We start from the raw sequence: 70800 nt of genomic DNA, 5'->3' as shown, positions 1-70800 counted from the left end.
CCTCCAAAACTCTGCCAGCCTAGAGCTTACATTCATTTGCACATGGCCTGGTTCCACTGTAGTTTTACACCACCACACGGAAAGTGAAAAAGGGCCTTTGACTTCAGCAAGTCATAATTTGTGAACAGGTGAAAGTGCTTTTCTGAAAGTGTCATTTTCTGTATGAGATCTACTGATGCTGGTGGGTGGGATGGCTAGGGGCGAAAGGCATGCACCATGATTGAAGGTAAAGTGGAAGTCAGTGAAGATGTCATTCTCCATCTCCAATTCCCAGTTTTTATTTCTCCTACAAAGTTTTCTTTTTAACCTGGTGACTTTCCAATTTTATTTTATTTTATTTTATTTTTAGTAATGGGAAACAAGAGTGGCTTCTCAAGTAAATCCTGTTATTGGAAAAGCCCAAACCTCTCTGTGTGTCCAGAAACCACTTTGTGTTATTTCCTCAGGTCCTCTATCAGATGTATCACAGTTTTGCTCCTTACACAGTGGTAGGGTAGTCATTTGTCTTCCTGGAGTGTATCAGGAAGCCTTGGGGCAGTCCTAAATAGACATCCCTGGCGGTTGCAGCAAGGAATTACAGCTGTACCCGGTATCACTGTACCTGACAGTGACCACAGCCTCTCTCCTGACAATAAAATAATCTATCAGATTTCAAAATTTATAGTTAATAAATGTGATTTATATATGCAGGTGTTTTAAGAGCTTTCTTATATCGCTTTACAGATTTCTTTTTCTCTTTTATTTTTTTTCACCAGTTCAGTGTTAGTACAAGATAGTCACATGCATCCTGATGCTATTAGAAATTACCTTTCCTTTGCCATGTAATAATTCCTGGGTGTCTAGCAAAGTCACATACTAAGATGAGAAGTGGCTCAGAAGATCATCTAATGCTCCAGAGAAATCAGATGTCATTTTATTTACTGACAAAACTTGTGGCTTGAGCCAAAAGCATAACAGACAATTGCTACAAAAAAGCTTTATGCCTTCCAAAACAACCAGCTTTCCCTGTGCATCATACCCAGCTGAGAATACTGGAACAGCAATTATTGTACAGGGGTGTGCATGGCTACATATGCAAGCTATCAGCAGCAGGCAATAAACATTCATTATTTTTATATAGAATGTGAGAAGGTCATTAAGTTAGATTTATAATGTAAAGAGTATTGATAGTAGAGTTTTTTTTTTGTTGTTGTTTTTTTTTAAAAAAAAAAAAAAAAGTTTAAATTCAAAACTAGCCTCTATTTTGATGTCACATTATTTAAGTTGCAGTCTATAGATTTACATAGCTCTTACCTGTAAGGAAGAAAAAGCTGTAAGCATAAACATAAGAACATATGACTTACTGTTCTCATCTGTCAGGCTAGGGTTCAGTTTTCCTGTCTGTTGAAGTAAATGTAAACATATTTGTAAACAAAAAAAAAAAACCTTAAACATTTCAAATGGATGAAAAAAATATGTATCAGCAAACTATGTTTTTATAGCCCTCCTCACCCAAGACAGAACTTGCTTGTATCCTTTACAAAACTGTAGATGTTCAAATAAAAATATACATCCATACACCTTGTCTCACTTAAGCAAAAGGTGAGAAAAATAAAGCCCAACTCATATAAGGCAAGATCTCATTTTGGAACAGAGTTCCTCTAGAAAGAAAACATGGTCAAAGTCCAAGAAGCATTCCCAGGGTTATTAAAACTTCCAATTTCATTCACAGGAAAATAAAAAAATAAGAGAAAAATCCACTGTCTGAAGTAAAATGTACCTTTTTTTTGGCATGGCATTTCTTGAATGATTTTCTCTTTTGAAAGATTATTAAGGCAGAGAGAAGGACTGTTACTATCACACACGTGGCGATGATAAATAAGATCAGGGATTTTTGTCCACTATACAGTGTACTCAATAAAGCTGTCAAAATAAATAAATAAACAAACATGAAAAGAAAGTAAATTCATAACTTACAAAACAGGAATAGTTTATAAAGTTACCAATTCTGATTCTCCAAAGTCTTGCTCTGACTGAACATAGGATTCTTAACATGTATCAAAATGTGGTGTTCAACATTTTATGGATACTTTATTCTGCAATATTGCTATAAGAAGCTCTGAAATACATCTTTCATTTTCATGACATTTGAGCAAGCACTACTGCAATTTAGCTATACCCTATTTGAAGAATGATTAATTAGAAGTCTGGATCAGGAAAGATAGCCATGAAGATTAAAGAAATTAATGAGCAAAATAATGGGAGCCACCCTAAAACTAAAATACAGCAGAAAATGACTGGCTGTCTTTTGTGATGTGAGCTCATCTAGGTTTCAAAGACATAAATAACACTAACTTGTTTCCTTTCCAGATCATCAGTATTACATTGCTTGCTAGAATCAAATTCTAGTGATGGATAATAGGTCATTATGTATATAGCAAAGCACATAATCATTTTCAACACTCCCTCTCTCTCTCATACAAGTTCAAGGTGATATGAACCTAAAGTGGAAAAGTGAGCTGAAGTTTCTTCATTCACTTCTTTATTCCAAAAAATGCAGCTGTAGTTCTCACTCATGTTTGGCTTGAATGTGAGGATGCTGGTGACATTGTAGAGGCCATCTGTAGTCAGCGTGTAGGTGGTATTTGCAGACCCAGTGAGGCTGATGTTCTTCTCATTTTGCCAGAATACCTCCGCCAGAGGAAAGCCTTCTGACTGGCATATAAAAACAAACTTTGCTTCATCCCCTTTTCTCATCACTTGAGTGTTTATTATCCTGTAAGATGCTGCATAAGAACAAGTGGTGTGAAACTATTTTATGCAATGATATTAATTTTCCCACTTCACTTTCCCACCTTCCCTTTATTGTCATACTATATCTGTGTCTGTAACTGAAATGACAAAGGAAATTTTGTAGAACAACTCAGTAGTATCAGTTCAATCCTTCTCAGGCCCAGAGTGACAGGGCTTACTCCACTACTCTATCCAAGGCAGCAAATAACACTGAATTTGTATTTCATTACCACAGAAGAAATAAGTGAAATCTCATGGGGCCCTATTTCCCCATCCTGAATACACAAAATAGTAGTTGTAGTACAAAAGAAATCATTCAGGCCACTTTAAGAAAAAGGTTGTTTTTACTGTTTGTGCTTCCATGCTTTATAAACAAGCATATTTTCAGCATATGAGAACTTTGAATTTCTGTAAGATCAATTCAGGCCTTAAAAATGTCTGTGTCTGTTTTTGTGCTTGACAATGTTTGTTCTTTGATTGCTTGAATGGGAAATAAATGCTGCCTCATACCACACAGACATACAGCAATTGGTGGGAAATGCCAGAGGCCTTTTGAAGGACTGCTCTGCAATGCTATCCAGTCATGTATGGATTTATTACTAATGTCCTTTTGGCTTTGACAAACACACAAAATCACATGTACTTGTTCCTGGAGCCGCAGGCACTGTGGGAATTCCTAGACACTTGGGTATTTGCAGCAGGGCTCATAGGTGAACTAAAGCACATCTGAAAAATGCTTGGGAATGGCCAGAGGTGGCTTGACAGGGCAGTGGGGTGAGGGGACCACAGAATAGGGCATAGAGATAGATGGAGAGGCCCTCAGAGAAGCTCAGCTGCCATTGAACTAAAGGCTAGCTGTCACTGAGACAAGTGCTTTGGTGCACCTGGGAGCTGAGCACAGTATCTTGGTGAGAGACTTAGCCACGAATTCCTGCCATTTCTTGATTTCCTGCTAGTCTGTAGGAATTTAGTTGAGACATCTCAAATGAGTATGCACGCGCTGTCTTTCAACTGCTGTCTTTCAACTACTAACCTGTTACTTCCAAAGTAATGTACTTGTAGTCAGCGCCCTGGTAGTCAATAAGACAAAGGTATGATCCCGCATCTGTGATCTTGACGCTGGTGATTTGAAGAATAGCTCGTCCCGATTTCAATTCGTCATGTAACAGTGCTGCTCTTCCCATGTAATCGTGATGCTGAGATGGAGGGAGTGCTTTCCCCTTGTGAAGTGCATACACATCTCTTGATTCTGACTGACCTTGCCTCTTCTGCTCCCAGACAACACTTAAGAGTCCCAGGTTCAACGAGCTGTTCACAGGGAATCTGCATTCCATGGTCACATTGCTCCCAAATGCAGCAACGTACAGCTGCTGAGGAACTTCAACTGTAAATAAACCTAAGGTAGGAAAAGAAAACAGGTTTTGTTTGCTGTACATTCTGATTTTTTTTTAAGCTTGGGCAAGCAGTTTTCATACAGTTGGGCATATAGTCACTAGTTTGAAAGTTTTAAACATTTTTGTTCCTATTCACACTAGCATTTTTACCATGTCAGTTGTATCTATAGAAAAGCATCTCCATTCTCTACTGCTTACAGAGTCTGAAGGATAAGGATAAGAAAAGCTTTTTTTTTTTTTTTTTCACATTTTAGAATTAATTTAAGGCTGAGTCAGTGATTACACACTAAGCATTTTTCTGAAATTAAATCTGTATCTGTATGTTCTTGTAAGTCCTTATAAAAGTGGCAATTAATTATTTAAACACTAAGCTTAGTTTTGTTACTCATTAAAAAGTGAAAATCCAGTATAACTCCTGAGAAACACATACATTTGCATGAGGTAAGTAAGTGTAACATGCAAGAATTGCTACGCAGAAACTGTGGTCTTCCACAAGTGTGAGACCACGTGAATATCATTTGATCCCATGCAACCTTAGAAATGTACAACAGTATTACAAAAACATGCCAAAACAATCTTCCTAGCTGTTCACCAAACCTGAAATTCATATTGTTATGAATTGTTTATCATTTTGAAGTGTACTTGATAAAAGAAAGCTATTTATAATCCATTCCATATACCTTGTTACTACCTTCTATATTGGATTTACCAGATATTGGTATATTTAATTCAGAAACACTTGGTCATACTGACAATGACATTCAAAAGAGAAGTTCATGCACCTGCTCATGCATTTATTGATTTTTAATCATCTGTTTGTGAAATACTTACGGAGAAAGCTTCAATTCCTTTAAACAATGCTTATTCTTTTTAATACAACAGTATTTAATACAGTTGATACACTGTTTAATACAAAAGAAAAATCATATAAAGAATTGCCAAGCTTTACCCATTTTAAATTGTTATTTGTCATTTTGTGTCTGCACAGAACGTATGAGTTCACTAACCTAAGTGAAGTTAAATAAGGAGTATACATGTACATTGCCATGTATCTGTCTCAAGATGATTAGAAAGAAAAAGAAAGAAGAAGACTTATCCCTAGTAATTATAATAATACCGATTTTTTTATTGAATACAAAGTGTGCAGATGGGGAACAGAGCAGTCTCTTGTTGATTACAGCTGGCCTCAGGCTGGGAACCTGCAGCTCTCTTCTTGCAATTCCCCATTTTGCACTGCCACATCACCAGGAATCCACTTCACTTCAAAAGGAATCCCGTTTACTCTGCAAACTCCTTTGTGCACAGTGGCCACCCAGGGGACAGGTACAGAATTATTGCAATTTTATATGCAGTGCTCCTCAGTTATTTTTCTCCCCCCGTGGTCCCCTTGTGGGTTTTAGTCAAGCTGCTCCTGCTACAGGGACAGATGAATAAGGTTGTTGTAGTTTGCAATTGGCTTAAGATGCTTTCTTATTATCTTTCTCACAGCCATGTAATTCAGGACACCCACTGCCAACACACCATGCTTCCAAGAAGCATGATCATGGAAAGTGATGGACATTTGTCCTGTGCTCAGTGCTTACCCAATGCCTTCTCTGAGGCATTGCAAAGCAGAGGCTCCGGATGCCACCAGCCATTCACATAGTTATCGCTGGAGGTGTTGCATCCCACACTCTGAGGGGTCAACAGTGTCATCACATTGGTCCTAGAGATGAGATTGGAAGGCAGTCTAGTTCCTCTCACCTGAAACCACCCAGAGCTGCATTTCCAGCAACAGCAGTGTCAGGATTTGGAACATTTTCTCAGGTGGATCTGAAATAAAAGAATTGCAGCTTTACAACAGCTACCTTCTCTTGCAGAGAACTAGAATGCTGCCACTAAAAGCCTTTCAACCCTTCAGAGCACCTCACAGCTATTAAAAACAAAACAAACAAACAAAAAAACAACCTACCACTAGAAAAAAAGGAAAATCCTGATTAAAATAACCCATTCTCACACACAGAATACGAACCACTGAGTTATATCAGTGAAGGGAGAAAAAACACTTCTACAACTTTATCCTTGAGATTTTCAAAATATCTGGATCTTGCAAACAGACTTAAATAATCTGATGGGGTAGAACTTTTACAACAGCTTCATGAGCTTCACATAGATTCTGTACCTATGAATAATAGAAGCAATTGCATTTGGCTTCTCACATGTCAGGGCATTATAAACACACACAAGCAGACTTATTTAACTGCCTGTACTAATTCATGATCTAGCTTACAGATCACCTGATCTAGCTTAAAAAAAGACCACTGATCCTGATTTTGTTTCATCTCTGTTTCGCATACTTCATTGAGTATACCTGTTATCTGGGTTTGTTATCTGAGTTCTTTAACCTCACAACCAGCAGATATCTCACATTCAACATGTGGTGCTGGTAATCTCAGGGCGGGGTAAATTAAAGCTTGCTTCAGGTTTCAGGGCTTTTGCACATGGTAGTGCCTGGCATGTATGAAGTACCTTGCATTGCTTACAGTAAACCAACAGCCTTTAAAGGAGAAAGTCCAGTCTTACAGTTAGTGTCTTCCTTTTCCAGTAACAAGGAAAATACTGTTAGAACTTTTGTATACAAATCAACGTAACTAAAACAAAAACAATCAAACAAGAAAACCTAGGGATAATTGTTACTGAAGAGACAATAGAGAAGAATGAAGAATTACTTTTAACAAACAAGCTCTAGTATTGTAGTCTGAAAAATCTCTTTTCTTCTTCAGAAAAATAAAATAAAATAAAATAAAATAAAATAAAATAAAATAAAATAAAATAAAATAAAATAAAATAAAATAAAATAAAAAAATCTTTCTGGATATCTCTGAAACAGATCCAGAAAACAGCATAAGGAAGTAAAGAAGAGAAGGAACAATTTTAGACTTCCCCAGAGCTTACTGGAGAAGGTTTTAGATTTTACTTCCCTGTTCACTTGCAACTCAGCTTGAAACATTCTGGCTCTGATTTTCTCAGGTACTGCATTTCTCTGATTGCTTCCACCTTTGAGTTCTCAGTACCTCAAGGTTTTATCAAAGTTAGAAACTGATATTAGGGAACTTTTCCTGGAAATAGAGACTTTAAGCTTTTGATACCACAAAGGTGGATGGACAACTGTAGAAAGCAGATTAATTCATGTAAATGAAAGGACTAATCAGAGGACTAAGATGGCATTATTCAATGTGTGATAGATCATTATAATTTTAGTTGTATGAGCAAGGAGTTGATAAGTAGTATCAGCATTAATTTACATTTCTTGAATGCAGAAACAAAGATCCTGTAGTGCCCTTAGAGCTGGGTTAAATTTCACTTATTTAGAACTACACAGAAATTTACCACCCTCAATCTCCTGCTATACTCACACACAAACCTACCTAGAAGCAGGTGAACGCAGGGGGAAGAAGTGAATGAAGAATTGAAGAGTATCTCACGCTAATGTTTGGATCCTTGACTTAGCCTTGTGTGGGATACTTACGGTGAACCTGCTCTCTTTTTATACCTCTGGGTACACTGAAGGTGAAAAGCACAGATCTGGTATAAAATAGTGGATCAGACTTTTTAAAATACATGTTACTGAGAGTAGTAGGATAGAACAAAAAATAAAGGAATACATAACTAAACACCAGCAGATGGAAATCATATTTTTTTTTTTTTATCAAATAAGAATAAGTCTTGCGAGACCAGAAGGATTAGTGTGAGAATAGCATAACACACACCATAGATAAGTAGGAGAACCCAAAGAGAGAAATTTGTTTTCATTTGTTATACTGAAAGCATAGCCCTGGAATGCTTGTGGGAATCTGCAAGAATCTGCACTAGAAACCACCTTTTGTTATTTCTGTGATCTTACTAGCAGGCATCAACCTGTTGCACTACCTCAGTGCAATCTACCTGTGCAAACTAATACTGTAGCTGCACCAGGCATCCTGACACACCCTCATTAAAAAAAGTCTCCACCAGTTACTGGAAAGTATTTTTATCTGAGCTGACTGTATCAGCCATTCATTCTGTTGCACAACAGCAATCAATGTTTGCCTATCTTTTGTAAAATGTACAGCTTGTCGTGTCATGCAATGGTCTCTGTACACAACTATCATAACAGGTACACATGCAACACTTGCTTTCAGATGGCTACAGCATTTCCTTTTAGCAAAAGACCATTTATAAAGCATATTCATCATCTGTCTGTTACAACTTCATAGAGATACAACACATAAAAGTTGCGCCCTAAAAACCAGCAACTACTGGTTCTGGATTTGGAATCCACATATGAGAACATGAGGAAGTTGTGTGACATTTCAACAGCAATTCAGATCCTCTCAGTAAATGAATTTCCCAGACCAATCTGCAGAAGAAAAAGCAAGTTTTCACACAGTGCTGTGTGATTGTGAAAATGAAGGTGAGGAAAGCTTTGAGTTTTGAGGTTATGTAAACCATAGCACCACACATCTAAAAACTATCATGGCTTTTTATGACTTGTAACAGTTCCAGTTGAGTGGGAACAGTGAAAACAAAGTCATGGCAATATGAATGGGAAAATGGAGAAATCTAATCTCTTTCTATATAGCTTTTTATATCACTGAAAGTACTAAGTTGAAACCCATTCTTTACTTTTCTTGGTCCAAAATGAACATATTCTGATAAATTTTCTTACTGAGTGCTGAGTGAAGTCCTGAGGGAGGTTACAATAAATTGCTAAAATCCCACCACTAGGTCAAAAGTATGATAGGTATAGGTTTCCTCCTTTTGATTTGCTTGATCATGCCTATAACTTGAGTCTTAGCCCCAGCTGACATACCCCCAGGGATCATAACACTTATCTCCAAAAACAGAAGTAATTTTTGGCCAAAGGAATACACCAGGTCACATAAAATCTGAAGCAGTTTCCCTAAATTTTCCAGGTAATGAGAAAGATGTTTCTTGTTCCATCAAAAATTTTAGACCCAACATTCCCATTTCAAATAGCGCAAGTTAGGTACTTTAGGCCACAATACTGTTTTCAACATGCTACTTCATTTTCTATATAGATTTCATTAATTTCTGTAGACAGGAAAAAAAGAAAAAAAAAAAAAAAAAAAAAGGTGCTTATCCTATGTATGTAGGCGTATGGTATAAAGATGCTCTTATGTGGCAGAAGAGGTAGCAAGAGGGGAACATCAAACTCTGATTCAGCCATGGAGCTACCAAGCAAAAACTGGGTACTTGCTTAATGTGGCTATGCTTTGTATAGATTTATTTGGCACATGTATGCCTCCTGGATATTATTCTGGGGAAACGCTCAATGTTGTTTTACACGCTTCTGTGTTTTATATGCTTTAGCAATCTTCCTTCCAGCCATCTCACATCTGCAAAAATTCATAAGCTTTTCCATGTCCTCATGAAATGACTAAACTTTTTTTTCCCGTTCAGTGAAGGATCCAGCTTCTGTGCCTTTAAGCTTGAAATCTCATTTAAAATAGTAATAAAGTCATTATTAGATACTCATATAAACTGCATCTGTTCTATATCTTACCAGCATACAGAATGTACTCTATTTCCATTTGAGGTATTTTGTTTAAAAAAATACTAGATCTTAATAAAGTAAAATACAACATTTGTTCAAAGTCTATTTCTTAGGCCTTTCCCATTAAGTCTCCCATCCTGTGGACTCAGACATCTACCCTCGTTCTCTGTAACCATCTCAACCACATGCCCTCTCACCTGTTGTTTGCTCTCAGCTGTTGCACCCTTATTGCAGTCCCTTATCTGCCTCACTATGCAGTCAAGCTACTACTAGCCCGTTGCTTCATCGCTGAAGTTCACATCACCTGTGACAGCCTATTTGCATCATTTCAGTCTGCTCTCCATCTCACTTCAGCTTTCAGGTGAGAGGATAACATTCTCAATTCCTTCTTTGTTGTTCTTTGCTGTTACTTTTCACTCTCACTGAATTGTTTACCATGTACCTATCACTACAATTGCAGTATATAAATTGCAAATACAACTAGTGCCTATTTTATCTGACATTTTTTTCCAATGTAAAATAGAGCAATACTAATAAAATCTCAAATTAAATAAGGAATTTCACTGATGTTAGGATAAGATTGGATTTAAATCTTTGTTAAATAAAATATCATTAATTACATTAAAACTAATGCAGATATGCATTCTAGAAAATATGTACCTTCCAGTTATTAGCAACATCACTGTACAATACAGGCTAACAGTTCAGTGTGATTTCCAGCTTTTCAAAAAGAGATACTTTTCCTGGGAATGCAGAATGTGAAACTCCACAGACATGTCATGTAATCAAAACAGCCCTGCAGATGCTAAGGGATTAATAACAACCAGAGGAAAGCAACCAAAAACATTCAGACAGAAATGTATACATTGTTTTTGTTTGTTTGTTTTTTCCTCCTTACAGCTCTCCCCTGATATTCAGAATGAAAGATTTACAAACAGCAACATCCCAGTTCATAAGTTATAGATGTTCACTAGCACCACTGCTCTGCCTTTGCTTTTGACAGTCAGAAGGCTGGAGACTCAGATTCAGTTTCTAAAACTCTTCCTTCTCTGAGGTCTGAAGTTACACAGACCCATGTTTAAGGTCTGGGACTTATCCAGTCTCTGGTTCAAAATCCACTCCCTGCAAATCATTTGAAAATGAAATTAATTTAAGCAAATCTTAAGAATATAGAGAAAATCTGCAGTTCATTAACTAGAAACAGAGTAAATATAGATTTGTATTTTATAAGTGTTATACTCACATGGGATATTTATGCAACCTTTGGAAGAATCAGAAGGCTCACATAACAGTGAAGACTGTCAAAGGTTTACAGACAAAGCAGCTGTATCCTGTTTGCTTGATAGCAATGGCTATTCATCCAGCTGTCATAACCATTTTAACATAAGCATCAACAATGAAGCTTGTGTTCTTATTCAAGCTTTATGCCACAAAGCAAGTGACTATGTTAAAAGGAAACCACCAAGCTTCTTAGGAATTTATGAGCAGTTCCAGTTTCATTTTGATTTTGATACTTCATTATGAAAGTACTCTGAGTTCAATGCTGAGAACATGCATCCAAACAAGTTTATTCAAAGCATTATGCAGAGTTTATAGGCTCAAATTATGCTTTTAATTACACTCATATTTTTTTACTGGATTTACACCCACTTAGGGCAGTATACCGCCTTGGATTTTGAACTTGCATTTACTAGGATTGTTCTGCATTCCTGAAACCACCAAGTTATATTATCTTAATTTTTACCAGAATAATTTTTAAAAACTTCCTCAAGGGATTGTCTAACTTTTTTAGAATATATTTGCTGTTCATTTTCATCCATTTTCATCTATATTCCCATCTATAAAAAAGCAACCTTTCACAATGAAGCTAATCAATTAGCTTAGTTGTAGAACCTCCATCCTTAAAAATATACAAAACTTGACAGAACGAAGCCCTATTAATTGGATTTAGCAAGTCCTGTCTGTAGAGGGTTTATGTGGCAAGGTTTTGGTAGCGGAAGGCTGTAGTGGTGGCTTCTGTGAGAAGACCCCAGAAGCTGCCCCATATCAGACAAGGGCCATTTTCAGCTGGGGCCAAAGGGACCCGCCACTGCTCAGAGCAGAGCCAGTAAGCACTGTTGTTTGTGCCTCTGTGAAAGCAGATATAAGAAAGGTAAGAAAAACAAAAATGTCACACAACAGCAGCTGGGAGAGCGAGGAGTAAGAAACATCCCTGCAGCCCCCCAGGTCAGTGCAGTAGGAGGGCAGGAGGTGCTCCAGGCAGGCAGCAGCAATTCCCCTGCGGCCTGTGGAGAGGGCCCTGGTGGAGCAGGCTGTCCCCCTGCAGCCCATGGGTCCCCCATGGAGCAGATCTCCACGCTGCAGCCCCCCCATGGGTGGAGGAGCCCCTGGGGAGCAGGTGGATGTGGCCTGGAGGAGGCTGTGGCCCATGGAGAGCCCCCACAGGAGCAGGCCCCGGGCCGGAGCTGCAGCCCGTGGAGAGGAGCCCACGCAGGAGCAGGGGGTCTGGGGGGAGCTGCCGCCCAGCCGTGGGGGACCCGTGCTGGAGCAGTTTGCTCCTGGGGGATTGACCCCGTGGGACGGAGCCGTGTGGGAGCAGTGCTTGGAGAGCTGCTGCCTGTGGGCAGCAGGCTCAGTTCAGGAAGGACGGCATCCCATGGGAGGGACCCCATGGGGAGCAGGGGCAGAGAGGGACCTGTGAGGGAGTGGCGAAGATGAAGAGTTACAAACTGACTGCAGTCCCCATTCCCCCATTCCCCTGAGCTGCTTGGGAGGAGGAGGTAGAATAGGATGGAAGAAGGGAAGGTGGTTTTAGTTCATTTTCTTCATTTCTCACTTCTCTAGCTTGTTAGTAATAGGTAATTAATTTCTCTAATCTTCCTGTGCTGAGTCTGTTTTGTTCATCATGATAACTGCTGAGTGATATCCCTGTCCTTATCTGAACCCTTGAGTCCTTTTCATAGTATTGTCTCCCCCTTCCCCTTTGAGGAGATGCAGTGAGAGAGCTTGGCTGCCCAGCTGGGTAAAACCACCACACTGTCCAACATAAATTATTCTAAGATTCTGTTAAACCTAATCAAACTCACTGGGGGTGCATTGTACAGTTGTTTGGTACTATTTACCTCCATACTGCACTTCATCACTCTGTCTTTTAATTTATGACCATATCATGAGGTGGAGACGTAGAAGAGGATACAGTGGTCTCTTCCCAGGTTTCTCAGAAGCTTTGGTGCTACAGGTGTGTCACTTCATCTTCAGTCACTTTCTCATCACTTGAAAGAATTCTACTCCAGGTCAACACAAATAATAGCTGTGGCTTTTGTCCCATGTCTCATACCTTCAGCAGAGAAAAGGTGTTCTCACTCATGAGATACAATAGGGTTAGAAAATAGGATCTTGTGGAGGTGGGATAGCACTTTTCCAGGGCCCATTTTCTTATATTGGGTAACCATCTGAGACATGTGGGTGCCAGTGGTTCTGGTGGTTGGGGAGGAAAGACATCAGCAATCTCCCCAACGACCCCTTCTCAAGAAGGTCTTGGGACACAAGCTTGGAGTAAGTAGCATACAAAGTGAGAGCTGGAGGTAGGGACTGACTCATAAATAGCAGAACTCAGAGGGGCCATGTGTGCACCCACCACCTTCACAAGCACAGCATGAACTCAACCAGAGAACTCAATGGAACCCAGGGAGATGATCTAGATCTTTCCTCTACCTCTGCCTTTCTAACTTGCTCTCCCTCTCTCTCTTTCTTCATTGTATGTTATGGGCCATTCAGCCCTTGTAAAGTAACAAGGTTCAAATAGTTCCCGTTATAAACAAAAAGGTTTAATCAATTTCTGCCAGAAATAGCTTCCACTATCAATAAAACCTTTCAATCAATTATTTGTTGTTATGTCACCTTAACTGTCACACCCAAGGATACTTCAAACATCAGGGGCCTCCAAGTGTGTCATCCAGGATGGCCCTCTCTAGGAAATGAATCCGAAATGGATCCTGGCTGGTTTGGGAAGATATATGATGACTGTATCACAGTTCCAGTCTGACTGAGACCTCCTACCTGGTGCAGAGCAATCAATCTCAAAGAAATTTGGGTAGACCTGTGTGGTGCCAGGAGTTGGACTCGATGATCCTTATGGGTCCCTTCCAACTCGGGATATTCTATGATTCTATGATTCTATAAATTACTGATATCCAGTAGTAGTAGTAGTAGTAGTATCTCCTCAGTAAGCATATCCTGTGAAGCTCTATCACATAAAATTATTCTTGTGTTGCCTGAACTTCTTCCAGAAAAACCCTAGTGACCTCTTTGGCAGCTGTCAGAAGTCAACAGTTTGGATGACTGGACACTTGAAAGATGGAGGTCCATAGGGCCAGAGTTGAGCATGATCTATGATTTACAATTAAAATTAAGTTTGTCTGATATCCTAACACTTACAGTAAAAGCAAAGGGTAAAGGATATCAGAAAACTGAGGTCTGTGCTCTATTTGCAAGTATATGAAAGCAGTGGAAATTAATTTTTCTAAAACACTTCTTCCTGAATGATACGTTTGTCTACTGTTTCTCTTACTCATAGAATCATCAAATATCGGGAGTTGGAAGGGACCCACAAGGATCATGAAGTCCAACTGCTAACTCCACATAGGACCACTGAAAAATCAGACCCTATGTCTGAGAGTGTAGTCCAAACACTTTTTGAACTCCCTCAGACTCGGTGTTGTGACCACTTCCCTAGGGAGATTGTTCCAGTGCCTGACCACCCTCTTGGTGAAGAACCTTTTCCTAACACCCAGCCTGAACATCTCCTGTCACAGCTGCATTCTGTTCCCTCAGGTCCTGTCACTGTTCAACAGAGAGAAGAGCTAGAACTATAGAATCAAGAATCATAGAGTCATGGAATGGTTTGGGGTGGAAGGGACCTTAAAGATCATCTAGTTCAAATCCCTCTGCCATTACGCAGGGACACCTCCCACTAGACCAGGTTGCTCAGGGCTTCATCTAAACTGGCCTTGAACACTTCCTGGGATGAGGCATCCACAGCTTCTCTAGACAACCTGTGCCAGTGCCTCACCATCCCCATAACAACCCCCTCCGCTCCTCTGTTGAGGAAGCTACAGGCTGCCTTAAGGCCACCCCTCATACTCCTTTGCTCTGGGCTGAACAATCCAAGTACTTAAAAATTGATGGGGACTTACAGACCCCAATGTCTTCAAGAGCTGTTTCCTAGTTGGTTTCCTGCTAACTAGTTCCCTGAGCAGCCTGAAGCCTGCTCTCCCCATATCCAGGCACTTCCAACCTGGTTGTTCAAGTTCCCCATGAGGACTAGAGCATGTGAACATGAGGCTCCTTTCAGCTGTCTTACCTAGGCTTTATCTACTTGTTCTTCCTGACCAAGAAGCCTATAGCAGACACCCACTACAGCATGATTCGTGTTGATCTGCTTGACTCCTAAATTCTTGACTGGCTCCTGACCCATTCGAAGGCAGAGCTCTATACATCGCCAGTGTTCACTCATTCAAAGGCTACCTCCCTCTCTTTGTCTTCCCAGCCTGTCCTGCCTAAAGAGCCCAGATCCATCTGTTGCAGCACTCCAACTGTGTGCTATCCCGCTACATCTCTGTGATCCCTGGGGGCACACAGCACAGTAACTGCACACAGTCTTTTGTAAGTCCTCCTGTTTGTTCCTCATGCTGCGTGCATTAGCATACAGGCATTTCAGGGAGCCACCTGAATGTCTGGTTCCCCAGAAAGATCACAAGAGCTTTCCCCAGGAGGCTGTTCTGCTGGCAGTTCTTTCTTTATATGCCTGTACTTGATGTGATTGCACTTCAGCCTCAATTGCTTTGTTCCTTTTTGTTCTGATCATGCCAGGCTCTTTTCTTGCCTACCCCATCCACAGTTTCTTCACTTGTTTGATGACGAACATCTCCTTCCCCTGCATTTAGGTGTCTAAGTTTCCTTGACGGCATTGAGACTTCTGCAAAGAAAACAAAAGTGTTTCTTGTTCTCTTCCTATTGGACAGAAAATCCTGAAGTGATGCCATTGTCACCATCACAAACTTTTACTCATTCTGAGCCAGCCCTGGCTACAATAGTTTTCATTCATGTGTTCCTTTTCTGGGATGGGGAGACAGTGAGCTGATTTGGGCGTCTCCTAGACCCAAAAGTACCTAGCAGGGTCTTCACAGGGACAACCAGCTAGATACCTGACCAGAGGAACAGGAGTGGGAGACAGGGAACTAGGGAGGAGATGCTTGCACAAGCTGAGTCTCACTCTCAACATCTATGTCTTTTGAGGGGTTATCCCATGCTTGGATGATGCATCACTGGGACATGTCAGTGAAGGGTATTTCCAGACAAGAGAGAAAAGGGATACACATCCTGGATGCAGCTTGTCGAAGCCCTGCAGGTCCAAGATCAATTACTCTATTTTTCCTAATAGTAGTTATACCTTAATGTAAATATTAGTAATAGCTGTAGTAGTAGCCATATTTTACAAAATGAAATGCTACATTGCAAAACTGTTTCAAACTAGTTCATAATTACATTTTGTCAAATGATTCCTGACCTCAAATGCTAGTAAGCCGATTTTGACTGTGCACATGGACCAGGCTTTTCTTAGCAATCCTGGACCTCTAAAAATGTTTGTCTATGATAACTTATCTTTTCCCTTTCTGAGAAAAAGATAAATATAGCAGTTCCTGGTCATCTGTGGGGTTGGATAAGAAAGACATCAATTTCAGTTCCATGATATTAAGCATACACTAAAAGCACTGCCTTGTGAAGGGTGAAAATAATTTAAAGGAGTAGCCTTTTACTTTTACTTCAGCATACAAACAGCTGCTGCAGTCTCAAATAGAAAGTAGAAAATGAAGAGGTTTTCTTAGGGGCATTATTTGTATGGTAATATGAAACTGTATGTGTGTGCAGAGAGGCAGTGAATTTTCTACACATGGCTGTAGCATTTCTAAAGCAATTATTGGACTCCAGGAGTAATTGAAAATTGGTCATTGTCTTCAGTGACAATAGAATAGAGGCTTCAAAAATGTTTTGGGAAGCCGAAGGGGATGTCCAAGTTCACATTGCATCCTTGTAGTCAAACAGCATGAATCAGTATAAGAACATGCAAGCTCTGCAATGAATTAATCACTTCACAGTAACTTATTTCACTTAACTTAGGTCTACTGTCGCAATACTGATTATGAGAAGCATTTCTCTGTATACTCTTCTCTGTAAGGCAGCTTACTTAGACATACTAAATACAACTTTATATTAGCTAGATTGAAACCACTAGCAATGAAGACCTGGTCCGAGGCTTGCATTTGCATCTCTAGGAATGCACAACAAACTAACTTACTTTAAACTGAAAAAATATAATTTGAGTCCAGTGAGATTCCAGATATTCACTGTCTTGTCTTTGTGAGAGCCATCAGAGACTATATGTCTCTAATGAGACACACAGAGAACAGTGTGTGTCTACACCCTAACCTCAGGTACCTGAGTTTTCCACAAACAGCATGAGTAGTCCTAATACCACATATTAACAAGTCAAAGATGAAAAAAAAAAGCCACAAGAAAAATGAAACATATTTTATTAAAAAAATATAATGGAATATAACTGTGAACAGTATTGCAATAAATAATTTTGATCTGTGTATGACAAACAAACAAACAAACAAGCTATGCACCTCGAAAAATGTAACAAAGCAGTAGCTTAGGAAGTGGGATCCAGGAGTACATTCCATCAGCATTTCTAAACTAAATCACAAGAACATACATTTCATGTCCTGACAGTGAGAAGGTTCCTCCTCTGTTGCCAGGATGAAAAAAAGGCAGTCCAAATCAAGAGCTGCTCTTTCTGAAGGTCCAAAGAGTTGCATTATCCCCAAATGGTAAATCAGAAGAGTAACAAGCGGTAACCAAGTAGTGCCAGCTAAATCAAAAGGAAATTAAAATCCCCAAAACAACTTTTTCAGAGAAAGGAACTTAGTATTATCTAATGATTTCCCTATCACAGTTATCAAGAAGGTTACAATGCCCATTTCAGACTTAGCTCTGAGTAACCAATATTTTAAGATCTACAGTTAAGACAGAAAATGCCCTGTATGTATGGCACCTTCTCTTGTTGCACCCATATCTTTTATGTGGACCAAAGTATTGAAAACATTCTTTACAAGCTGAAGGAAAAAATCTCTACACTGAACTGAGAGCTCAGGCATGTTAAAAAAAAAAAAAAGTGCAGAAAATGGACTATTTAAGAATTAGCTATGAAATTCCTTATGGTCATGGACCTAAAGTGCTTTACCTTAAAGACATTTTTAAATAGGATGTGTTCCTGAAAGTGCATAAAATTGAGAAAGCAGAAATGTGGACATTTAAATAAACACTTTCATACATAGTCACATATACAGAGGCCTGAATCCAAGGGCCTTTTATGATATGACAATTCTATTAACTTCACTGCAGTTTTCCTAAGTAACAATGATATGGAAGAAGGTTGCAACCACAGAATAAAAACAAAATATTAGTATCTCCCTGAATACATAGAGCACAGAACAGCAGAACCATCAAACCTTCAGAAAACTTCCCCTGCTTTCTCTAAGTCTTCTCAATATGTATATCTGTAAAAGGAAGAATTACATTAAAAAAATCAAATCACAAAATGATAAAATAACAGAACATTTCATGGCTTTGTGACTCTTTCATAGAGTTTAGTGGAACCAAGAAAAATTCCTTTCATTGTCAGAATGAAAGATCTAAAATGAAATTAATATAAAGGTCATGCAGAGGGTGAACATGGCAGGAAGTAAAGTGGTAGTTCAAACACACAGGTGGAAAGTGCTCTCTGAATAAATAGTGATATTTCTGTGGCTTAAGTCATTCTTTCTTTCAAAATCCAATACATTTTCTAGTGCCCTATTGTCAGTATCCCTAGCAGTGTAACCTTAAGCCCTAACATTTTGACTCACAGATCTGGGCCTGCTTGCCCTTGTTTAGGTGTTTGTAAGGTTTAACAAGGAGGGATATGGAATGTAATTTAAGTGCTTTAGAGGTCAGAAAGAAGGTGAAAGAAAAACTTCAGTAATTTCACTTTTCTGGTTTACACCAGGATCTACTTCAGGGGTTTCAGAGATTCAGTTACTTATTTCCTTGCTTTGCTGTGTCAGAATCTCATAGCTTGAAACCACTTGAGTGGTAGTGATGGGTTAAGGTCTCCCTCTCCACCATCATCATCACTCCTTTGGTTGTGCTGGCACAACTATTTTTGTAGAAAAATATGAGCTAGATACAAGACTAATTTGTATAGTTATATATCGTATCTTCTTTTGTAGGGCTTTTTTTTTTTTTTTTTTAACTAGATTAGTTATTTTTATATATCTCCCAGCAGACAGATAGGGCTGACAGTTAATTTCTAAGAGGTAATAGAAGGCTAAGCTCTTGAAGACTCTATCTGTTGAAACAAGGAACTAGATAAAGTAGCCATGAATCAAGAGTCATGAATCCAGACTTAGGTCATTAGACGTGATGACAACAAATGATTTATGCTGTGTGAAATTTGCTACTATTTTTACAATTATCATTTATACTTACATTTCAACTCTTCCTCTTCAATATGAGGACCTCTCCAGACATGTGTATCCTTATCTTTTGGCAGCTCTTAAAACAAACCATAGACATACAGATAACAGTCAGCACAAATTAAACTACTCATATAGTGATAAATCTTTGTAAAAAGGTGCTGTCTCAGGCCTACCAGGAAGCATGTGACTTAAACACAGGCCAGGGAAGAGACTAATACCAAATATCGTGTCCATTTGAGGCAAGTATAGTTACAAGAAGTTTTCTTCCGGGGAAAAAAAAAAAAAAAAAAAAAAAGTCTATATGAACTAACTTTCATAGAGTAGTATAGTTTAAAGCAGTTTCTAAATAAAACCAAACAACAAATAAAACACACAAAAAAAAAAAAAGCCATCACAAGAGAAGGCTAAAGGATTTTAATCTCTTCTCTCCCTCTTTAAATATTAAATGTCTCCACTTTCACCTCCATTGCTAATTGTCGTGGTACTGGTCATCCAGTGAACTTTACTAAGTAGCACTAGTATCTCAACAGGAGGAAAAAGAAGCTATTAGAGAACTTTCTGTGATCCTCTCAACAGCCTCAAACGCACATTATAATACTGGAAATAACACATGATCAATGTACCTAAAACTCCAGATCAGATTCTATGCACCAGAATGTGCTGCCATCCAACATACTGAGGTGTACGTTCCAGGCAGCAGGTCTCATCCTGTCACTGACTTCCTAAATCACAGACTGTACCTGCTTCTAGAACAGGTATGCTTTTTTTTTTCTTCACGTTTTCTTTTCAAGAAGTTAACAGAGTAATCAAAACTGACTCTTCAATTTCTACTTGTTACTTAAACAGAAAGTAGAAAGCAAAACAACAGCTGAATGTAGTTTTGCCTATTGTAGTCACCATGACAGAATGGATTCTCAATTAAAGAATAATTTCTCAGTTATTTCCACAAGAGTCACACTGGGATAGATTTATGCCATAAGTACATACTTGCTATATTCATTGATGAGTTAGCCATGCACGTTCTCTTGTCCTTACTTGTACTAGCTGAAAAACAGTAAGAGACAAAAAACAAATCAAAAGCAAAATACTCATTTTAGATCTAGTACGGACTTAAGCACACTGGTAGGAAGGGTACTCTTAGCACAGGGTCATGATGGTTCTCAAAACTCTCCACTTCTTCAAAGGCTTTAAGATGTACTCTTTAGTGCCCGTGGTCTGCCAGTTCTCCTTCTTGTTTCCTTTCTAGTTGCAAAATCATTGGCATCCTATACTAATATGACAGAAAAGTACTCGTTCAAAGTTTTTTTTCACCCAGAATTTGAACATATTGTGCAACAGAGAACAAGGAGGGAGACAAAAGGGGGGAAAAACACATCTTCCAGGGAGGTTCTGTTCTTAAAGAATCATCTGGCTGTTGATCTAGGATAGCCTGGGTTTTAAAGGAAAAACACTCTCACTACTTTAGCTTCTCAATCAATTTGTTGTTTATGACACACATATATATAGCATAACCATGTTAATCACATATATCATGTTAATCAAATACACATGTATATATATATATATATATATATTATCATGTATACATGCACATGATAAAGAAAACTCAAGCAACCTAGGAAACTTCTGACCTTCACTGAAATCCCCAGATGGGAATCTTCAGAGAAGTCAAGGATTTTGCTGTCCCTTCTTCCACTTTCATGTTCTACTCCTGTTCCTACTATGTTCCTAGCAGTATACTCTTAGACATGTAGGTTACATACAGCCTTACTGCAGCCTGTTAACGTCTCCTGCAAGCCTGCTAAACTTTATGAACACTTCTCCCAGGACATGTTTCCATAGCATCTATTCATGAGATGAGTTTGTAACGTGAATATCCACATTAAATTCTATCATGTATTTCATGGATTTTGAACATGAAGACTCGCTGTAGATGTTATGGTTTTGTGTTATTTGCAGCCAGAAACTGGTGCTGTTTCTGACTTTCACTAGGAAAGAGAGAGCTGGCAGACAGGAAAACCAGTTCTGGTGCACAGCCTGAGAAAGCACATCTCTCTTAGTGTACAAAGTTTTGAGACAACCCTTGATATGACATTGCAACTAGCCTTTGCATTAGTTCCAGCTTAATTTCATGGCAGCTACCCATTTACATCTACTATAAAATTGGGGAATTTCAAAAGAAGAACTCAGGTTACTGTCTTGTTCATTTTCATCTGGTAACATTTAACTGAATCATGTCAGTATGTTACTACAATGCTAAGAGTACTGTATCAATGCCTCTAGTACTTTTTTTCTGCATGAAGCTTGACAAGAAAAAAAAAAGCTCAAAAACTATTTGGAAGGAAAAAAAAAAAGGAGCTATAGATAAGCTAAAAAAATAAAAATCACAAATTTATTATAATTTGAGGAAGAGTTCCAGCCAAAAATAGAATGTTCAGAAAAAGACGCTTTCCTTCTGATACTTTCAAATGAGTCCCAATGAATGTTCTGAGGTTTGCATGACTTTATTGTATGTGCTAAAAAGTAAAAAAGTATCACTGATTACAAAATCCTTGAACAAATCCATCATCCCATAAGGAAGGGATGTATGTGTGTGTGTGTATAAAGTACTTACTTCAGGTTATGCGACACATTTCACACTTTTTTTTTTAATCTTGGTGCATAAGTGTATTATTTTCATGCATGAACACATTAAAATTAGTTCTCCAAGGTTTTCCTCTGGCTTGTAGCAAATTAAAACAAATTACTGCCAATGCTTTCAGTGTAGTGTGATGCTGAAAATATCCAATTCAAGTCAGTCAAGTGAACTGAAAAACCTCAAAACTGAACAAAGAAATGGAACAAGTGGTATCAAGCTTCAGTGCAAACCTCTTGTGAAAAAAAAAAATAATCTTTCAGACTCAAAATGTTGGACATATCACTTCATGTGTAATGTACCATTTTAATGGTATTTTAGCCAAAATGGAGATATATTTACAGTCCATAACAGATCATTAAAAAAAAAAAATGCACACAGTTCAGAGATTGCAGCAAAAAATCTTTAAAAAAAAAAATGAAAGTGCCCTATCTGTTCTGAGCATTCAGGTCCCCAGTTAAAAGGGAGGGCACAGAATAGCTTCCATTTCTAGTAGGTGCATAAACTCTGCTTTGGTGGTTCAACAGATTAAATACTAATCGTATTGCTCTACCTCATTACCTGTAAGAAAAAGTAATAACGATCCACGGTAAATGGTCTGTGAGGGACTGACAACCTCTTCCACTCTGCTAACTTAACAGCTAGCATCTGATTAGATCAGGTGAGGAAACAAAAATAAACTGTGGTAAAAACTGAATGGTTTCAGGATGAAGGATCTAAGGCAGGCTTTTATTATTTCATCTCACCTCTTTGAGGATGAATCAACAGAACAGATTGATAGCAACTGCAATACACCAAAATAAATAACTTGAATACCTTTTCTTATGCAGAGAATAAATAGCACTGATCCAACGAGAGCAATCACGACGACAATTGCCCCAACAAAGCGTCTGCTCTCAGGCCAAAGCACATCATCAGCTGAATCTTCAGGAAAAACAAGTAGGGGAAAGACATTGCAGAATTACATAAGCTTCTCCCTTTTTCTTTCATTTTCATCCTATTACTTTTGCTATGAGCATTCTAGATGGACGTGGTAACAGACTTTTAGTTTGCATCAGCATCACCTGGTGCTGATGATGCGCTTCAGTGTATCTCGTTACCCCATTAAAGGCAAAAGAGATAGAACATATTCATATCTATCTTTCCTTCCTGTATTCCATATGATAGTGCCTTTCCTTCCTGTCACAAATCCTGTTTATCACCAAGGTACAAAGTCTACATCCAGCTTAAAGTCCTTCTGTCAGGACTACAGGAAACAGCTGTTAGAGAAAGAGTCCCTGTGTTGTGGTAAAGCTATAATGCATACAGGTGGCTTCCTTGAAACCCAGATGCATTTCTTGTCAGAACTGAACTCACCCTCTCACCACCCTTTGAAAGGCTTACATAGCTTTCCTTCTATGAGCTGACTGTTTCCACCCTTGTCACTCCCAAAAAGCATGCCAGCACCATCATTTTTAAGACTGCACAAGGAAGTGGACCATGGAAATGACCGGAGTAACAGTCTGATAAACAGTAATATTGCTTGTGAGCTGGCTCTCCAGCCTAGCTGAACCATATCATAAGTACAATGCAAAAAGGAAGAGTAAGCAAAAGTAGTAGGTGTGGTACCCAATTAAAAGGTCTAATAGGAAATTGTATTGGTCTTTGTGCATCTTCCCTCAATCCACATTTTATCAGGAAAAATATTTGTGTGAAATTTGTTAAAATTAAATATGGTCACAGCAAAAGCTGTATTCATAGGAAAAGACCGGTTCGTTCAAATTTACTCATCATCAAAACAGAATGGTTTTTGAAAGGTGTATTTAATTTACATGGAAAAGTCTCATTCCTAGACTTTTTTGAAAGTTTTAAAAGCTACAAGCTTTTCAAATAATTGAACATTTTTAACAGGTTCATATGCAATTACCATGTAGGTGAAATTTGTGTAGGTCATGCAAAATTTTAACCATGGAACAACTAGATCCTTCCACACAAGCATAATGAACATGTTGGTATGGTGGAAGTGTACATTAATAGAAAAATGTGACACACAGGTATTTCTTTTTAGCCTTTTCAAAATTACACAGGAAAAAAAAAAATGTCTGATCCAACTGGGACAAAATTACAGAATATCTTAAAATGCATTACTTTAAATGAAATTTACAAAAGTTACCTGCTATGTATAAAATTGCAGATGTATTTTTTTGAAGCTCCTTATTCCAGAAGATACAACGAAAATTCTCGTGAGTCCTATTTTTGATTGTGAGTGTACTTGTTACACGATACAGCTGGTCACTTCCAGTTTCATAACTTGTATCTGCCTTATCAGTCAAATCCTCATATTCTCCATTTTGCCATATCACTTCAGCTTTTGGGTATCCTTCTGATTGACAGGTTAACTTCCATTCCTTGTGTCCTGTGCTCACCACTCCTTGGGTTATGTTTCTATAAGGAGCTAAAGAAATTAAATAAGATGATTACCAGGAGGAAGCTAAAAGAACAACACATATAAGCAAGATACCTTTTCTTTATCCCCAAGGATAAGGCCCTTGGGCCAAGTTTCTGTGCTTGGGCCAACCTTGGCTTCTGTAAATAATACTCCTGATAGAAAAAGTAAATATCACTGTTGTGTGTCTCTACAGTAACTGAGATACAGGGTTTATTACAGTGTTGACACTGTTCTGGAAGTTGCAATAGCTTTCTGATCTTTGCTCTGTCTAAATGGTTTTTGCCATACCATATGTCTGGAAAATAAAGGACAGAACATGGATTCCACATAGATGAAGACAGCTGTGCAGTGGCCACGAGGCTTTTCCTGTCTCCAGAGAGCTTTCTTGAAATGCTAGTGCAGACACGCCTTCCTTCCAGGATGCCCCCAAAATCTTTCAACAGTATCATCTAGCAGTGAACATCCTGTGTTAGAACTCACCCTGAACCTTCAGATTGATGGTCTTGTAGTCAGCTCCCCCATAGTCAATAAGACAGCGGTAAAGCCCTGCATCTCTGAGCTTCACGTCCATGATCTGAAGGAGAGACTGCCCCAGCTTCAGATTCTCTTTCAACAATTTTATTCTCCCCCTAAAGTCACTGTGCTGACTTTTGAAGTCTTCCTCCCCTTTGAAAAGTACATACACATCCTTTCCAAGTTCATCTTTTTTTTCCCAGCTGACACTTAGATCTCTAAACTTTAATTTCCCATTCACTGGAAATGTGCATTCCATGGTCACATTGTTGCCTAGTTCCACGATGTAGAGTGACTGGGGAGCTTCAACAGTGAATAAAGCTGAAAAACAAAATTTGAAAGAAAACTTAATTTTCCGATTATAAGCCTAATTTTGAAAGTCATGCTTTATCAAACACACCGTATATATAAGTATACATGACATTTTAAGGACTAAAAGTATCTGCCATGTTCTTAAAGTTAAACTTTTTTGCATGCATTTTCCCACGTTTGTTCACAAACAGAGCTATTTATACCTGCAGAAACCTGCTTTGTGCACAAATGCACAAAAAAGCAGTATGTGTATATTAAAAATAGCTGTATGCATGCACACACCCCCTCAGATGTTGCTTTCAGAACACCACTACAGTACCAGGCAATTGTTAGTGCCTCTTATGAGAATGTTCTGTTCATATAAACGTCAATTCTTTTTACACAGGATTTTCAAAAATACGTAACAATTCTCAAGCCTCACACTGCCACAAAAGAAAATTTCGTGTAATGCAAATAGTACCTTGTCGTAATTACTGTCTGGGCTGAACACTGACAAGGATTTTAACCTGCCCCCATATCAAACCGTCCATATTAAGCACATTAATCTAGTTTAATGTAAAAGCATATGATGACCTTTCTATGTAAAACAGTAAGCTAAAAAAACCCGAACACCAACACCTGCAGGAAAACTGAGAGGTTAACATTTCCATGCCTACACGTAGAAAAGAAAGACACTTAAATAGTTCTGCTACTTCTTACAACTCAGCTTCTTACCATTTAGGAAACACCAGTAGAATGAAAACACATACAGAAGCAAAGGCTTTTCCATGATGTAGGTAGAACCTAAAATGATAAAATAATCAAAGAACATTAATCTCTGCTTGTTTTCTAACTTTCACTGTAAAATATACTTCACACTCACTCCACACAAAGAACTAGACACAAGGCACTGAGTTCCACTCTAGTAAAAGGGATGACAAAATTGTGTTTGGGTCAGGCAGGGGTGGGTCCTTCCTGGATGGGTCCAGGAAGAGCAACTACGTTCATTTCCTTTAAACAAATTCCTTGCTTATGGTGAAACATGGATTTTATCACTTCCATCAATTACTAAACAATTACTCACAAATTCCCAGATGTTCCCATAAACCATAGAAGGAAGCGTCCTTCCTGCTTGAAGAGGAGGGAGGATTTTTTCTACACGCATTCACTGGAGGGAACAGAACTCAGTTCTTCCCACCAGTTGGCCTTACTTTAATGTACTGTGAACACAACCCACTTTATGACACCTGGTTTCACAGTCCTGATCACAGGGCTTGTGAAGTTGCACATATTCTGAGTGGAATTTATGTGGTAAGTAACAACTTCATGAGCATTCACACAACAGCGCCTTTGTAAAACAGTGACACAGAAAGCCTACAAACTCTGCTTTCTTGAATTTCTGCTGCTTTACCTCTGAGTATGCAAATTACATCAATTTTCCAAGAGATTCCTTCCCCTCTTTACTGATATGGCTTTTATACTCCTAGACAACACTTAAACTTAGAAAACACTGATTCACGTCAATTCTCACACTCACCTTCACGTGCCCACTGCACGTGCATTTTAAGTCAGAGCAATACTAGGACCAAACAGTGCCATCATTTTTCAAATCACTCTCAAGAAAAAATTAAGCTGACTTTAACGGAAATCTTTTGTGAGTACAGAGAACTCTAAGTTTTTATCTAAATAAAACTTGCATTTTGGATACCCAAACAGACACAGAAATAAGGAAAGATTGCATTCAACCGTTTTCTAGTGGTGGTTTCAGCATTTGCATAAGAAATTAGGCAACTGTGATAACCATCAAATTTCCTAACTCCTTAAATTCTCACTGGACTGCAAATCCTACCATTTTAAGTGTTTTTCTTTCTTTGGTTTTCAACATTAAGATGATAAAAAATTAACCATATTGCCCTGAGTCATTAAGACATGTGACTTCACAGTAACTTAGATTAAGAGGATTAGCTTCAAGAGAATTTGATTCAAGCTACTCTTTTCCTCTGACAGATGCTCCCTGATCCCAACAGGACATTTGCAGAAGGCAATACAGATGGAGCTGAGAAAGGGATCCAATCTAACACATGGGACATTCTCCTAAAAAGGACAGGAAAAAACAGAGACCCTCATGATGAAAGATTTGTTCCGTTGATGAATAAATTCTTTATGTGGTTAGGTACCCAATTCATTCTTTAACCAAAAATGATGTTCTCAAAAGCACTAGCAACTTGCTGCCTGTGGGTACCTATGAGTTTCTGGTGACGCACATGCATCAAAATGCCTCTGTCATTATGCCACTGCCTAAGAAACAAAGCAGGTCAGCACTCCAACTAAGCTCCAGAGCAAAGCTGCTCAAACAAGATAGAGAAATACTCGTCTCACAAGTGTGCCCTGATTGTACTTACTCTGACACATCCTACAGCACAGTGAGCCTCTGACACTGACCGAGTAAGTGTGCAGGTGTTCTGTGCTCCCAATGGCAGAATGACCGGAGCTGCAGTATGCTCATGCCCAAAACACAGTCTACTCTCTTCAAAGCAGACAGAGACCAGAGCTGAGAGGCTGCCCAGAAAAAAACAGCATGTGGACTACTGTCATGGGATGATAATCATACCTGGGCATGCATTGCCTATGGTACCCGCTATTGTGTAGGCATTACCTCCAGGAGAGGTGTTCTGATTAACTGCTGGGAGAGGGATGATAATGATAGCCAGTAAGCTCTTCTATGGTTCTCAGACCTGCGACTCTATCCTGAAATTGTAAAACTCTAATTTCTACACTTTCTCCCATTGCAGAGGAAGACAAGCCTTGCTACACACAAAAAATGTATGAGTATTACTTACAAAATTCCTCAAGACCAAGAAAGTATGCGGTTGTAATCAATTTTTCACTTCCAGTGAGAAGAAAAGTAGGTCCAGGTCAAATCCAAATGCATGCGAAAAAACTTGCTGCAGTAACCATTACAGACCTTTCTTCTTTTTCACCCTGAGCAGAAGCAGACACTAGCTGGCTCAGTTGAACCTGCTTGAGACCCAGACGCCAATCAAAGATCTTCACCAAAGCTCACTGTTTTTCTTACAGAGCCTACCAAAATGCCCCTTCTTTCCTTCTGATGATTTCTGGTATCTATGGATAACACCGTTCCATAAAAGCAAAAAGATATTCACAGCAAAAAGTAGTCTTCAGTGTTGCTGCCTGTTTGGTTCCCTCACAATCCAATGGAGATGACAGGAAGAACAGAACTATTTGACCAAGTCTTCTTGTGACAGCACTTAAATGTTGATTAACTCCACCTACTCCTTCAGGAAACTTCCCCATAACAGGAAAATTCCCCACTGGGGAAAATTCTCTATTGCTACCAGTGGTTCACAGTAACAAGACACTGTTGGGAAAATTAGTACATAAAATGCCATAGACATTTTAAGAAACATATCATCTCATTACAGCAATATGTGAGCAACAGCCCTTAGTATGTTAATACCAAGCGACAGTTTTTACCATGTGTGGTACTGAACTAACAATGACTGGAAATTTCTGCACAACGTATTGCGTGTGTGAAGGTCATAAATAGGAATAAACTGAAGAGCACGGTCTACCCTTCTCCGGGATAACAGATCCTCGCTCTACAAGATCAGAGCATGGTCATGCCTCTTGCTGTGCCACTGTGTGGTACAAGACTTGTTAAGCCTGTGTGTTAGCTTAGCAAAAATAAATAAATAAATAAATAATAATGATAAAAAAACAAGCATGAAAAGCCAAAAGATGCTACTTACATTAACCTGCTCACTGTTAACGGGATAACCTTGTCAACAGCACAAAATATGACTTTAAATGTATTTCAGTGTAAGTTCACTCACCTATGTTGCCTTCACGCATCTCAAAAAACATTTGAGATTCTCCGATGAGTTAAAATACTGTGAAATGACCACTTCAAAGTTTTCAGGAAATGTTTTCTTCTTTCTACCTGGCAGCCTACTCAGTACCTGTCATGGAAGCAAAAGCACATAACAGACAAAATTGGTAAGAGCTGGGCTTTTTGCTTCAAGTGTGGGAGGAACATGACAGCAGTATGTGAAACAGTTGAATGTAACCTTTAGGTTCTCATAACCTGAAACTACCTTAGCAGGCTGAGGGGGTGGATTTCCACAATAGGTGAGACTGATGAAGTCTTATTTCCACTGGTTTCTTCTGTGCTTAAAAACACATTTACTGACATTTTATTTTTTTCAGAAACAAAGGCGCAAAAAAAAAAAAAAAAAAAAATCTGTGAAGTTATGACTTTGAGACCACAAAAGCCATCGTCGTAGCCAGCCCTCAGAGTCATTAATTCAGTTTCCCCTTTTTCATTGCTTGCCTTGAGCTCACAGGGCTGGACTTTCCATCCAAGTGTTTAGCAGCAAGCAAAAGACCACAGAGGTTATTTTTACAGTTACATATATATATATATATATACATATATGTATGTATATGTATATATATATATATTATAGGTAGGTATACAGATACAGATTTTTATGTATTATTATATACAATGTATTATAGCATAAACGATGGCTGCGTATATATATGTGTGTGTGTATATGTGTATATATATATATATATATACACATTTTATAGCATAGACAACTACAGTGGTGTTTTTCTGTTTGTTTTTTTGGGGGGTGGCTTTTTTTCTCTCTATTTTTCGGGAGGGGTGTTGCTGCCCCACAGCACAGACGGAGACCCCCCCTCCCCCGCCCGTCGCTGCTCCCCGTGGTCTCCGGGCGGCGGTCCCGGCCCCCCCCCTCCCCACCACCACCACCACCGCGACCCCCCCGCTGCCTCCCGGCCCGGCTCCCCCCTACCTGCCGCGGCCGCCTCGCTCCCTGCCGGCCCCGGCGGCTGCTGCCGGGGCTGTGCGGGGCGGCTGGAGGCGGCTCCGGCCCGCCCCAGCCCGGCCCGGCCCGGCCCGGCCCGGCCTCCGCGCTCAGCGCCAGCCCTCAGCCCCCGGCCGCCGGGAAGTGCTGCGAGCTGCGGTCCTCGGGCGGCCAGGAAGGGGCCTGAAAAGCACCCCCGGGCGGCTGAGGCATCGTGCCGGGAGTCAGGCAGCTGCCCCCGAGGCTTTCCCATTCCTGAACGCCCGGCGCTGACGGGAAATAAAACCGAAAGCGGAACGGGGTGCCCCGGGGTGTCCCGTCCCCCCCCGGCACCTCTGCCGCCACCGCCGCCCTTCGGAAGCGCAGCACCGGGTGCGTGGCTCCCGCAGCTGCTCCCGTAACTTTCCCAAAAGACTTCAGCCCCCAAGCAGGGACATTGCTCAGGGCACTCTGAGCTAAAGAACGAAAACGTGCGCTGAGGCACTGCTGAGTGCTTCAGGAAATTCAAGGAAACTCAATGTAATCACACACAGATGGGTACTGGGGCATGCTGAGGATGATCTCTGCTCCCTCTGCCATAAATGTCAGGCACTGCCATCTCCTGTACACACTTAGCATTATTTTATTTTTTTTATTTATTTATTTATTATTTATTTATTTTTGCGGGGCTGTAGACCAGCAGATGGGTGGCAGGTGAGCACCCCTCCTGATAAGCCGGCAGGTTTCCTGTTGGCACAGTGTGCTGCTGTGGAAAAAAGCTCCTCTGCACCCCCGCAGGGGGGCAATGTCAGGGAGGGGAGCCCACGCATACGCTGTCCCAGGGCCACCACAGGAGCCACCAGCCTGCCAGAAGCCCACCTCCACAGACGAGCACAGGGGCACGCGGGACGGTGGGAAGCCAAGTTGAAGACTCAGAGGAAGGGACACCCTGCCCGGGCCCCCAGGTTGTCCCATAACCGTGGGACATTATCAGATGCTGAGGAAAAACACTTCAGGATTGCACTGGGATTATTATGGAATGTTAAGGGGGGGGAAAAAGCAGCTATCAGGGTGGTTGAAGTCCCCCATATGAGGACCAGGGATTGTGAACATGAGGCTGCTTCTACCTGTCTACACAGGACCTCATCTGCTTGGTCTTCCTGATCAGGTGGCCTGTAGCAGACCCCTACTCTAATGCCATGTGCTCCTACACTTAAGCACTCTGCCATCTCCTCATCCGCCCTGAGGCAGAGCTCCAGGCAATCCAGCTGCTTATTGACAGAAAGGGCAACAACCCCCCCTTATCTCCTCTGCCTTTCCTTCCTAAAGAGCCTGCACCCTTCCATTCCAATACTCCAGCCATGGGAGCCATCCCACCATGTCTCTGTAGTGCCAATGAGGTCATAGCCCTGCAGACGCATGTACATCTCCATCCTCTTGTTTACATGTATTTCCTATGCTACATGTGTTAGCATGAAGATATTTAGCATTAAGTTGTGCTAATTAAGATTGTGCTTTCAATCTCCCTGCCTTTGACTGGGAGAACTGATAAAAAAAATACCTTTGCTCCAGAGTCCTTCACTGCTGCTCCCAGGGCTCTGTAATACCTCTTGATACTCCTCAGACTGCTCCTGGCTTCGATGCTGGTGCCCACGTGAAACAACGTGAGAAGAATTGAGTAGAAACAAAAAATGGGATGATAAACAATTCTCTATTCTCACAGTGAAAAAAAATATTTTAAATTCAACTAGGAATGGAGAAGAGAATCAGACCTGGTTAGCATATACAGCACTTGTCATGTAAGAGTCCCAGATGAAAACCAAAATGAGCAAATATTAGCTAATCAAACATTATTCCTGGGCAAGCATTAAGCAGCAGCATAGCTCTTTAGGAATGTCTTCACTTGGAAATTACAAGGTGAAGCAGATCTGTTCCATACTTCATTATCTGTTATGTCCCCATCCAAATGTAGATTTTACCACCTAAACAAACAAAGAAATTTGGGTTTTAATTAAAACAAAACAAAACAAAACAAAACAAAACAGGAATTTGAGGAGTTGGAATCAAATTTACACATTCAGTTTTGTCCTTCCAGTTCAGATTGGTGCCGTTCATGGAGGTAATTACTGTAACTAATTAATCTAATATTTCATATATTTAAAATTGCTTGGTAATAAATATGACATTGTTTACTGGCATACTTAAAAGTACTTAAACAGATAGGTACTGTACCTAAAAATAAAGCTACACAAAAGCAGACAGGTCTGAGAAACCTCTTTCCAGTCAGAACAACAAATGACTATGAAGACATTCCCAGAATGAAGAGGAAGCTTCTTGTTTAAGTGCAACATTACTAAGCTGATAAGTGCTTTAGTTAACTAAGAGGATTAGATAACACTGGGACTTCCCTTATTGCAAACAAAAAAAATTGCTGTGTCAAAGCCAAAGGTTTAGAGGTCTGTGTAAATGCTTGGATTTTCAAAGTTCGTGTATCTATATACATTCATTTACTTCCTTTTCTCAAAAGACAAACCATAATAGGAAAACAAAAGAATCTTCAAGGATTGATTTTTTTTTTTTCATTAACCTTTAGATAGTAAAAATCTGGAATTTTTGCTGAACAATCCTTCCCAAAAGAGAAATACGCAACTCTCGCAAGCCAAAGAATTAATTACCATGGGATTAAAGAAGTCTTACAGTCATTTATGTTTACAATCAGTACATTTTTAGTTACTCTGAAATGAAATCAATTAAGCAAACTGACACAGACACAAATTTCCTTTGCAAATATTTATACCACAAGCTATCTCTAGCATGATTTGATTACTTCTTAATTTTGTTTATGTAGTGGAAATTGTTTTACAAGTTATTACGGTAAAATTCTAATAGATTCTTTCCACTGCACTACATACAAAGATAAGAGAAAAAAATGCCTGCGTTCTTTCCATCTTTTCATCTGGTTTTGTTTGTTTGTTTTGTTTTGTTTTGTTTAGGCTCCTTTTCTTTCACGTCATGCAAAAATCACATTTAATTTATCCAATGAACATCTAAATTGGCACAGGTAACAATTACTTCCCTTTTATATCTAGTCAGAAATATTTTATTCCTCATGTAATTTAGGGCAGATAACAAATCAGAGGAGAAAATTAAATATGTTTCATCCATGGTGTATTTCCAGTGACTTTAATGGAATAATGGAGTAACAGAGACAAATCATCTGGGTGAATATGGGCCAGCTATGGCTTTCAGGAGTGTGTTGCATTACTCCATCTGCTTTGGCCCCAGAGCAAGTATTTCCAAATTATTAATGCTGCTAATGTACGTGGAAGTCAAAATTAAAATTGCATTTGTATGTTAAAATGGTTATCAACAGGCCATAGCCTGGGGCATTTGAACAAGAGCCTTTGCTTAAACATAGGTTTTATACTGCTGTGATCCACAGGACAATTTTTCTTGGCTGATGATGTGCCAGCACATCATAAATAAGGCACAGTACCAAAGTAGACTTGGCAGCATCACTTTGACCCAATCTCTGGCTCCCTGATTTTGCATTTGAAGCACAGTAGTACCAAGGCAGTGATGGAGCTGTAGATAGGTATCAATCAGCCCAGCAGGATATAGATTACGGATTTGATTGTGGCTTTTCAGAGTGTTTATGATTTCCTGTGAGCAATGTGCCTTAGGGAGGGGGAAGGTGAGAAATGGGACAGAACATGTCCCTCACTGATACCATCAATTCATGGGGTACCGTGGATATTCATAGTATCAGTGAAATTGCTCAGCTTGTGTCTGGAGCAGCAAGCAGGTGTCAGTAAGGGAAGGCAGGAGCCACTGTCCATGTTGCATATGGGCTCCTCTCCAGCGACTGGAGTCTGGCATAGCTCAAACCTGCCTCCCCTCCACGTGCATAAACCACAGTGGCTCATTATGCCTCTTTCAAAACTAGTCTTCTTTCTCTACACTTCTTCAATCTCCAACCCTATCTTCAGAAACTATCCCCATTTCTCTAGCACGCAGCTACAGTTTCCCCCTATTCTTTATTCTGGGAAATTGAAAGGTGCTGCCTCATCACGTTACCTCCTCCACAGAAACCAGACCTTTGCAATACAGAGGTCTACCGGAACTGCAGCACAGTGGTTTACTGCACACTGGAATAGCAGTCTGCTCAGGAAAAGAAGAAATATGGACAGACTGAAATGGTTTTCTTGGCTGAAAGAGGGGTGGTGAGTGGGGGTGGATGACATTTTTGGTAAACTGCTTGGAGGGAAATTGGCATTCTCTGAAATTTACTAGTGAGAGACCCCTCAACCATGATTTTCTCCCCTGAGGCCCTGTTATAAAGAGGTACCAGTCTCTAGCTTGCAAGGGGAGGACTGCCATCTCGCGTGGAGCTGGAGTATAGCAGGAAATCTCTTCCCTGTTATCTCTGCAGCACACCAGTAAGCACGACCTCGGAGAGTTGGTGCCCCCTCCCTCTTCTCTTGGAGGCTGTAGTCTCCTGCTCATGCCGAGGTGGGCCTCTTTATGTCTGAGAATGTGTTGAATCTCGGTACAACCTTATGCACACATATAGTGAAGTCTCAGTGAAGTATGCCATAACAGGACTTTACAACTTTCCTAAGACTGGCAGCTAGCATTTTAGGAAGGAGAAAAAAAAAAAAAAAAAGAAAAAAAAAAAAAAAAAAAAAAAAAGAAACCTCAGGTAAGCATTTTTGTTCAAGTGAGCACTACAATCACTCCAGTATAATTACTAGCTTTTGGTAAAAAAACTGGCTTTCAAAGGTGTATGCAGAATTTTGTGCTGTGGTTCTTCATCCTTCCAAGTGTTTACACCTATAAGCAGTTAAATCAACAGACTTACTCTATACTGTAAAATGAGTTTGTGAATTAAGTGGACTACTCAGCCAAACACTGTGACTTGAAAATACATCCTGCCATCACCTTTTTAATGGATGTATCTCCTCACAAACTGCATGTGTTCAAGAGATCAAATATTTTCAGAGGCATTTTCAAGATATCACAAAAAGGGTATCTGCAAGTTCTTAGAAAGACCTGAAGTAAATTTAAGTAATTTTCTATATCAGAAAAAATATATATTTTTTTCTTCTTTATCTTTCTCCTATTTTTGCCTTGCCATTAAAAAAATAAAGGAGGGTCATCATGGAAATAACACAAAAAATAATTCTGTGAGAAAAAGACACCTTCTTTTCAGACATTAAAAAAAAAAAAAAAAAAAAAAAAAGCCTGCAAAAATGTATGTATTTAGAAAATGTATGTATTTAGAAAACATACAAATACTGACAGCAAGAATCATTGTCAGGTTAAGACATCAGCAGATGCAAGAATTTTAAAATGACAGTCACTGCTGAGAATCAGATTCATAGAAAAGTCAGGGTTGGACGGGACCACGGAGATCAGCTGGTCCAACCTTTCATGGTAAACGCAGGCCCTATACAAGATTGTCTAACACTGTACTGTCAAACCTTGAAAGTGTCCTTAGAAGTCTCTGTGAGGCTGAGTTTGAGGCACTGTATAGCAGGCTGGTGTTTGGCTCTTTAGTGAGATACTCTTCAGTCCTGAAAGAAGAGTCCTGGGGACCCTACCCAGTATTTCTATCACTGTGTAAAACCTAACTGGCAGTGCATATGTTTTACCTCTACGCTTTTTGAAATTATGAAAATTTAATTTATTGGGATTTGAAAGTCAGCCCTTAATTGTGGTTGACCATGGTTCTCATTGCCATGAGAATCATCCCGGTACTTTAGGAAAGGCAGAGTGAAACCCTACGTGTTAAACCCTTCCGGCTCCTTCCCCTGCTGGCTTGTGCTTTGCACCTGGATGCATCACACCCGAGCTGGGGTCGTGCCACGGCGTGTGGGTGCGCTTGACGTGGGGAGGGGAAGGGCATAAAGACAGAAAGTAAAGGTAGAAGGGGAAAGGGGAGGACGCCGGTGTCCGCCCCGCCGTCTGAGGCGTTCAGCGGCCGCCCTTTCTGCTGCCACCCGCGGGGCGCTCACTGCAGCTCCGCCCGCGGCGCCCAGCAGCGGGGGAGGCCGCGGCGCAGCCCCGCTCAGGCGGCTCGGCTCGGCCCGGCCCGGCCCTGCCCCGCGTCCCGCCCGGCGCCGGCGCCCAATCGGCGGCGGGGGCGGCGGGCGCTGACCTCCGGCGGCTCGGAGCGGCGCGGCCCGGGGACGAGCGGCGCCTTCCCCGCGAGGTGAGGCGGGGCCGGGCCCGCCGCGGCCTCCCCGGCTGCGTGCGGCGGGGCCGGCCCCCAGCGAGGGGCGGGCGGGGCCGGACGGGGCCCGGCGCCCGGCGTGGGGCTGGGGCTGGGGGGCCCCGGGCGGGCTCGGGCCCGGTGGGGTCGGAGGTGCCCCCCCCTCCCCCTCCTCCTCCTCCTCCTCCTCCTCCTCCTCCTCCTCCTCCTCCTCCTCCTCCGTGCTAGGTCTCACCCGGCTTGTCTCTTCCGCGCTGCAGGGCGAGATGGGGTTCGTCTTCTCCAAGTCCATGAACGAGAACCTGAGGGCTCAGCAGGAGTTCATGCTCATGAGCTCGCGGCTGCAGGTAACGCACAGGCGGCTCTGCCCACGGAGGGCACCGCTCGGAGCTGGGCTGGGGGCGCCAGGCGCTGGGCAGACCCCTGGAGCCCCGCTGAACCACCCCATTGTAAAGCTGCGTGAACGTGTGAGACCAAGCCAACAGCAGGGTTAATGAGACACAGATCCTGCTCTGTTAAAATATGCGAATAAAGCGTGCTTCAGCTCTCACACTGCACAAACTCAAGCAGCTCTCTTCAGGTTCAGGAGCTGCAGCCATGCCACGTTCCTAGGAAGCCACCATGAGGCTCTTCGTTTGTTCTAGAAACCTGAGAGTAAATAGGGACCAGGGGATCACTTACCCCCCTTTTCAGAAAACGGTAAAAGGTCAGATGAAAAAGAGAAGGAAGAACAGTTTGACTGAAGTTCAGAAAGCTAAGCTGAATAGGTGTTACAATGTAGCTGGAGTTACAGCTTTCAGATTTGTTGCCAGAATTTGTGCTCTGCAACTTGTTACCATCCTACACTACAGTATACACTACAGTAGTGCCATCCCAGTAGACTTAGCTGGAGTTTGTCACTTTAGTTTTACTTTTAAGTTGAATGCAGGTAAATTTAAAACGTTTAAAGTAGTGATGGTTTAATTTCCTCTTCATTAAATTGTCAGTAGGTGGCATACTAGTGTTAAAAGCTGCTGAGGTACATGCTGAACATAGGTTTTGTAAGGTTGCATTTAAACTGAACTCTGGAAGTGACACCAGAAATGTGGTTAGGAAAGAGAAAGCATAAAAAAATAGTGTAGCAAAATACTAGATAACTGACTTCTTGCAAGATTTGCAAAAATCACTTTTGTCTGTGCTGGATTATAATTTTCTCAGATGCAACTGCAAGATTTGTGTACAGTTTGGTGTTTTTTTGTTTGTTTGTTTGCATACAGAGGTAGGCCCTTCTACTCCTGGAGCTTTTGGAAATCCAAATGGTGGGAATGTGTTTAGTTTCAGAGAATGATGTTGAAGTTAAAGTGAAGGCTTGTTTCATGATCTGCTTCTCTGCTGTGCAGAATGACAAATAGAGTTGAGAAAACAGCTTGAATTCAGGCTAGCTCTTGTAAGGTGCTGGGGGCTTTGGCAAGCACTATTTGGCCTTTTGACCCCAGGTGACTAACAACTCTAGTTCTAGCCCAAATGCTCACACTAACATCAAAAATCAACTTCTTTCTCTTAGGAGAGTTATGAAAAAAAATCCCTTTCACGATCACACAAAAAAGCTTTGCAAGTCATTCTTAAGGAATTCTCCCTGTGCAGCATTTCATCTTTTTAAAAATGCCATTAGGCAACATAGTAGGTTTATTTCTAACAGCACAAATACCTGAACATTTATACTATGTTTGCAGACACATTGTCCATGTTAGAAAACCTGTGTCTATTACAAATGCATGAAATGGTCAGTTATGTCAGGTGCAAATGATGCAGTGGGTTCAAGGGGAGAACTATATGTTGTGTCAAAAGGGATGGAAAAAAAGTAATTCTGCTCTGAGCTTAGGGAGAAAGAAGAGAAGACTGCCATTTGTCTTTTGCATGTGTGAGTAAAACCTATGATCTCTCTGGAGTCCAGTGTTAGACAAACTGCTTTCAGGTTGTGTGTGGAAAACAGTATAGCCTGATACATTTGCTTTTAGAGAGAAATTGTAACTAAGAATTCATGGAGAAGTTAAGCTGTGTTAGGACCAGCGTGAAATAGGTTACCTTAAAACATTAGATATTCTCTCATATATTTGGATTTGGATACTGTCAGTTCTCCCATCTTCCTCTAAAATCATTTGTGTTTCTTAATAGAAGAGAAGCTTTCACTTCAAGGAATATGATATATTTGCTAAGAGAGGTTCACAAATGCTTGTTTGTTTTAAACATAAAACTGTCCCAAAGCAAGATGTAGGGTCAGAACCTCTTGGAGCTTTTCAGTTTCTGAATGTACTTTGGAGAGCCCTGTGATTAGAGTGTTGGGGGAAAGGGACACTATTCTTACTCTAAGACAGTTGGGGTAGATCAGGAAGTCATCAAAAACTGCCACAGAATGTCCTACGTAAAAACAGTGATGATGTGTCATTGCTTGGGAATGAACTATTCAAGTCATTGGTTTGACGTGGAGAAAAAAACATAGCAGGTGCTGATGAAATGGAATCTGCAAAGGCTTCTTGTATATGTGTTCCTTGCATGTCATCAGAGTCATAAAATTACTGTAAATTGTTTGAAACAGGAATTCTGTGCTATGAATCTCCATGGAGGAACACTTGGATTTTTTATTTTTTATTTTTTTTTTTAAAAAAGCATATACTCTCTTCCAAATGTAGAGAAGAAAAGTTTTGTGTTTTTTTTTTTTTTTTTTTTAAAAAAAGCTGCTTAGTCATTGACATACAGGAAGGTGAGTAACATGAGAGAACTTGACAAAGAACTCTCCCAGTCACAAGCCTTAGTGCATCCTAAATCCAGTTTTAGAGTCAGTCTGGTGTGCTGAACACCCAAACCAGCTTGACTACGTTCAAGTAGGAAAATGTTGAAATGTATTATAAAGGTATGTGCATATTTCTCCCTTATACACTTCTTGGGCTAACTCTGCAAAAAGAAGTGATTGTGGCCTTGTAAATTGTATATTATGCTTTTGGGGAAAAAATAAAAAACAGACTGTCAGGTTGCCTTGATGTTGAAGGACTTGGCAGTTGTTTGTATTGTGTCTTGGCTCCAGAAAGAAATACCAGTCTGTATCAAGAGAAAACTGTTTGTGATAGAAGTTTGTTGAGACTTCATTTTTATCATAAGCCTGTTTCTTAAAGTGTAACTTGCAAAATTCTCTTTAAACACACAATATATCAGCTCTATATATTATATCTACAGCTCAAGCCTATCACATGGCCTTGCTAAATGCTTTTAGCATGGTTGAGTGCATAAGAGGAGGTTCCAAATCTCAGGGCATGTATATTGGAGTATTTATTGTCATGAGCTTTGTGAATGCTCTTAACACAAAATGAGGTACATTCTTTATTTCTTTCTCTGAAGAACTATGTTCTATACTTCCCGTTCTATAAGATATTTGTCCTGTGCCATTTTTTTGACAACAAAAATGTATACCCTCAAAAAGTAATTGAAATAACTAGTTAAATTATAAAGCTATTTTCACATGTACAAAGCAACCACAGAAAAAAGACATTTTGAAACTGACAGCTAGGAGCGCAGCAGTATTTGTAGTTGATTATACACTCCTCAGCACAGGTTAGAGCACTTTAAATACAACTTCTTTTATTTGGTGTTTGTAGACAGTGACGTTCCTTAACCATCAAGTGGGTTTTGAAATAGGAAACTCTGAATTCACATGCTTTGTTGAAGCTTGCTGAAGACTTAATTGTGGTAAGACCAGCTTAAGTATGGTTAGTGCATAATCTATGTACATTGTCTTCAAACAATTTTTTGAAATGTATAAAAAAAAAAAAAAACTTGTATGTTATATAGTGATACTTAGAGTGATAGAAAGCAAAATGGTAGTAGAAGGTTGTGGCACAGTACATATGAAAATTTTAAACAAGATTTCTTACTGTTAATGAACTTGATTCCTAGACTGCACAGAGCAGAGCTTACTAAACTTACATTGCACTAGAGAGGAATATTTTTATGTTGATTTGTGAAAGACATTTTAAATGTATATTAAAAGCTCTTCATTGAGGGTATAGACATTAAAAAAGCCATAACCTCTTCTGTGATTTTTTTTTTTTTTTTGTTAAACTTTCCCATGCATAGAGGAATCAAAAAGGCTTTTTTTGTTTTGTTTTGAATGGAACAACATCAACTCAATATTATGCCATTCCCTCTCTGTCAGATTTAGAGTTTAGTTTATGCCCTTCTGGGGCATAAACTGAAGTGAAGGGGCATCATGTGTAAGTTGGAGGTAGGAACCACCTACAAAAGCAGAGTTGTAGGCATGTAGGGATGTTCTAACTCATCTAGAGTTGATGCTTTTGAGGGATATCAAAGGGTAATAAGAGGAGCTTCTACCACTACTTCCTCAGTAAAAAGGTGAGGGAGGAAGGTGTGGGCACGTTGAATGTGACAGGCAGATTAGTGGCAGCAGACACAAATAAGGCTGAGGTGCTTTTCCAAACAAGGCCTGTTCAGCTTCTTCAGTTCATGTCAGAGTTCAAGGAGGGAAGGAAGTATCAGCAGGAGGTGAGAAGAGAAACAGGGAATGCTTACTCAGTACACAAAAGTCCATGGGACCTGACAGGCTGCACCCAGAGGTGCTGTGCAAGCTGACCAATGTCACAGAAAGATTGCTTTCTATAGTCTTTGAAAGGTCATGGAAATCAGCAGAGGTCCCTGGTTACTAGCAAAAGTAAACCCTCACTTTCAAAAGAGGCTGAAGGGTGATCTGGGAACTGCAGGCCAGCTCTGTGAAGAAGACCCTAGGGCACCCTGGGAGACAGAGGCTGGAGCATAAGCCTGCAGTCTGCTTTGGCAGCAGGGGGAATCAAAAGGGGCAGCAAAGAGGGCTTGATACAAATAGCAGTGTAGCCAGAAAGCTGGGGGTGGGAAGCAAGATGTCTGTCAGCTTCTGTTCGCTACTTTGTTAAATACATTTAAATGCTGAGTCCGGTTTTTGTCTTTTCCCCACCTCCCCCTAGGAAAAATGTGGCTGATAAGGAGAACACGCAGCACAGGACCATCAGGGTGGCCCAGGGCTGGAGCACTTCTTGAGAGGTGGTCCAGTGAGCTGGACTGATCTGGTCAGTAGGAGGGATGATTTCTGTGGTACAGGATCTAGCAACAGCCTCAACAATAACTTTTATGAGGTTATCAAGAAAACAGAGCCAGGCTGTTCGCAGTGGTGGATCACAGGAGGGTGAGAGGCAGTGGGCATAAATAGAAACAGGGCTGGGAAAGTGTATGAATGTAGGGAAAAACCTTTTTCCCTGCATGGACAGGCCAGCAGTGGAGCAGAAGCTGTGCCACCTGCATCACTGGAGGTTTTCAAAACCTGCCTGGAAAATGCCATCAGCAGCCTGGTCTGATCACACAGCTGATACTGTTCCGAGCAGAACCTGCTGAGGTCTCTTCTGACTTGAGGTGCTCTGTGATGCTCTGGCCACTGCTGAAGTTGGCCCAGACTATGGCCCACTGTATTTTGTGGATCCTGAGCCAGTATTTCCTCACGTCTGCTTCTTGCCAGACTGAGAACTGGTGTCTGCTCTCCTCCTGAGGACCACATGCACAGTTTGGTAGTCTGTTGAAATGAGCTCTGACTGGCCTAACTGTTAACAGTATATTAGATAGACTTTCAGGTATGTGTGATACTGATGTAGAGATAGCATCGTAAGAAAAGGAATTCAGAATTGAAGCCTCAGCGTGCCCTGTATGCCAGCTTGCCCACCCTGCAAAAACTAAGCAAAAATCTAGTTTCTGTGCGAATGATTTACTTGAAAAAGAATTGTACAACCTCCTTATATCTTGAAATACAATTGTTTTAATTCTAAAATATAAATTACAACAATTATAAAAGTTTAAAATAGAAAATGATACTACAAAATTTGAAAACTGAAACATAATTATGAGACCTGTATAATATATATTGCTATAGTAACAGGTAAGTCTCCCAGCACTGCTCAGTGTTACGTATCCAGCTGTAGCACATATATTAATTTGTCATAATTGGCAATTGTAGTAAAAAGCTATAACCATTATTTAAATACAATTTACTATAAATGTTTTGCTTTAATGTTACAGCGGGTTGGCTCTGGCAGTCTTTCAGGGGGAGATCAGCCTGATAAGAGTGGAAGACTGGAGGGCTTGCAAAATCTAAGTTTTAGAAGAAAGTAATAAAGGGGAAAGGAAAAATCTCTGAAGGTGCTGGAAAGAGGAGACTAGTTAGTGCTTAGGGCTTATCAATGTTTCTGTAACTTACATTTTGTTTGTTTGTATTGAAGGGGAGGGCAGCAGTTCAGAGTGATTTGGGGTTTTCTTTGGTTCAGTTTTGTTGTTTTTCTTTTCTAGCAAGAGAATTCCTTATCAGACAAAAGGATATAGTTTTCTCTGTGGGAAGGCTTAATTGCATTCAGGAGTCAGAGATAATCCTTCAAATTAATCTTTGATGGGAGCCACATAACCTTTGAGATAATAAACAGGCTAGGGAAATAATATACTTCTGACAAATCTTGTATTTACCCATAATAAAAATGTTTGATTATAACCTCCTGTCTGCAATATGAATCTCTGGATAGTCTCACTCCCCTTCTGCCATCCCTTCTCCCTATTTTATTAAGTCAGGTTGTAAAGTGCATTCTTCTCCCCAGGTAATCTTGGATAGCCAGGGAACAGTCACAGATCTGCTTTCATAGCAGCTAGTTTTTGGGAAACTGTAGTTATTAAACTTTTTCCCTGTATGTTGCCTGTGTGAGCATGGAAAATATTCCATACTTCGTGGAGGAAAAAAAAATGCCAATATTGAGTAAAGCTGAAACGTGGGGGGTAGATAATTCTGTTCTGACAGTGCAGTAGTAATGCAGTTTTTTTTGAAAAACAGGAGAGAGGCTGACATGGTCTTTCAAAAATCTTTTCCACCTGTTGGGGTTTTGAACAACATAAGTTCATCTGAAGCCCTTAGAAAACTCCAGTATTCTATTCTAATCCTATTGTAATGTGGGCTAGCCAGTGGTATTGAAGCTCCCCTGCAGTTCTGTATGTAATCTGATATATTGGTGCTTTTTTTTTTTTTTTTTTTTTTTTTTTCTGCTTTATATTAACAGTTCCTTTGATGATTTGGAAGTAATGCAAAATTAAACAGAAATAGTGACATTAAGAACAACTCAAGCCATTTTTTCTAATTATTAAAATTGTTAACTAGCTGGACAGATAATTTAAAACACTGTTAGGTAAACGCATCCTCTAATGCATATTCTGAATTTTTAAAGATGAAAAAAAAAATGTAGTAGGTAGTTCTGTAACTGAACTGTTCTCCTGGATGTAACTCAGAAGTGTCAAAAACATACCAGACTCTTGCCAGTTCTGTTCCTGCAGAAATAACATAGTTCATTGAGTTATAGATCACAAGATACTTGCTTCTGAAAATGACTCTCAGCTTTCTGTCCTTCAGTTCTTGCTTATAGAGAGAGATGCATGCACTGTACACGGTATGTATGAGCTATGGCACATACATACATGCAAGACTCAGCTTGAAGTGAAACTGCCATGGCATGTTTTCTGTGTGTGTGAACAGCTATAGTGCTGTTAGGCTCATAAGAAAATGCTTTGGGACATTATTGCACTATGGCATGAATGTGTAAGTGTTAATTTTATTAGATTGTGATCTGATATTCCAAAAGAAACACGGCAACAATATTTGTATGTGGAAAAACTGACAACAAATCAGCAAAAGCATGGAAACATGTAACTTTATATCACATTTTCTTTACTCTAAGCTGTCAGCACTTGGCTGGAGGTAAAAGACAATAAGACTCCATTACTTTCCAGCCATGGTTGTGTTTTCTTAAGAAATTTGCATGGATTGGCAATAAATGAAAGGAATGAGGCAGTTTTTTCAACAGTTCATGTTCAACCTTTCATCCTTAAATAGGAAATGAAAGTGTATTCATGCCCTATATAGGAAGCATCTTGATAGACCATGTCTTAAGACCAAATGACATTGCATTTTTTTCTGAATTAAAATAGTATTAATAGTAAAATAAATAAATAGATAAATAAAGTCAGGCCTCTTAAAGAAGTGATGGAAGAGCACCAGAATATTTGAATTTGTATCCAGACACTCAGCAGTTTCTCAAAATAAAATTGGGCCATCATTCAGTGAAATGCTCATTGCATAAAATTGTAGATTGCGGGATTGGTTTAGAGTTCAGGTTGTCATGATGAACTGCAAAATGCCTGAAATAATAGGAAATGGAACAGAATGAATGCTAGTCTGGAGCATTACATCCAGGAAGGAAAAGTTAAATAAATGAATCAGGTATAAGTGATTAGACTCTGGGAGCTTAAATAAAGAGCTGTATATTATATACTGTATAATATACTGATATATAAATATATATATATAAACTGAGTCAACAACACAGTTTTTTTCAGAAAAAGTAAATGTCATTGTGGATTTATTAACCAGGAGTAAAAATTGCTAAGTTTTCATGGCTGATGACTTTGCTGGGAAAAAAAAAAAAGATTTTAATGCTTCTTTTAATAAGCAGATAAGCTGTGAAAAGTTCAGAGAATGGTGGTAGAAATAAGAAAGGCATTAGAACCTATGGGGAAGATTTGAAAAAATTACATTTGGATGATGCTATAAACACATCTCTTATGCATTTAAAGCATGTATGTGGTGGTGTTTTTATTTTAACCCCTCCCATATTCAAATGTGTCCTTCTAGGGACCTTATTTTCCATCCATTTACTTCTCAAGAAGCAACAGTTTCAGTGGTAAAGTTCATGACAGTATATTGTGAAAGAGGCACCCTACTTAAACTTTTGTTCAAGGGAAAATAGATTACTTGGATTACTTGTTCAGCATAGATAAACACAAGCAGTATTTGTATCTGTATATTTATGAATCACAGAATGGCTGAGACTGGAAGGGACCTCTGAAGATCATCCAGTCCAACCCCATTGCTGAGCAGGATCACCTAGAGCACACCATGCAGGAGGGCATCCAGGCAGGTTTTGAATATCTCCAGAGAAGGAGACTCCACAACCTCTCTGGGCAACCTGTTCAGTGCTGTCACCCTCACGGTAAAGAAGTGCTCTCTCATATTCAGCCAGAACCTCCTGTGCTTCAGTTTGTGCCTGTTGCCTCTCATCCTCTCACTGTGCACAACTGACAAGAGACTGGTTCCATCCTATTGTTACCCTCCCCTCAAATTTGTACACAATGATGAGGTCTCCCCTCAGTCTTCTTTCTTCCAGGCTAAACAGGCCCAGCTCTCTCAGCCTGTCCTCATACAACAGGTGCTCCAGTCTTCTAGTCACCTTCGTAGCCCTCCTCTGGACTCTCTCCAGTAGCTCCATGTCCCTCTTGCACTGGGGAGCCCAGAACTGGACACAGGACTCCAGGTGAGGCCTCACCAGGGCAGAGTAGAGGAGCAGGATCTCCCTTTACTTGCTGGCAACACTCTTCCTAATTTACCCCAAGATCCCATTGGCCTTCTTGGCCATCAGGGCACAGTGCTGGCTCATGGTCAGCCTGCTGCCCACCAGGACTCCCAGGTCCCTCTCCGCAGAGCTGCTCTCCAGCAGGTCATCCCCCTGCCTGTACTGGTGCTTGGGGTTATTCCTCCCTAGGTGCAGGACCCCGCACTTGCCCTTGTTGAACTTCATGAGGTTCCTCTCGGCCCAACTCTCCAGCCTGTTGAGGGCCATGAAAATGAATGTTTTTATATTTATATATGTGCACCTTTCTTAGCTTATTGCTTTTATGAGACTTGAATAATGGAATATATTGTTCTTAAGGTATATAATTTTTTTTCTCAACTTCCTTTACTAGTACAAATACTGAGCATTTTGTGAGGAAGAGATGAGCAAGTCCTGACTTATTTATCAGGCAGCTCAATGACCTCATCTGTTTCCCCTCTGCACAGGTAGTTTTAAACTGGGAAAGAATTTGTAATTGAGGTGTAGGTCTTAATACGCATGATTTTTATTTCAGTTCAATACAAAATGCAATAAGAATCTAAAGAAGCTGTTACAATATACAGCCTTAGAAGTTTTAGAACAAACTAGACACTGAGTCCCATTCTGTTTTAATCATTTTTCTTATGCAAAAGTGCAAAATATGAAATAAAACACCAGAGGAGAAGGAAAAAAAAAACTGTGGAAAGGAGAAAACATTAATGTCTGTCCTGTATGTGGTAGACTAAGAGTTTTTCAACTTAGACAGGTAAAATGAATTGACCTAATAAGCCAATTATTTTATTCTTGGTAGGGACCTGCATGTTACACGTGTTCTTAGCCTAGGACAAACCTAAAGCTTACTCCTACCATATTTGAGCAATGAGCTAAAAGTATGACTGCAGAAGAGAAGAATCAGAAGGGGCAGGGGGAACTGCTGTTTTATTTGAAGGTGAAGTATAGCGTCGTGTTCTTTTATTCTTAATAAATTCAATTAACGTGTTAGTCAACATACTGTGGATGATTTACCAGCTGATTATAAAATAAGGTGGCTTTTAAAAGGCACACGTGTAACTATGTTTTGGCTCTTGGTAGGAATTAAAATGGCTAATAATGGAATGACTTGGGTTGGAGGGGACCCTTAAAGATCATATAGTCCAACCCCCCTGTGTTAAAATGCTGTCAAGTTTCTGAACAATAAAACTGCTTATGCTTTATCACTTTCATTAATCAAAAAAGGAAGAGAACTGATATGTGCTTCTGCATAGGTGTCTTTATATAGATTCCTTCCTGTGACTAATGCAACTTTGTGTAATGACGTTCTTTCTATCTGCAGATTTGCCAATTTGTCCTTGTTAGTTAAAAATGACCTATCATGATGATGATACCTGAAAAATTTTAATTTTCTTAATGTTTTAGATATGGAGTAATTGTCTACCATTTTTAGTTTGTTAACCTTTTTCCTCTCTAAAGTTTTCACTGAGAATTGGTCTAAAGGATTATTTTTTTTTAAGTTCTATTACAATAAAAGCAATTGTTCCCTTTCTTCCCTGTGAAGTAAAATGTAAGCAAACTTTCCCTTTCCTGACTACTACCATTCTTTTCCCTTTGGGGTAGGAAGTAGCTACATTTGTTTTCTATTGACAAGATACTAGTAGCATTTATGGCATTTCTAATGCATTTGTCTTGAAGCATTAGAAAAATTGTTTTGCCTCTAGGTGATCTGGGCTTAATTCAGGAAATAAATGTTCTCTGGTAACAATTCTATATCCTTATTAGTTTGCGTGCATCAAATGGAACAGAACAAGATGAATGATATCTGTGTTGAAGAAGATTAGAACAATCTGTCTCACAAGAAAAAAAAAAAGCCATTTTGTTTGGAATTAGCTGCAGTGATCAGGCAGAGTATACAATACTCTCAAAAAAATAAATGCAGTGTTTTACAAAGAACAAATTTTAATTGATATTTCTAACATGCAAGCAGTACCGGCGAAAGATGAGAACAGACCGATTGTTCCACCAGTAATGAGACAAGTGTTAAGTTCATCTCTTCGGTGGAATCAGTCTTGCCAGTCTTTTCTCTGAAGAATATCTGTGACTAGTACATCTTATTATCAATGCAGCTTGCTTACTTATAATTTGTCTTGCTCAGAGGTGCACCTTCATCCAACCCTTACACATGTAAGGCTTAGGTCACTGGGGGGATTTACCATATTTCAAAGGAAAAACGCCTTCTGAAGCCGCTTCCTTTAGCGGTATGAGTTTTCTGAATTTCCTTCCTTGTTAATAGAGCAAAGCTACCATTTCAGTCTTCAGTTATGTCCACTGAAGTCAAATCTGGCCATTTCCTTATTTTTCTATGAAACAATATTTCGTGAATGCTAAGTTTAAAAAAAAATAGGGGGGGGGGGAGCTTTATCAAGCAGAACTTGTTAAGAGCTCAGGATGTAAAATGGGTAAATAAAGAGATCTTACATCTATTTTAGTTCTGTAACAAAGTGCTGTAAAGAGAGCAACAGTGAGTGGTTTTGCAAGAGTCTGAAATGGATAGGAAGAAACATCATGTTTGCAGATTTTGTTGGTATTGTAGCAGCCTTTCATACAGCAGTATCTTTTTGCAGCCATTTCTTCTGGTGTTCATTTTGGATTCAATACCAAGTCTCCATGTCTTTAAAAACTACAACAACAAAACAAGCTATAAGAGGCCACAACGACCATAGAGAAATTACTGAGGAATGGATATAATAAATGGGCTAATTCCTACTTATTCAGCTATTAGTGAGATTTTTTGAATTACTTGTAATTTTAACTGCCTTACACTGCTTTATCTATATTGCTATTTCAAGCCCTCTTTTGACATAACTGTCTATCCAAAGACTTTGGGTTGTCTTTACAGCCCATGCATAAAACTTCTGAGATTTTTAAAGACTGATATGGTACCCAAAAACTGAGCTTACTCTGCAGATACGAGATTCTTCAGTGCAGGTAGAAGACACCTCTCTACACTCACTGTGTGTTCTTTGCTCTAATGCCAAGAAGCAGAAGCACAGAAATGCTAGGCTACTACCAAGAAACCTTACTTTTGTATAGCAGCCCATGGAGTAGAGCATCTCCTTTGTACAGCCTAAAACTTCAGATGGATTTACATGTTTCTTATGTTATTCTTTTTAAAAGGCATGCAATTCCATTAAATTATTGACAATAACAGCAGCATATGGAGTATTGTTTCAGTGCAGGTTACATTCTGGCATCTGGCTGATGTTTTGAGACCCCTTTTTGCTTGTAAATATTTTGTGATGTCTTAGCTATTGGAAGCTTTAAAAATTGAGTTTGCTTTTTAGAGAGTTTAATTTCTTGCAGTGCTAATAACTTTAATTGCTCTGTGTACTATAAGTGAAAGATATTTATAGGCAAGCTTTGAAGCTGCACGATAAAACATTTAAGTCTGATTTATTTTAACTGTTTGATCTGGAGGCCTATTTCCTGATACTTCTATGTGCATGTTGGTCATAGAACCGAGCAAATGCTGTGTAATTATTACAAGTTATTATCTCTGTATTGCACTCTAGTGATTTACTACGTAGGTGTAAATATAGGTATCACTATTCTATTTTCAATTTATTTTTGCTAAACAGCTATTTGTAGCAGCTCCTATTTTTGCACATTGATTAGGTAGGATGACACCTAGGACGAGTCACATAAGCCTTAATCTTTATTCTGCCTAAGAAATGACCAGTGCATTTCTACTGTAAGGTGTTTATGCAGTTATTTAGCTAAGCTACGTTAGATGAACTTCTATATATGCTTTATAAGCGGTTTGTAGGTTTTTGTATGTGACCATCATATTTTTGAAAATTTACATCTTTTTCACCTTGCCCCTGCATACTCAGAAATTAGAAGTCAGAAGTTGTTTAAAGAATGCTTTCAGACTCTCCAGCCATGGAAAAGCTGTCAGTGGAAATAACCTTCTGTTATAGCCACAGTATTCGTGAGCCCTACACCTCTAACAGATGCGCAAGGGATTAGGCTGTGACAGAACTGTAAATTCTTTTAAAACGACTGTAGGGATACCACAGCAGTTTCTTCAAGTTTCTCTTTTGTTAAAGTTATATTGTGAGTTGTAGAACTTAAGTGGAGATGTGTGTGCATATTTACCTGGCTGATAATTCCTTCTAAGGTAGATTAATTACTTTTCTGTCTGAATATCTGTTTACAGGACTGTCGGCATATTTGTGTCTTAATGATGGTGTCATGAAATGCAGCTCCCTAAGTAGTTCAGCTGCCTTGGGCTGCTCTCAAGCCGAGTCTTTGCTCTGCTCGGTCTTCTGGAGGTGTTGGGGAGAAGGGCATGTGGAGAGCCATTAATGTATTGTGTAAATGGAGGCTTTATCAAGGGGTGGTTACTATGTCTTCCTCTCTCCAGATACATCAAGCAAGTGGTATTTAATGCGCCTGGACAGCCAGGAGAGAGCATTTTGCATCGTCTGTGGCTTCCACTGTTGAACCTTTGTACACCATCTTGCATCCTATTTGTTTTGCTTTTGCACATCATCCTAATAAAGGACCAAAGTAGTATTTGTTCCTTCCTACAGCATGTGAACAAGAAACTCAAAAGCAGAAAGAGAGAGAAAATAAGCAGTCTAAAACATCAGAAATTTCCAATCTTACCTACCAGTGCTGATGTAGCTTGTAATCCAAAGAGGGATGTTTATTGTTTTTTTTACAGGTTGTCAAAATTGATTACATTATTTCAGATGAGAATTTTCTCCCACTAGATTTTAATCAATGAAATGATGGCATAAATGCTCTTTTCTATGGTTTGACATCATGGTGTGAAGAATAATCAATAGAAACGATAAGGCTGGCTACCACTGACTAGTATATTAGCATTATCAGTTTCACAGTAACTGACCTTTTCCCTCTCCGCCTCACTTCTCTTCATCTGTCATGTTTCATTTTGTCAGATTGATTTCCTTTTACTATAACAGTTGGTATGTGTCAGACTTCAAATGCTAATCAGCTCTTACAATTTTTTACACAGTGTTGAGAAACTACTAACTGTATTTTTTTTTAAAAACAGGAAAGTTAATTCTGATTTGGTCCTCCTGAGTGTTATAAAATATAAAATGTCACTTGTTACTAGAACCCATTTTATTTTGAAATACTGAAGTTGATTTTTAAAATGATATCATCAATATTTACTACCAATAAAGAAGTTGGTACTTTGATTTAAGAAAATGTGTTTGCTATCGATTTAAACGCACAAAAAAGTGTCACTTTTTTTTTTAATTATGATACTCACTTTCATATGTGTCTTTAAAATGTGGTTTGATTCTTGTAGGACACGATTTCACAACAGTAACAAAAAAGCATACTTGGATGTGTACCCATGCATCCACATCACAGCTCTAGCTCTCTTGTGCCCTGCAGAACAACCTGAGTGGGAAGCCTACAGCACCTACCTTCTTCCCATAGCAAATCTGCACCTGAGTCCCTTTAAACTGTATTTTTTATACAAGTGCAGTAATGTAAATAGTTCCTATCAAAGGTTTTTGGCTATATCAGTGTTTAAAGTTAAATATAATTTATGTCCTGAGAAATGGCACTTGGACAGTGATGGTGTTCACCTTTGTTTATGATATGCCACTATAGCTTTTTTCCTCAGAAGTCAACTTAATCATGTCAGTGAGATAATGCTACATAAGCCATAGCACAACTCTTGTAAGTTTGAATAATAAGCTTTTTTTTTTTTTTTTCCCTTCTGACCTTCTGTAATGGGAAAAGAAGTTATCTTAACTTCATTGCGAAGTCTCAAGGGTGTGGAACCTGGTCTTTGTCATAAAATCTACATGTTAATAGGTCAAAAGTCTTCTGTATCCTTTCGCTATGACAGCATGGTTGGCATTTTCAATAGAACACATGTGGAGGAAAATAAGACACAATTATTAAGAAATTAATAGGTGAAAATGGGATATTGATTTGAGCCGCAGTCAAACACGATTTGGTTTTGTATCTTTTGTCTCATTTGGAGTCACCTTTTGTGGTGGGCTCCTGAATCTTTCCCTATATAGATCTGCCATCAAATCCTGACTTGCTTTAGGTTAAAGTCACAGAATCAGAGAGTGATTGGGGTTGGAAGGGACCTCTGGAGGGCCAAACCCCTGCTCAAGCAGGGCCAGCTACAGCAGGCTGACCAGGATAATGAAATTAAGAAATTATTAATGTACTTGTTTTGCCTTATGATCTACCCGTAGCTGTTTGCCACTGCAAAGTCAGCCTATCAGGCTATCCAATTCATGCAAAACTGTGGGAGCTTAAGATGTTCAATTAAGATGGGCATATTGAATGGGCAAGCACCAAAGTACATGTGTTATGCCTGAATGTCCTAAAGATTGCAGTACACAAGGACTGCTTGAGTTCCCAAGTAGATGCTTAAATTTCTTAAATGAGAGCATCCAAAATTAATTTGAGTACACTTTCACCATCAAACATCACTAATAGGAATCTGTTTTGTGAGCAGACAGTGGGTTATGCTCTTAGGACGTTGTCATCTGTGTGGTGCTCTGCCTCCTATCTGCTTTGTCGGAGTCTGACGGAGGGGCAAGCTCTGAATATGTGTTCCCAGAGCCTGTGCTTGGGATGTGCCAGCAGCATTGGCCCATGTTGTTCAGCAGCATGCTGGCTAGAGCACATCCCAAACAGAGCTCAGAGGTTCTCCAAACTTTCTAAAATTTTTTTCTAAATTTCTCCCCCAAATCATCCTTTTTAAATAAATGAATTTAAATACAATATTACATTCCTTAGAGGCGAGTCCACCTTGAAGAAGTTTACTCAGAGGAAAGGAATGATGAGGGTTTTTCTATGAAGTTTTCCTGCTTCTTTTTGGATGGGGTACTGGTTAGTACTGTAGGTACTGGGCTTCACAAATAGGGAAAAAAAATATTCCACTGGTTAAAACAGAATACGAAAAATTGTACATGTATGATTATGTTATCTGGTGGCTGTTCATAATGTACAAAACAAGTTGTTTTCATTTATACTAAGTTATTTTTATAAATTACTTGTTATTTGTATTAAATATACATGAAAGTAACCTTGGGCTTTTGAAATTTGATAGGACAGGCTCCTACAGAAAGGTTTTTGTTTGACCTCAGTGTCTGTGACCTGGTAATTATCTTTTTTTAAAGTACTGGGGTTATAAAGGTCTACTGAGCAGTAACTGAAATATTTTTTTTTAAAGAGGTTATGTTTTAGTTTACTCTTGTGGATTTAAAATTAAAACTTTATTTTTATTCCATGCTTACTTCTCACTACTATCCATGCATAACAAAATGTCCGGTTTTGTTCTCCTGCTCCAGTAAGTTTCCTTTTGCCAAGACCTGTATTTCATCAGCATTACCTCGTCCCACTTCCTCCCCATGTATGTCTTCAAATTGAAGCTCACTTACAATACTGCTGTGCATTTTGGAAGCGTAAACTCCTCATCTGTGCCAGCAAGCAAACAAAAGATCTCTTAGTACTGTTCACATGTGTGCAAACTACACACATCATCAAATTGAAGGGAAAAATAGAGATCATTACACTGATATTACATGTCATTATTTTATCTTGTCACATCAACCCTCAGCAATTTACCAGGCTTAGGATATTTGGGTCCACAATGGGGCTAATTAACGGGCAGTGTGCTTGCTTACTTTAGCATTTCCAAGTCTCTTGTGGATGACAAAATAAAATCTAATTATTTTGATATTTTATTAAGTGGTTTGTCAGCCGCTATGTAATTATTTCTTCTGAAAAAAAAAGTGATCTGAAAATTATAGATGTCAGGAAACTAGAGCCTGTTGACGATATTTTTGTACAAACAACAATTGCAATGTAAGTCTTGAGGAAAGAGATGAAACAGCATTGTGAGACTACAGTGAATGTTGTTTTTCCTACTGTGTACAATTATATGTAATTAGATCTGTCCTTTTTTTTATTATGCTGTCTAAAAAATTAATTCTACCTATCTAGATACTGAATGACCTTGTAAATAAGATAGCAAGATCAACATAGTCTGAAGAAATAATTAGTAACAATTTAACAGAAAGTGTTCTGTTCAGGCTAAATCAATAGTAATGGAGATGAATAAATGGTGGAAACCTTAAGTAATTACAAATCTTTTAAATTATTCTTGAATTAGAAAGCAGAAGAAAAGAACAGATTTAATTACTTACTTTACAGATGCATGAGAAGTGAACTTTCTGAATTCTCTTTCTTCTTTCTTTTCTAGAATACATTTCTTTAAGCAGCTGGTATTCAGTTTCCTGTACCTTGCTGGACTTTTATGCAACTCACTTAGCTAAGCTAGGCATACCAAATCAGGTACTCTGTTTTTTCCCTAAACTGAGTTACAAATTTTAATGGGAAGAAGCAGACTTCTTATTGTGTTAACTAACTTACATATTCAAGTTTCAGACTGCTTATTTTCAGCACAATTCCTATTTTTGGCAGCACTCTAAGGAGGAAAAACGATTGTGCTTTTTGGTGGTAGAGAAGAACTTTTAAGAAATACTAAATTTTTATTTATTTAACGGAAATAATAGAATGGCTCAGGTTGAAAGGACCTTGAAAAAAATCTACTTCTATCCCCCCTGCAATGGGCAAGGATGCCAGCCACTAGATCAGGTTGCCCAGGACTCCATTCAGCCTGGTCTTAGACACCTCCAGAGATGGGGCATCCACAACCTCTCTGGGCAAATGTGGACCGAGTTAGACAAAACTTTTTTTTTAATTAAAAAAAAAAAAAAATCTAGCAGTCTGTCTTTTTTTTTTTTTTTTTTTTTTTATGTTTCTGTACCATGGGAGGTTAATTTGACATGTTAATATGTTGTTCAGATGGTACTTTTTGCATTAATATTTTTAATTCTGATTCCAGAAGTATTTCCCCATGGACTATTGTGTATTCCATTAACTTCAAAAGGTGTGGTATCTTCACAGTCTTTTTCTGTCTTTTTAAACTGTGCTGTTTCACAATAGATCCTGATGATGCATCATTAATGAGAAAAGATATTCTCAAAGGGAAATAAAGTGTCAAGGTTTAAAGACACATACTGATAGCTACAAGCAGAAAAAAATTGGAGAGCAGGATGGTACCCTTTGGATCACTGTGGAATTGCAAAGGTCAGAGAACCTTAACCTAGGGAGTGTCAATGAGACTCAGGGAGCTCACAAAACTGAACACTGGTATTTTTATTTTCTTGACCATGTGAAGGAGTATTAGAAAGACTCTATACTAAAGCATTTGCTAGCTGACCTTCGTGCTTTTTTGGTGTAAACTCTTCATAGTAATTACTGAAGAAGGTCATTCTCAGTCAACACATATGAATGACTGCAGTAAAAGAACAAAAAGGAAAATCTTACTTAACGTTTTGGATTTATAGACTCATCTTTAAAATAAATGGATGGCTTAATTTTGTTTAACCTTTCTCCTTTCTTTAGCTGGAAAGACAACTACTGATGCAGAATCAGATGAGAGAGAGACAAACAGCCATGCAGATTGCTTGGACACGGGAATTTCTTAAATACTTTGGGACATTCTTTGGACTTGCTGCCATAGGTTTAACAGCGGGGTATGATGTTTTTTTTTTCTAATAAAAAATGTAAATGGATTACAATTATATTTCTATAGTGCTGGATCTTCCTTTTGCATTTTATCTGATAGTTATTTTTATCCAATAACTGCTCAGAGGTTGATGGAATAACTAAGTGACTCTGTTAATTTCTGTCTGCTTCTGAATGTGCTTTAGATATGTCTGTACTACATACTTATATAAAAGCAGAGACCTGTGACCTGCCAATAAAATGATATAACTGAAAATTTGGCATAAAATAAAAATTGTGTATGTAACAGGAGGGATTTTTGAAAACCATACTATTCTCTTGTCTGAATTGTGATTCAATGAACTAGTCATTAGGTACAAATACTCCATCAGACGATTTTTTTTTAATGTCAGTGAACAAGTACATATATTCTGAAATCTGGTCACTTCAAATTTGAATGAAGAGCACAGGTTTCTCATGGGGAGAAAAATACTAGCTAAAAATGTGCATTGCACATGGAGGAACTTGCTTTATAGTATTCTTATTAGGTAATTCTTTTTTCTTATGTTATGAAGTGATTAGAGGGAATGTAGGAATATTTGTAGTTTTGTGTACATAGGACAGATAAAATGCATCTTATGCATTAAGCATTCTCTGTGCACTAAGATGCATTTGGAACAGATTGTAAGGTCTCAATTACTACGTGTTGCACGAGGCTGGATGGATATATGCAATGCAACACTAGTTAGATTATCCCATTTCATGTTAAATATATCAAAAACTCACTTGAAGCATTTTCTCTAATACCTTTGAGCTGATAGTCGAGCACAGAAGGTGACCAGAAGGCAACCAAATTCTTTCAAGGAAATTAAGAGGACTTCTTCTCTAATTAAATAGTGTAGAAGGTTAGGCAAGTCATAGACTGTCAAGGTCAACCTCAACTAACAGTGCTGATACACTGGATTTCCTAAATAGTCATGAATTTCCTTCTTCTTCTTCTTCTTCTTTTTTTTTTTTTTTTTTCTTTTTTAAAACAGAGCAATAAAAAAGAAGAACCCAGGAGTTCTACTGCCAATAGTTCCCTTAAGCTTTATATTTGCCTATCAGTATGATATGGGCTATGGGACACTGTTGCAAAGGATAAAAGGTATGTGTGTGTGAATCTGTCTGCTTGATACATAGAACCAAACTTAATATTTCAGATAAGCTCTTGCTTTTTTCGAATGACTGAGAGAGAACTTGAAATAGGTTTTCTCTTTTTCAGACAAAAATCTCACCTTTTTTTTTTTTTTCTTTTTCTTATGTTACAGTCAGGTGCTTCCTCTGTCAAAGGCTTTTACTTCTACACCCTTTCTCTCCAGTTCAAGCTTGTGCTAATTTCTCTTTCCCTGATTCAAAAAAAAAAATAAATAAATAAATCTAAAGTTCTAAACAATTCTTAAGTTGTAAATACAGCTGAAGTAAGCATTACATATTCGGAAGTAGTGACACGTAGTGATTTCCTTCCATATTGCATTGAGATGCTGCTGTTTTGGCAGAGGATAGGGATGGTAAGAGCAGATAAAGGGAGACAGACAGGAATCATGCCCTTATACCTTCACGATCAAGCACAGTCATCAGCTGATCATCTTGCCACAGTGCCCTGCTAAGATGGAAAAGAGAGAGGTGAGTCCCAGAAAGTGGGCTCTTGCCTCATGGTTGCCCGTGGCAGACCTGATTAAATGATTGATATTGAGGATTATGGAAAACCTGATAGGTGCAGTTCACTCTGATTCCTAGTGAGCGAGGCATGCTAAGACAGTGTTCACTGTATTCGAAGACAACACTGGGACATGGCATGTCACCTTCATAAATCATTTTAATTAACTGGATTGACTTTGCATTCTGCTACTGAAACAGACAAAATATTTTTTTCTGCTCTTGGTCAAAGAGACAAACTAAAATATTTACAGCTGCTAACAGATGCACGTACATTTGGGCAACACATCAATGTATATCTATTAAAATTTTTAAAACCCCACCAAGTGCATTTCTTAATTTTTTAATACAAATAGGCAGCTAAGCACTGAGAGAAAAATTGTATGGTTCATGAAATTAATGTTGAAAAGTAAAGTAGTACGCATTCAATGGAGAAGCAAAACTTGGAATTTAGGATTTGTTTTTTTGTTTGTTTGTTTGTTTGTTTTTTTGTTTGTTTGTTTGTTTTTTTTTTTTTGAAGAATGTAATTTTCATCCAAAATCTTATGATAATGCAAGTCCCTTGAAAATAGTATATGATATGTTTAGTGAGTTCATAAAGTCCTCTAATGGGGTCTCCCTCACCACCCTCTAAAATGGGTAATATGATACTATGTTCAGGTATCACAATGGTGAAAAGTCATCATCTTAACTTCAGATCAGTTATGGCAACTTCAGTGGTATGCAAGGCACATGACAAGGATTTTGGAGGAAAGAATAAGAAAAGATATAGAGCCAAATGGACAAGAAGATAAAATGAAGTTTGCCAAACTGAGTATGTATTTCCTTGGAAAATCAGTTCTGTTTTCCAAAATAAATGTGGTAGATGTACTATAAACTCATGAAAGCATTTAGCGTGGTATGAAGATTAAGTTAGCATGAAGAACACTGAAATCAGTAGAAAGGTAAGCAGTGGGGTAAAAAGGAGATATCAAAGGTTTGTGCTTAACATGGATCGCTTGGCTTTAGCAGGATTATAATGAAGATGCTCAAGATTTGGTCTGGATCTACTTTTGTTTTATATTTGAAATTGTGAGTAGTTAATACTAATATAATTTGTAGATGACACACTTGATTGGTTTTGTCAAGAGAAAATTGTAATACAAGAACTGATGACCTGAAGAACTGAGATAAATTAGAATTCAATTTGATAAAAATTGAGACTAATAGGAATTTCTACAATCAGAGCTCACCAAATGGAAGTAATAAAGAAAGGGAGAAAAACCTTAATGTATTAGGTAATCATTGAATAATTATAACCCAGTAGTGTGATGAAAAGGTGAGAGGATCAAGCAAAGTCTGGGAATATCAGGTGAGGTTTTCTAGTATGGAATCACAGAATGGTTGAGGTTGGAAGGCACCTCTGGAGGTCATCTGGTCCAATCCCCACACTGCTTAAGCAGGGCCAGCTAGAACCAGTTGTCTAGGGCCATGTCCAGTTGGCTTTTTCAGTATCTCCAGGGTTGGAGATTCCACAACTGTAGTACAAATAAAGAGTACAGACAGGCAAGTATTGATGCAGAAAAAGAGTAATACCTTCCTTGGTATTTTCTACATAATTTGGATCTCTTCTGTATGAGGAATCTAGAATTAGTGAAGAGTTAAAATTGTCAGGGAATGCCATGCTGCCTTGTGAGAGAATTCAAAGTCTGCTTAGCCTTGTAAAAAGACAACAGAGATTTTGGGGCTACAGGCCCTACTTACAGGGTAGGATAGGATAAAGTAAGGGAGGGAAGTTAGTTAAACTAATGATTAATATCAGCAGCAGAATAAAAGGGAATGAACTAGCTTGAATTAATCTAAGCTGAAAATCAGAAAAAGTTTTATAATTATGTAGAAATCTGGTTCATGATTTTATTTTTATTTCAAGGTAAAAATTAAGTAGCTGAAGAGAAGGCTTTATGACACAGTTGACCTACAGCCACAATGCTTGTTCTTATTACTCAGCTGGTACCTGTGCTCATGCCCAGGCTCCTTTCTCTGCCACTTCTCTACTTGCCCGTGTCTTCTGTTGGTGCATGTCATGCTCCATCTCCGTGATGTTACAATGAGGGCATACACCATTCCTTTTACTGTTGCCACTTTAACTGGTCTCTTCCCTCTAGGGTACACCTGCGTTCAGCCTTAGAGTTAGTTCCCCTCTCCTAAACTAACTGCAATTCTTTCACTGTCTCCACAGTCTTCCGTTTATCTGAACCACCTTGATCAATAGCTCAAGATCAGATCAATATCATCTGCTGTCCTTCATTATCTGGAATCAGTCTATGCCCCTAGAAAGTTCCTATACTTCTGTTTTACCAAGCATTTTGTCTTTGACCTTGCTTATATTGAATTTACACTGTCTCTGGTCTAGTTCAAGTATTGTTCAAGTATTTCCTCATGACGTGCCTTTTCTCCCACATTGAATTTAGAGGTGTTGGGTTTTTTTTCTGCAGTATAGCTTGGATTAACTAAAGGTAAAACTGAGCATATAGGAGGAAATACCTGTTTTGAGTTCTGTTTATGCTGTTGAAAAGTTGTTAGGGTGCCAGGGCCATATATCAGACTCACACTGTGGTTTTAGCAGTCACTGGAAGTGGTAACTAGTGTCTCCTTTTGGATAGTACTGATACGGAGATCCTAAGCAGTGAGATACTAACCAAAATTGCAGCTGGAGATTTCAGCATTCAGATTTGTTTTATGGAATGGCTGCAGTCTAGACTGCATGACAGAATTCAGTCAGGCTCATTGTACATAAGTAGAGCTTCAAGAGCTTCAAAGCTTCATGATCAAGCTAGGAGATAAAGCATAGGTAAACACGATTTTTGGCATTGTACCAAATGGCATCAACCAAAACACATTCTTTGCCTTATCTTCATCCCTTATTATATCACAGTCAGACCACCACAACTGATGTATAACGTTCAGTCTATATCTTTGTTTTTTGGATTCTCTGTCCTAGATGTTTTCATTCCAACCTTACCCAGAGCATTCTGCACCCTACAACTTTTCCCTGCTATGCTGCTAAGACTGCATGTTTGGGTAACTGTCTTAGCAAACATTTTTTTGTGAGCAGTATGCTTTGGCCAGTGCTTCTTCAAGTCCTGTGTTATGCACTTTGTGCCTGGAGCCTACAACCGTTTAGCCTAGACCTGTGACAAGAGAGGAGCCCAAATATGGCTTATCTGGGATAGCGTGTGCAGGAAATTTCCTTCTTAAACCATATATACCCTTTCATATGCATGTGTGACCCACCCTTTTCTCAGACTCACAGAATTGGTGAAATCCATTACAGGGCTGGTGTAAAGTACACCTTTCCAAAGCATGTGCTTAATACACCACTAGGAGACAAATGGCTATAACTCAGTGTAGTTTTTAGGAGAAAGGGGCTGACACAGACAGCAGAAACAGCACAATGGATTGTTTTGGCTGAAGTTCTTTCAAACAAATGCAGCCTGAGGCAGACACTCGTTTCATACCAAACACTTCTGTGTATAGTTATTCCACTAGTCCAAAATTCCTTAAAGACATCTTTGCTACTACGATGTCATCAGTTCCTTTGTAAAGTACATAGCTGCAACATGGTATTTTGTTATTCTTGCCCCAAAAAGAATAGCTAAATCAGCTTTTTTCCTTTTTCCCCTTCCCCTCTTTTTTTTTTTTTTTCTTCCCCACTTCATTTGCTTTCTCACAGTATGGGTGAAGAACTATATTTATGTATTTAATTTTTTATTTTTTTCTCAGGTGAAGCAGAAAACATATTGGATACGCAGAGTGCTTTGCTAGAACCACCAAAGGGACCACTCACTTTTGAAGAACTGGAGAAAATCAGAAGATCTCAGAGCAAGTTCTTCATAGAAAAATAGGAGGGTGGTGTTGAAGCTTAGTATCTGAATTGTAATTGTAATGGTGTTTTGGGACTTAGGTGAATCATTAAAATATTGAGAAAATTAAGTGTTTCTATAAGTGAAAAGTAAATCCTTTTTTTTTAAAAAAAAAAAAAAAAAGTACATTCTAAAGCAATGATTTTCATACTGGATGTATCTCTTGAAAATATCCGTTGTTACGGTAGTATATTTTTCTTGTTTAGAGTGAAACACTGAATTTCCAGTGTCAATTGAGTCTGAAAATAACTTTCACCTGTAGTAAAAATGTGTGGTGCTGACCAAACTGACTATAATTGACAAAAATAAGTTAATTGGTAGTTACAGATTTATAGAAATATGATTATAATTTTCAAATGTATTTGAAGATGCAGAGATCCATTTGAAGGCAGGAATAGACAGTCAACTTCTTTGAAAAACAAGACACTTTTTACTTGCTGTTCTTTAGGCAGTGAACTCACCATCTCTGCTTCAAATTCTGGAATAAACAGCTTTTATCAGAAGTAGGTTCAGAAGTAAACACGTCACTCACTAACTGTGTGTTTTACTCTTATGAAAAACTGTATTAAAGTATAAGCAGAGATAATTTCTGAAAAAGAGAAAACAAATTATGTAGCCATTTCCTGAATCTTTTTCATGCTTGTTTGACATTCTGAAACTCAGGATAATTTGTTTACATGAAATCAGAGTTTCACTACTAAGATGAATATTAACATAGACTACCAGCAAGCAAAACTATTAATGTATGTTTTTGTAATGGGTACATCCAAGAGGCCTTACAAGTACTGAAAAACTGAGGGAGTTTTGCATGCCTTTACTGTAGCATGAAATATACTGGGAGGGAATATAATTTTAGTGTATTTTAGTATTCTGATGTTATACTTGGTAAAAAATGCAACTTTCTGTATTGGAAATCATATTTAAAAATGGATTTTGCTGTGTGTTTTGGATGGAAACTCTTCTAGCATTAATCTAATTGTGGGGATTAAAACAAATGCCCAAAAAGTATCCAGTAAAGAATTAAGCCAAAGTCTTCTGGTGATGTTTGTTTTTTTTTTTTAAACTGCTATTTCAGTATTGATGATTTTATTTTAGTTAAAACTTAAATTCCAGCTGGAGATAATGCCCCAAATCTGTTTTGGAAGATGACAGAGATTAGGATATTGGTACAGTAAGACAGGTGAATATATCATATAACAAGAGCTTTTCAAATTAAGCAAAATTAATACCACAGTTTTCATAGCCGTATATGATGATTCCTGAAAGTGCATTCACTTCTACATTCAGTCACTTTTGTAACTGGTTCTGCATGCCTCTCTCATATTCATGTTAACAAACAACATACACTTTCAAAAGTGATGTATTTCATTGTGTAGAGCAGTAAAATGGGTATAATAGCTTTGGTTTCAAGAGCTTGGTCTATGCTTTTGCCACACAGGATTTCAGGCAGTGATTTTAGTCACCTTGGAAGGAATGCCTCAGCTCAGCCTGTGGTGCTTTCAGGTGTGTTCTGCCAGTCAGTGTATTTCTGTACACTCTGAAAAAGCAGCCCAAGACCACCTCACGTTTTCTGCCTATCCTATAATACAATCTCTCACCGCAAAAAGATGTCCTAACTTGCTGCTATGATCTGTTCTATTCTTGGGACGTAAGCATCCCTGCTTACTTGTTTTTATTTAGGTAGCATATCCTCTGCTACCTTTCCTCCAAGGGTTGAAGTAGGCCTAGCTTTAATTCTGGACATGTTTGAACAAGCTTTTATGTTTTGACCTCTATCATCTCTTGATGCTCTTTCTTCCAAGAAAGAAAAAAACAATTACACAGTTTGCTTTGGTATTTGTGTGTCTCCACCAGCGCATTTTACCTTCTAATCCTAAGAAAGATATTCTACGGGAGAGCAGTTTTAATAGTTCATATTGTAGTTTTACTTGCAAGTGTTAGAAAATCAGGAAATATCCTAATCCTACCCACTGAGAATTATAAATTAGCATCTGTGTGTTTGTGATAGATTGCTGGCTATGGTGTTTGATCAAAAAGCAGTGTTAAATGAAGCAAACAGGGTAAGCAAAATAATGACCAAGACAGCAGTTTTAAGAGGGAGGCAGAAGGCTACTTATTACTCCATCCCAGCTAAATTTGATTTGTTTATTTTTTCTCCCCAGGGTTAAACTTAAGATCATTGCAAGATCCCCCCCTCTCCACACATGCAAAAGTAAGATAAGGCAAGTTTCATGCAGTGTTATCTGGTCAGTATCAGTGAAAGTTACTAAATTTATAGGGGAAAAGGTTGAACATGCTCTAAGCAGGACAGTCTAATGCCAAACCCAGAAATGCATTTAAATGGGCTACATAGAACATGCCAAAGACTGTCAAGATGTTAATGGTTTAGTCACCTTTCTTTCCTGCTGTTATCTTTATTCTGTTTTTGTTTGTTTGTTGTTTTCTAGGTAAATTATGCCTTTGTTTTGAAGATTCTCATTCTGTGGCGCTGAATATTTATTTTACTGCCAGTGCACTAATGGAAATGCTTGTGTATGCCAAACCCAGCTATATCTGTCACATAGCTATTCAGCTATAGAGTGGCTGAACTGTGTAATTCTCTTCAGAGAATAACGAAGGAAAGTAGAGAAGCTTACCTTTGACAGAACCTACTTTGGGGAAACAGATGTTTACAGCACAAGTTGCCCATAATCATCGTATCAGTTGTATTCAGAAGCAAATACATAAAACATAAAATATCCTGATCCCTTCTGTCATGGGTGCTCAGCTGGCTTCAGCTCTAAGACTTCCTTTAATATATCACAGCAACTGCCTTTGTTTTCAAGAATCATTGGGGGAAGAGAAGGAGAATAACTGCAGGGAGAACTTGTTCTAACCCGAGAGCTACTCTTATCACCATAATCCTGTTGTCGTTCCGGGCCATAATGTCTGATAGCCATGAAACCTGAATCAATGTCACTCAGAACAGGATTTTTCAGGGAAAGTGAGAGGTAAGTCATGATTAGGTTGTCAAAATTAAACTATTTATGTTCTTGTTATGGATATGTCTCATTTAGAATCCAAGGAAGTGTATGCTACTTGTGAGCCACAACTGCTCGTCCCACACTTCTGTTGTTAATCTGATTTTGATAGGACACATGAGTACTGCTGAGAAAGAAGTAAAGTTAAAGCTGCTGAGAAAGAAGTAAAGGGGGTTCAGTGTGCTTAGATGAATGATTTATCCTTTCCAAACCCTCTGTTACAATAGGAAAAGACAGTTCTTACAAGCCCCTTCCTAAGTGTTTTGAGGTTATTTGGTGACTATGACTGCATCTCTCTGCTCTTAAAAGTAGTGGGGTGGAAAGCACTTATGTGGACAATATATGAGCAAGATAAGTTCTGCATTATTATTCAGTCATTTAATCAGTCTTGGAATGTATAATCTAAAACTCTTGGTTTTCTTCATTTTTGAGCTATTAGCTTCCTTAAAGGTGAACTGCTGTTTTCTAAAACCCAGTCATTTTATGATGAAGCCCTACATAGATACCTGGATAACGCTGACACGTAATCACCAGTCACATGCATGAAGTGGCATTTCTCATTTGTTACAGAATTCTGTCTGGTACTAAGCAATCTTAAGAAATATTTAAAGATCATGTTTGAGCAACTTCCAAAAACTAAGTATTTCTTGCAGCAGTGGACTCCATGAATTTGAAGTGAAGTCTCTGAAAAGATACCAATGAAATCTATACATTTTTGTCCTAAGTCTGACCCTCTATGTAGGTTGTCTGATATTCATCAGGGGAATAAACCTTTTGTTCAGAGTATTAAAGGTTATCAAGGTATTGTCGAAGGGTATTTCTTTTATTTAGTCACCTGTTTTCATCATTCACACTACCCTCTGTACAATTTGATCGCTATTGGCCAACAGATTTAAAATCTAGTACAAGAGAGAGAAACGGTACGATCATCTTTACCTTATTTTAGGAAATAGAAAATGAAAAAATACATGTACTTGCATTGAGGCAGGACCTATCTTGCAAGATTCTGTAGATCACATGCAGAATTTCATTTCTTTGCTATGCCATTGTCTGTTCTTCATTATAATTCAGACAGTAAGAAGGTGGATAGTTACTTCAGATTGGTTGAGTTACTATGTAAATATTCAAATTAGTTATTCTCTTCTGTGTGTATTAGTTTGAACAGAGGAAGTTTTTCTAGCTATGATAAACAGCTAAACCAGCTTAGCCTCTGACTTGATTTAAATTCATGGCAAATCACTGAAGGATTGCCAGTTAGACTTTTCTGTATAAAATCCTGTATGATTTAAAGTTATATGACTTACCTAGTAAGTTTCTTTATAACCTACTATTCAAATCACAATAGATCTAGTCAAAAGCCCTAGATGCACAGGCAATGTTATTAAAATATGGCTGGAGGAAAAATACCGAGTAGTACACCCTACTGGTGAAACAGCACCGAGCGTAGTGACATTAAGCAATGTCAAACTACTGCCGGCTCATTCAGATATGATTCTTTATCAAACTCATTAAATCACTGACTTGTGTTGCAGTCTTTAATCCTAGTAAAAGAGAATTTGTATCCTGTGCTTTTCAACAAGGAGTGATGAAGAGTGCTGCAGTGTGAGCTCCCCCTGAGGAATTATGGATGTCTCAAAAAGACATACCCTCCGAGGCCTCTTTGACAACTCATGCTCTATCACCTACCAACAAGCACAACAGAAAACATAGACAGTATTCTTTTGCATTCGGTAGCCTTGAAGGAGAAACATGTGAGGTCAGAAAACTTGTTTTGAACTTTTTGTTTTCCAGTCTTTGGAGTGGTTGCTTTTAGCAGCTGCAGTCAGAGCGTACATGCTTCAGACAGTTGCAAAAATTAGGTTCTTGTGAAAAAAAAAAAAATGAAGATAGCCATCCTAACCCCTGCCTTTGATAAGGGAGAGTTAGATGTGGTATCACAATAGCAGATGTTCTGGTTAAATTTGAAACTAGAACACGTGGAGAGTCAGAGGCTTTACAGCTAGGTTGACCAACCAGTGTGATAGTACCTGCCTCAAAATTCCCCAGGCAAAAACTGAGAAAGACACATCCTAGATTTTACTGCTTTTAAAGACCGAATCCAATATAGGGTATGGGCATCAGGGTATAAAATAAATTGTATTAGTTTACAGATTAAATAAGTCACCGTGGTCAGTCACTGCCTAACTCAGGAGATACCTTCCTTAATTGCCCTGAAAGTGCGCTTGTAGATGATGACAGCTCTCCAGCCACACTAACTAAATTCAGTTCCCCTGCCTAAAGGCTTCTTGCAGTCCATAAGTAAGTTCACCTAATGTGATGTATATATTCAGGACAAGTCTACTACACCAACAAGATCAAGCTGTTGTTTTCTTTAAAAATGCATGCTGTGATTACCCCTCTTCAACTTGTATGTAACAGAATAGAAATTAAGACTTTAACCAAAAGATAAACAGATGGAGCTTTAGCCCTTGGGAAATTTCAGAGTGTCAGCTTCCACTCCTGAGGACTGCATCCTAGTAACAGGCTAGATAATAGTTTGTGTCTGCTGTTGAAGGTACACTGGTCCAAAATGTTTCAGACTTGACCAAAAAGAAAGTCCAAATATGCACAACGTTGCAGCTTCCATACTTCAGAAATCCAGGTGGATGTAAAACACAAAAGTCCTCCCTGAAAATGTCGTTGAGTCTGTGTCTTCTCTTCCGGTACAAGTGAATCATTCACCTTTATATGCTAGTCTGTAGACATGTTTTAGAGGTGCTTTCCTTCTAGATTGAGTTTTGAGGCTTTTCTATATTCAAACTGTTCTCAAGGAATAGAAAGCATAGCCCTCACACAAAAAGATCCACAGAACACTGCCTTACTCTATTATTTTACAGATGAACTTTCTCTGTTTTTCCATAGAATTGCTGTTTAGAAAAGTGGATGGCAGCTATTTCTTGTACAGTTGTGCTGGGAGAAAAAAAATATAAAAACTTTACTTTCATGGGGAGTGTAGCCTACGAGGTGAGTCCAAGAAACCCTTATCAGCAAGAGGCTGCAGGGGCCTGATGGTGGAACACACGGACCCGGAGCTTCAAAGCCCTGGGAGGCTGCTATCAGAGCTGAGGTGGCCCTGAAGGTGGGCTGCCCACGGCCACGTCTGAGCCTCGCCTTGAGAATGACAAACTCGTGAGGAATTCGGGCTCTCCAATCCCACCTCAAGAGTCCAGTGCTTAAACAGTTCCGAGGAGCTGCCTGTGCTTTACTTTACTTCCTTTAACATCTTTGCAGAGGTGTATCTAGTCAGACATTGGGACGGGTTGCCCAGGGAGGTGGTGGAGTCACCATCCCTTGGGGTGTCAAGGAAAGGCTGGACGTGGTGCTTGGGGACATGGCTCAGTGGGTGACACTGGTGGTAGGGGGATGGTTGGACCTGATGATCCTGGAGGGCTTTCCCAGCCGCCAGGATTGTGTGGCTCTGCACTCTCTGCTTCACCCACAGCGTTCAGGACTTTCACCCAGACGCGGCGAGCTCGCCCCCTCCTTCACGCCTCCCCGCCGCTCCCCGAGGGCCCAGAGCACGGAGCGGGGCCGGAGGCCAATTTCAGAAGCGGGAGGCTTTCCGTCAGCGGCGGGGGCGACCGGGGCGGGGTAGGAGCTCGCCCCGGCCCGAGCCTCGTCGGCGGGGCCGGTGGCGAGGCGGTGACTCAGCGCCGCCCTCAGCCCATAAAAAGGCGGGAGGCGGCCGAGGAGCGGCGGCGGCGGCGGCGACGAGGGCCGGGCTCGAGGCCGCGAGGGGCCGGCGGTTGTGCGGCCGTCGGGGGCCGCCATGGGGGCCAAGCTGCGAGTGGTGTGCGCCGCGGCGGCGCTGCTGCTGTGCTGCGCCCCGCCGGGGCAGCCGGCGGCACGGGGCGCGCTGCTGTCGGCGGGCGACGGCGACGGCTACGGGGTGAAGCTGTGCGGCCGCGAGTTCATCCGCGCCGTCATCTTCACCTGCGGCGGGTCCCGCTGGAAGCGCCTCTCCCTGCTGGCCGCGGAGCCGGCGCCCGCCGGCGGTGAGTGCCCGGGGGCGAGGGGAGAGGAGAGGAGAGGAGAAGAGAGGAGAAGAGAGGAGAAGAGAGGAGGGCGCCCCGACGCCGCCGGGGAGCTCCCCGCCGGGTCCCGTCGGGTTTTCCCCTCTGTCAGGGGGCGCAGAGCGGTGCTCCTGAGCTTTCCGGGCTGGGCTGCGGGGTTACGGGATCGGGACTTTTACCTCTCTCTTTTTTTTTTTTTTATTATTATTATTATTATTTTTCTTTTCTTTCTGCTCAGTTTGCGACGGGCGCGGTGAGGAGCGGGGGGTCCCGCGCTTGGCGCTGCGGGCTGCGATCTGAATAAACGCAAACCCTGCCGCCTTTAGGGTCGGTGGGGAAGTTTCTGGTGGGTGAAATACCCCCTAGGGTTTCCTGTCACAGGTACTAAAGCAAAAACATTAAGAAAGGGTAAGCAGGTATTCCTTCTGTTTGCAAAATACTAATACGTAATCCGAGGCACTGGGTCTCACTTATCCTGATGTTTCAAAAAGTGGAAATAACACTTTTAAGCAGGAAAGAAGATGGAATTACGGCTAGTACTTGCAAAGAAAGAGCTTTCTTTCTTCCTTCAGCATACCATTAATGAAGTAACCTTTTACTTATGCTGTAAATGGAGCCTGTATTTTGGGTTTATTTTACCTTTTTCTGTAACAAATAGAGTAATAATATGTAACTTGTTATAATTCCAAAGGGAAGACCTCATGAGCAGCCACCAAAGTTCACAGGAAACTTTTTCTTTCTATGCTTGAGCAGTAGCTTCTAAGAGCATCTTCTAAGAGTCACTGAGACCCTGCTGTGCTCTGTACTGTCCAGCTGGAAGTCTTTCTCTGCCCCAAATGACTACTGATTTGTAGTAACTGTTTGACTAGTAAAGTAGCTACATCTATTTATTTTATTTTATTTATTTATGTATTTATTTACAAGTAGCATTTACGTATCTGGGTAGCTATTCTATCTGAAAGTTAGCTTGTATGTGTTGATTGGCTATACTAAAGTAAATCTAATGTTCACTTGATGTTCTCATGTTCCGAAACAAAAATACAAAACCAAATTAACAGCATGCAGACCACATGGCAAACACCTATTTCAGATTTTTTTAACTTAAGAGCTAAAAAAGCTGCTTTTCTTCACATCAGCTGAAGTATGCAGTGCCACTCACCTTGCAGAAGCAAAAACAAGAGAAACTGTGAGGTGAATGGAAGTAGTGCTGGATTTTTGAGAAGTCTGGGGTCAGTGAGACCAAGTGTGTTTCTAAGTAAATTCTGCAAGTCTTGAGAAATGAGTGGCAAGTATCAGCTGAAATAGCTGTAGAAAAATGCCATCTACAAGAGTATACACAAAATATTTGCTTGCTGAGTCCAATACTCAGTCCTTCTCCCTCCGTTTGTTCTTCTTATGGTACTGGTTTCTGTAACTGTGCATGGGAAAGGAGTGGTCTAATCTAATTTGTGAATTGCATGACACAATTTTATGCAGTCTCTGGATACATCACTTTACAATTTTCTTTACAGAATGACTGACACATCTCCATACGTAACAGTGCAGCTGTAATAGGATGTGGATACATCAGTGACAGTTGTCACAGCATACTTCCCATGTCTAATAGACAGCCTTCAAAACAAGGCTTGCCCTAGAAGTAATCTATAAGTAAATCATGAGCGGAAGCTCTGCAGCTGATTTCTCTCCTAAATAAAAATGCTTTGCTTATTGCCAGCTGAATAGGCTTTTTATTGATGATTTTTAGAACTGTGTGCTCTTTGTGATATTCCTAAAGTCTTAACTTTAAGTCTTTTCTTTAAATAGATTCCTCTCAAGCAGAAAGCAACAAACTTCTGGGAAACTTCAAGTTGCAATCAATTTTGGGTCCTGAACTGGAACAGATGCAGAGAAGCAGCCCATTTCTTGGATGGGAGATACTGAAGGACTTGTATAGTTTAAATGACTATAATGAATATGAACCTGTGGCAGATGACTTCAAAGAACTTCTTCAACAGGTGGAAGAAGCTGCTCAGAAGGACAGGGGAGGAAAAGGAATTGCAAATCCTGTGGGATCAAACAGTTATCCTTGGGCCAGATATCCCAGAAGAAAACGTGAATCTCTGGGTTTGGCAGGAATGTGTTGCAAATGGGGCTGTACGAAAGCTGAAATTAGTACTATATGCAGAGTTTAAAACCCTCTCTGCACTTATGCATGAAATCTATGTTAGTTGCAGTGCTACTTGGTTGAATACTGTATGGAGGAATAAAACTCTTACTGTATTTTATTTTGTCTGTAAGTGCCAGTCAATACTGCTGGTTTTCTTTAAAAAAAATCCTCAAGTGTAACTGTAATGACTTTGTTTTGCTGCAGTAACTTTTAATCTATATTTTTTTAATAAGTCTTTACAATTCATTTTAATGTCTAGCCTTTACTCTTATATTACAAATGTAATATATCTTTGTAACATGTAAGGAAAAAATTAAGTGTTTAATTAAAATGTAATTATACTAACTGTTACAGAGTTATTCTTTCTCTGACAGAAGGAACACCCAGTGATATTCTTGAGATGAGATTCATGCTACAGAGCTGTACAAAAAGGACATTTTGCACGAAACTCCACTAAACACCGACTCAGCTTGCTGATTATTTTAAACACACTTTCCCGCTTCCCTTACAATTGTAGAATTGCTTTATGCAATACTTTTCTGCATTTTTACCTCAATAGAATACTTGCAGCCTAAATATTTCTTCACCTTCATAGAAAAACCTAATGAATTAGGAGCTGAAGTATTAACCCTTATGTTAATTCTTATTTACCTTTCTCATTTTTGTCTACTATTGCTTAGTGAGACTGTTGGATGTGCTTCAAATAACTCATGTTATATAGACACCTTCCCATGTCTTCC

At 39.4% G+C, this 70800-nt stretch overlaps 4 protein-coding genes across 12 annotated transcripts in view; 2 read left to right on the top strand and 2 right to left on the bottom strand.

Moving 5' to 3' along the window:
* Positions 1–11108, bottom strand: part of LOC309890395 (programmed cell death 1 ligand 2-like) — a 12263-nt gene extending 1155 nt beyond the window's left edge. Inside the window, exons 1-6 of one of the 3 annotated variants that reach the window (XM_082784199.1) lie at positions 10946–11108; positions 5910–5978; positions 3806–4168; positions 2481–2765; positions 1760–1902; positions 1344–1380 (exon numbers count right to left, since the gene is read on the bottom strand). In XM_082784199.1, coding sequence (XP_082640325.1) covers positions 1344–1380; positions 1760–1902; positions 2481–2765; positions 3806–4168; positions 5910–5964 — 883 coding nt within the window. In that variant the 5' untranslated portion in view covers positions 5965–5978; positions 10946–11108. Of the gene's footprint in view, positions 1–1343; positions 1381–1759; positions 1903–2480; positions 2766–3805; positions 4169–5909; positions 5979–10362; positions 10502–10945 lie in introns of those variants that run through there. The other 2 variants (XM_082784200.1, XM_082784201.1) reach the window with 2 other exon arrangements.
* Positions 11109–17283: 6175 nt separating this feature from the next.
* On the bottom strand, positions 17284–30293 carry CD274 (CD274 molecule). 7 transcript variants are annotated; one of them, XM_082784195.1, is made up of 10 exons: positions 29992–30286; positions 29005–29130; positions 27991–28529; positions 25886–25954; positions 24827–25180; positions 24071–24352; positions 22735–22842; positions 20271–20327; positions 19294–19359; positions 17284–18323 (listed from the first exon to the last, which is right to left on the bottom strand). In XM_082784195.1, exons 4-10 carry the CDS (start codon positions 25938–25940, stop codon positions 18301–18303), a joined length of 945 nt encoding a protein of 314 aa, XP_082640321.1. In that variant the 5' UTR covers positions 25941–25954; positions 27991–28529; positions 29005–29130; positions 29992–30286; the 3' UTR covers positions 17284–18300. The 7 variants fall into 7 exon arrangements, with proteins under 7 accessions (XP_082640321.1, XP_082640322.1, XP_082640318.1 ...); XM_082784196.1 differs by having other exon boundaries at positions 27991–28132; XM_082784192.1 differs by lacking the exon at positions 27991–28529 and having other exon boundaries at positions 29992–30287.
* A 5663-nt stretch (positions 30294–35956) lies between these two features.
* PLGRKT (plasminogen receptor with a C-terminal lysine) lies at positions 35957–61887 on the top strand. The gene is made up of 5 exons (XM_082784320.1): positions 35957–36196; positions 36457–36543; positions 55141–55271; positions 56280–56389; positions 60703–61887. The coding sequence occupies exons 2-5, from the start codon at positions 36463–36465 to the stop codon at positions 60822–60824; spliced, it is 444 nt and encodes a 147-aa protein (XP_082640446.1). The 5' UTR covers positions 35957–36196; positions 36457–36462; the 3' UTR covers positions 60825–61887.
* Positions 61888–67645: 5758 nt separating this feature from the next.
* Positions 67646–70134, top strand: LOC309889681 (relaxin-3-like). The gene is made up of 2 exons (XM_082782629.1): positions 67646–67896; positions 69718–70134. Exons 1-2 carry the CDS (start codon positions 67671–67673, stop codon positions 70083–70085), a joined length of 594 nt encoding a protein of 197 aa, XP_082638755.1. The 5' UTR covers positions 67646–67670; the 3' UTR covers positions 70086–70134.
* The last annotated feature ends 666 nt before the right edge of the window (positions 70135–70800 follow it).

The sequence above is a fragment of the Aythya marila genome (genome assembly GCF_965140915.1).
Source record: "Aythya marila genome assembly, chromosome: Z".
Lineage (NCBI taxonomy): Eukaryota > Metazoa > Chordata > Aves > Anseriformes > Anatidae > Aythya > Aythya marila.
The sequence above is the reverse complement of the archived record's forward strand: the minus strand, read 5'-3'. Positions and strand labels throughout refer to the sequence as shown.

Excerpts from the sequence above, each read along its gene's own strand:
- CD274 (XM_082784192.1), bottom strand. The coding sequence starts at position 29,035 with ATGTTTTTTGAGATGCGTGAAGGCAACATAG. Across the intron at positions 25,181-25,885 it reads CTACTGGTGTTTCCTAAATG|CTTTATTCACTGTTGAAGCT; the intron begins GTAAGAAGCTGA and ends TTTGTTTTTCAG. Across the intron at positions 24,353-24,826 it reads CATCAATCTGAAGGTTCAGG|CTCCTTATAGAAACATAACC; the intron begins GTGAGTTCTAAC and ends TAATTTCTTTAG.
- PLGRKT (XM_082784320.1), top strand. The coding sequence starts at position 36,463 with ATGGGGTTCGTCTTCTCCAAGTCCATGAACGAGAACCTGAGGGCTCAG. Across the intron at positions 36,544-55,140 it reads TCATGAGCTCGCGGCTGCAG|CTGGAAAGACAACTACTGAT; the intron begins GTAACGCACAGG and ends TCCTTTCTTTAG. Across the intron at positions 55,272-56,279 it reads GCCATAGGTTTAACAGCGGG|AGCAATAAAAAAGAAGAACC; the intron begins GTATGATGTTTT and ends TTTTTAAAACAG.
- LOC309889681 (XM_082782629.1), top strand. The coding sequence starts at position 67,671 with ATGGGGGCCAAGCTGCGAGTGGTGTGCGCCGCGGCGGCGCTGCTGCTG. Across the intron at positions 67,897-69,717 it reads GGAGCCGGCGCCCGCCGGCG|ATTCCTCTCAAGCAGAAAGC; the intron begins GTGAGTGCCCGG and ends TTCTTTAAATAG.